The 71,399-nt window shown below is 45.7% G+C and overlaps 1 protein-coding gene and 1 long non-coding RNA gene across 3 annotated transcripts; one reads left to right on the top strand and one right to left on the bottom strand.

Moving 5' to 3' along the window:
• Positions 1-27,603: 27,603 nt before the first annotated feature.
• Positions 27,604-46,143, top strand: LOC128808852 (uncharacterized). The gene is made up of 5 exons (XR_008437551.1): positions 27,604-27,857; positions 28,689-28,748; positions 33,069-33,146; positions 43,277-43,393; positions 46,061-46,143. It is a non-coding gene; the product is annotated as an uncharacterized LOC128808852 (long non-coding RNA).
• Positions 31,261-65,123, bottom strand: TMEM260 (transmembrane protein 260). Of its 2 annotated transcripts, XM_053980446.1 has the most exons (16): positions 64,866-65,123; positions 59,231-59,262; positions 58,290-58,438; positions 46,041-46,218; positions 44,015-44,128; positions 42,014-42,193; positions 39,668-39,708; positions 39,226-39,309; positions 38,753-38,870; positions 38,336-38,511; positions 36,979-37,150; positions 35,337-35,485; positions 34,296-34,472; positions 33,514-33,567; positions 33,028-33,118; positions 31,261-31,914 (listed from the first exon to the last, which is right to left on the bottom strand). In XM_053980446.1, exons 1-16 carry the CDS (start codon positions 65,023-65,025, stop codon positions 31,642-31,644), a joined length of 2,148 nt encoding a protein of 715 aa, XP_053836421.1. In that variant the 5' UTR covers positions 65,026-65,123; the 3' UTR covers positions 31,261-31,641. The 2 variants fall into 2 exon arrangements, with proteins under 2 accessions (XP_053836421.1, XP_053836422.1); XM_053980447.1 differs by lacking the exon at positions 42,014-42,193.
• Positions 65,124-71,399: the final 6,276 nt, after the last annotated feature.

The raw sequence follows: 71,399 nt of genomic DNA, 5'->3' as shown, positions 1-71,399 counted from the left end.
TTTGCAGTGGGGACCAGTCTGTTGTGCTCTTCCAAGGAGGATGGAAGCAGATGCAACAGGATCAAGATGCAAGAAAAACATGAGAAACCTGGTCTAGTGAAAGGTGTCTCCCCTCATGGCAGGGGGCTCTCTTTCAAACTAAACCATTCTAAGATTTTACAATTTTAAAAATTAGGAAAATCTCTGTACAGTGAGATTTGGGAAGTGGTGACCTAGACTGGTGGTGCCACAGTTCCTTTCAAAATTTAACTCTTTAAGAACAGATTAAGGAAAGAGTTGGCAAGATTTTGGTTTTGTTGGGTGCTGGAGCTAGGATTGAACAGCTTCCTAAAGGCCTTTTGAGCCATATATTTTGGTTTTAGGAGTAGCACAGTCCCACCATTGTAGATGTTGTTTCACTGTGTGTGCATTTGTCATAACTCATCTGGGCACTAGGCCCCTCTTCTGGCTGGGCCTTCTAAGCTCTTAAATGCATCCCCCTGAAGAGTGCACAGCAGAAGGGCGTATTTGACAAGCACAATTGGAGATAAGCAGCCCTGAGGAGTTTCAGGACACTGAAGAAAGAAAATAATCTTCTGGTTTCTTCTTTGCACAAAAAAAAAAAAAAAAAAAAAAAAAAAAAAAAAAAAAAAAGATTTAAAATAACTCCATCCCCTCTGGACTGGAGAAAGAGACACTCTAAACCAGATAATCTCCAGCTCTTAGACAGAACATTTTCTCAGTTGATCTCCAAGATCTTTGCTAAGGAGGTCAGCAGCACGATCCTGTTTTGCTGAGGCACACAGGTGTGCGGGTCTGGGTTGTGGCCACGGCGCCAGGTGAGGAAAGGCTGGGAGCTGTTTTCCCCTGCTGGGAGGCAGATGCTGGCTGTGCTCAGGGCTTCTTGCAGATGGAGAGCCCAGCACCTCCAGCCTGTGCATCTGTGTGAGCAGACCAGCTGGGCCCCAGCCCTTAGCAGAGCTAAGCTGGCCACGTCTTAAGTCCATCAGCAGACACCATAAGACCAGCTCTTTCTTAGCACTCTGCAGATGCTCTGTGCCTCCCCTGGCAGCCTGTGTGGGTCACAGAGCTCAGGGACTGCTCTCGTTCCTCTTCCTCACCACTCTGCATGGACACAGTGCCAGCAACTGGCTCGGTTCTCCCCACAGGTCACGGGGTGGAGGAGGAGTAGAGCTGAAGGCACCATCCCGTTGTCCTGATGCCTTCCAAGGATGTCTTTGCCAGGAGCAAGCACGCTCAAGGATAACACATGTGGCTGTGCACATTCCACCTGCAGAGATGGCAGCTCTTTGTCTGGTAAATGCTGCTGTGACAAAGCTGTTCCCTATCACTCCCTTTTATTAAATGTTTGCAGCAGCACTGGCTCAGTGCTTCCCTCAAACCCCACAATCTTAAATTTAGGGCTTGCAATAGAGAGGAAGCACAGAAGCAGTGTATGGGCACAGGTGCAACACCTAAAAATTCAAAGTCTGCTGGTCCTGATATCATGTGGGACTTTATTTATTTCTTCAGTCAAGCTTTGCAGGGGAAAAAAGCCCAGAACTAAAAACTATCTCGTTTATTTTTGTCTGGAACTGCAGGGCAGATGAGTTTTCCAGAAGGAATAGAAGGCTGCCATCGATTTTATTATTGAGTCAGTTTTAATGAGTCACAGTATTTTTGGAAGGCTTTTAAGATTACTGTAAAGTGCTTAGTTACAGTGGCTACAGGTGCCAAGGCAGGAAAGGAAACAACAAAGAAATGCACAGCAGCTGTATTGCTACGCTTCCCCTCAGAACTGGGATCAGCAGAACAACACACATGGCAAATGCAAAAGAAAATAGGAGAAGATGTAAGAGATGACAGAAGTCAGCATGGTCAGCTCCTACGCTAAAGCAAAATGCATTTTATTTAAGGAACTGTCCAGTGCTCCTTAGCTGCAAGTTGGAAAGGGTCACTGACAGGCTCCGGATTGCCAGACGTTCAGTGAATCGTGTGTTTGCCTTTCAAGCTGTCCTTTGGTTGTAAGTCATTTGCTCCCAGAGCTGCCAAGCTCTGCCGCTGCCATCCTGTGTTGAATGAAACTGTGGAAACATCTCATTTAGCAGATGAGAGAAGGGAAAGCAGAGAAGGGGGAAAAGAGGTGGTGTGAAGAGAAAAAAATTCATTTTTTCTTTGTGACTTGAACAGACTTGCCTTTTTTTATTTTTATTTTTTTTTTTCTTGCCTGTACCACTCTGAACACACAGGTCATGACTTTCAGAGCTCTTAAGGATGATTTGTGTTTTCTGGCAAAAAAATTATTCGGTGTTTTCCACTAAACAGAAGGTGCTAGAAAACCACATCCTTAATATCTGGAGATGGAAAACGAACAGCCTCGGAAACACAGGGCTGGAGGAAAAGCTTCCAGTAACTCGATGTGCCACCTGGATTTTCAGACCCTTCCCATGATGTTTGGACTCAGTCAAGAAGAAGCAGCAGCCATGAGCTGGAGCAGGAGGACTGAACACACACAGGGCTGCCTTTGCTCGTGCGCAGCGAGTGTCGGGATGCACAGCTGGACACTTGCATATGCAAATTCCAGCCTGGACGTGGCTGCACACACCCCAGAAATCACCTCAGACTATGAAGGCTCATTTTTCCTCCCCTCCTGCCTCCCCCACCCTTGTCAGCAGCGGGGAACAAGCAGAATATTCTCCGGGCACCGCGCAGGGTCACCGCCAGCATCACGGCATCCTCGCTGCCGGCCCTGGAGATGCCACGTAGCAACCTGGGCACCAGCCACGCACAAACCCGGGCTGGGAGAGGCGGGGAGAGCAAAGGAAGCCACTCATTGTCTGCGGAGGGCCCAGCCTTGTGTCTGCTCTTGGTGCGTGACTGGCAGCGGGCCCGGCGCCCGGGCCTTGGCGGGCGGCCAGGCGCGGAGTGGCAGGCACCTGTCCCTGCTGGGAGACCTGGCGACCCCGGCGTGCCCTAACGGTTAGTTCTGCTCTAACATCACGTCTACTCGAATTTACCTCAGGATTTCCCCCCTCCGGGTGCCAGGGAGCTCGGCCGATGCCAACCGCTTCACCATGGATAAGGCGAGGCGCGTTCCCAAGCTGCACGCGGGGCACCCCCCGGGCGTTCAGCTGGACTCGCCTGGCTGGAACAGATGGGGCACATCAAGGTGTTCGTGTCCTCCGGCACAGCAGCAAAATGCCCCAGCGCTGGGACAAAGTCAGGAGACAAAAACAAAAGCCCGGCAGGGATCCCTCTCCACCGTCCTTAAAAACCAGTTTGGGACATGTGCTGAGTGCTTCCACCTTGGGGGTGGCAGTGGGGCTAAGAGTCCCCCCCGCCACTCCCCAGCCTCTAAAATCCTTCACACAAGGACAAGGTCTCTGTGCCTACAGAATCTCAGGCTCTGGGCGGCGTTTTGGTTCCCTTTCTTTGCGAAACCTCTTCAAGCATTCCCCTGATCTTTTCCAGCACCTTGAACACACAGATCAAAACCTTTCACAAGTGGCTCCGATGGAGAAAAGGACAAGGAATTTCAGTTCACAGGAGAGGAGACAAAGACCAGCCAGGAAGGGTTTTTTTTTGTCAGGAAGTTTAGGGCAGAGATAGGAATGTCCTTATTCTGCAGCCTGTTTCTTACATAAAACTCCACTTTCTTCAGCGTTACAAATGTGAATGGAAATATTTCCAAAGCGTGGAGAATTTTTGAGTGATCTCCCATTATTTCAGCTTTATTTATGGTCTCTTGTCCCAGTATAGGCACAGTTCACTTATCCTTCTGAAGAAAAAGAACAGAAGCTTTTGCTTTCTGACAAAGGATCTGCCTTGGAAATTGGGAAGTCCTGTGCACCTCGATTTTGATGGCATGAAGTTCATCAGATAGAAATAATGACAAATGGTTTGTCTTTGACAACAAAAGTGGAGCTGTATTTTGTGCAGCAGAATCTTCCTGCGCCGTGATGAGGAAGAGAGGGTGGCTGAAGGCAGAGCATCCCAGCTCTACTGCCTCGTGTCAGGCACTCCATGACTCTGCAGCCTCCTTTCTCCTCATGGAACCACGGACCAGAGGTTTCTTCTGTCTGTCCTGTCTCCCCTGACCACAGATCTTTGTCAAACTCTCCTCTGAAAGGAGGATGCAGTACAGACAGCCTGGGAGCTTTATCTCAGCAGGCTCCACTACAAAAGGAGCAACATGAGGAAAACCAAAGATTCAAATTGTCTGTCTTAGAAATCAATGTTCATTTTGTGTTTAGGTTCAAAGAGGTGCAACAAAACCGAGGCTGGGAAATAGAAAGGACTGAGCAGAAAGTGCTTGGTGCTTGAACCACAGCCCAAGACTGGAGCCAGCAGTATTCTGGGGCCTGCTCATCTGTAAAAACAGGCTAAAAGCAGCCTAGCAGCAGCAAGATGAAGGAAAAGCCATCATTTAGGGCAGTGGCAACTCGTTAACCCAAATGACCTGCAGCTCTGGTGAGCGCTGACCCAAGGACTTGCGAATTTACCTCCACTGCCCAATAAACTGTCGCTGCCTGGCTTCTCTAATTAAAATAGTCCTGGATTTGCAGGACCTACCCAGAGAATAAACTGGAATTTATCAGATTAGCTAAGCCAGATCATACGCAGAGCATATAGGCTGGCCAACAGCCTACTTTGGACCAGATTAACCAGCTAAAATAATTGGGGATTTTTGCAAAGTCTGCCCCTAAAGACTGGCATTAAAGAAATGCACCAAAGACTGAGCATATATTGCAGCCCATTTCTTTTTACCCTATCTACCTCTTAGCTTAATGTTCTTTGGCAATTGCTGGAAATCAGCTTTTTATCTTTCCCTAACCAGTGAAAAGAATTCTCTCTCTTCAGCTCCTTCAGGTGAGCTGTGGCAGTGGGAAATGGTGGAGGAGACTGTATTTAATGTGTTCCTACTTCACAACTCTGTTTCCCTTATTCCTACACTCTGTTCCCTGCATTGTCAGCCTTGGGTAATGAGGAATGATTACTGGAGAGGTTGTGGACTGATGTTTGAGTGGGAGCAGAGCTGGTCTTGTCCTGATCCAGTCAGATGTCTTTTGCTCTGGAAAGGGATGAGGTAAAAAATTCCTGCAGCCTGAAAAGGAGAGAACCCAGGTGGCTGCAGGGGGCTTCCCCCTGGCCTCCTCAAGGGAATGGTGGTGCAGTGGCACATCTCTCCACCTGCCCTCCCCGAGCTACAGCCGGCAGTGACATTCTGGCAGATGTGTCTCGGTGCAATTCGAGCTCTGCTGCCACTCAGGCAAAACAGGTTTTGCTACCAGAGCCAAAGGACTGCAGCCATGGGGAGGAGCAGGAGGAGGAGCAGAGCCAGGAGACACCTGGGAGCTGGATTTCCTGCTCCTGTTCTCACCCTCCCTCAGCAGCCCCTGCCCACGCCAGCCACAGCAGAGCCATGGGCATCTTGTTCCCCCCTGTGGGTGTAACATCCCCTTGGCTTGTGCCTGGGGCAGGCTTTGGGCATCCTCAGCACTGCTTTGAACCAGCCACTTCAGAGAGGAATCAAACCTGAAATCTTCTAGGACATTTTTATGAGGCTCCACTTCAGCATCACTGGTTTCAGCTTTTCCCTTTGCTTTTCCTTCAGCACTTACTGGGTTTTTCTTGCTACACAAAAGCCATATTTAACAAAATGTGTGAAACGTCCTAAAAACAGGAACATTGTAATCTGCTGACTTCAGCTGTGGGGTGCATTAACTCACTTCCCTTCTCCTTATCAAGGATCTATCCAAACGTGGGGGAATAGAAAATAGCAGGTGACAGGAGGGGAAATAAGATGCTGCTGGTCTGGAGCCCATGTCCCCGAAGAGTGAGGCTATAGAGAGAAGGATAAGGTCATTAAAGGACAGAGAAAGACATTCTGCCCCTGATTTTGACTTTGTCAAGGACATCAGGAGGTTTCTGGTTGGCTATAAAATAAAAAGAGGAAAAACCCAGCAGCCTGTCCTTTCATTCAGGAGAACCACAGCTGCAGGAGAGCTGTGACTGGTTCGGTGTCTCCCATCACCACATCTCTGCCCGTCCTGGAACTCACTCCTTCCCTCACCCCCTCTGGACAGGGCTGGTTGAGCCCCACAGAAAAACATGAAAATCTCACTAGGAGCCCACCTCCACACGAGCTGAAAGCATCAAGCTTAGTTCAGCCATGGCATTTGCACCCCTGACACACACCCAAAACAATTCAGCACTTCCAGGTTAAAGTGAGGGAATCTCTTCCTTGCTTAGGGGATCTGACCCCAGGACTGCCACGAGGCAAAGCAAACCAAATGATATCTGGGCTGCAAATGAGTCTTTACATACCCCAACCAGGGTAGGCATCTGTTTTTTTGGGCAGAGGGACAGCTGCCACAGCAGGAGAGAACAGCTCAGACCCAGCGTTCAGTCTTGGCTGCATCGACCTGGCTCCTCAATTTCCACATGTGAAATTTCTTCTGATGTAAACAGGGGAGCTCCAGGTTCTGAACAGCTGCAAAAAATGCAGATCTGAGCAGCAAGGTGCTTCTCCAGGGTGCCCAGGGGGCTCACCCAGCTCTAGCTGTGCTCTTACCAAGGAGCACTCAGAGGATTTGCTGCAGGATGCAGGGCTGAACCCTGAATTTCCCCCAAAGCTGGCATTTCACCCTTTTCTCTAGAAGCAATTCCAGAAGCTGACCTAAGACACCCGCGTGGGGGATATTATATAACAATGGAGATTGTGTGTGTAGTTTATGTAAAAACACTTAATCTCACAGCTGCTTCCCTCCCCTACACCCTGGGCAAAATTTTTCCTTCCATATCCCATTTAAATACCTGGTATTTGATCATTTCACAGGGTTGGCAAAACAAGCACAATGGAGGTAATATTTGCTCAGATCTATTTTTGTGTGTATGTGTGCGTGTGAATTTTTGGCAGAATCAGTGTTTGCAAGAAGCAGATAAAACTTTTCTGTTGAAGAGCCACGGACAGCCAGGAATTGCTGCCTGCCAGCAAATCTCTGCTTACTGAAGGAGATCATGGCATTGTTAGCCAGGTGGAGGGGCTGGATTCTGGAATCTAGAGAGCTTCCTTGTTAGGCTATAAATGAAGGAGTTGTTTAGAATTACTTAAGACATTAAATCTCTGTGTATGAACCCACTTCAAGATAAAATCCAAATTTGGTTTTCCCTGCTTAGACAGCACAGATGCATATGCATCCTGGAAGCTACATAACCCAGTCATATTTTATTCACATCACACTCCAAGGAGCTCACTGACTGGAATTCAATAGAAACTGTTCTCTGTGTGAAAGTAATTTCAGAAAGTAATCTAGTTTATGGAAATGAAAGGCATCAAAACACAAAAAACACTGTTTCTGTACAAGTGCTTTGCTTCAAATATTTGACATGGAAATTTATATAATCCCTCTGGGGCACATGGGTTTCACGAGTGTTAACATCTTTTGAAATGAATTTCACAAATGTTTATTTGGAATACCAGGCATACAAATAATTTAGAATATCAAGGCATCTTGTTGAATCAGTCTTAATGATACAGATCTCAGATGGCTGTGGAGGTTAAAAGGTATGAATTTTAATTGGGTGCGTGGAAGATGTCATTTTCAATCATTGCACTGCATTGCCAAAGCTATCACTTTCCAATTCTAAGCTTCCTGCTACCTCCTCCTCTGCTCCTTCTGTTGCTTAAAGACCAAAATGAAACATTTTTCACGTTTTATTTGTGTGCTGGGCATGTATTAAATACGGAGTTTTGCTGCCTATCTTGGTTTATACAGGACTCCATCACCGTTGTATTGCAACACTTCTCAAGCAATAAAGAGGTTGACTTTTTCCAGACAGATAGTGCTGTATTGTCATTCCAGTTTTAGAAAAAGTTAAATTATTGAAGGCAAACGGCATTAAGGAGGCAAAAATGGTCGCTAAGACTGGTCAAAGTTGGATTTTACAGGTGCCTCTTCTCTTCCCTGCTTCCATGGTGGGCCCTGTTTACATTATGGGATAAATCAGAACTAAAATGGTTTTGCCTTTTAAAATAAACATGTTTTTAATTACTAGATCTACATTTACATCTGGCTTGGGACAACATGATGGATAAGCATGAGAAGAAAAACCAACTGGGTACCTGCGAAGAGATCTTTGTCCATCCTGTGTGGCAAAGGAGCAAGGATCCTGTGGGAAAAGATATCGTGTGATTGGGTAATTAAAAAATTATCATAAGCCATAGGCAGTAGGAAGGCAAATTAAGCCTGCAGAGGCAGTGTGAGTTCTGAGAGCTCCTCAGCCACTGAGTGCTCAATATTGCAACTTTATCACTCATTTTAAGTTTGTTCATAACCCAGATTTGTAATCAGCAAGATTTTATCCAAGATACCTTTTTAATTTTTGTATATTACAAAAAAAAAAAAAGAAAGAAATTTGAGAGTGGTTTATTCACATGGAACAAAGTGTTGGGCTCTTGTTGACTCATTCAAGACAATTGACTCACTCAAAATAAAAAGATACCTTTTTATTTTTTGTCTATTACAAAAAAAAATAAATAAAATTGAGAGTGGTTTATTGGTTTATTCACAAAGTGTGGGGCTCTTCACAAAGCGTGGAACAAAGTGTTGGGCTCTTGTTGACTCACTCACTGGCTACCCTTAGATGTGCTCAATCAACACAGGGAGCTAAGTCAGGCACGTTTTGGGGGAAAAAGTCCCTTTCTCATTCAACAGCCTTGGGCAGACCGTGTCTTCAGAGAAATGAAGCAGCCAAATTTCAACAAACCTCTAAAGAACATGCATTCGACTGATAACTTGGCCAAACATGGGTGGATTTCAAGGAGGGCGTGAAAAGCACTTTGTTCACAGGCAGCACGCGGCCAATTTCCTTTCTGCTCCCAAGAGCAATGATAAAAGCTCAGCAAATGGCTCTGAGATTTTTTTTTTTTTTTTTTTTACAAGCACATTTTATTCCAAGAAATCATCATTGTTTTCTTTGAAATGCCCATTGTCAGCAGCAGGAGCAAAATGAGCAAGGCAAACATCCAACCCACACAAGTCTGAGCCACTGGCAGGGAAAAAAAAAACTGTGTTGGTCTTCTGGTAGAGCACATTAAAGATGCCCTGGTATAGAATTGTCAACTCTACCTGCACCCAGAGTGCTTCTGATTTCAAACACTTTATTAGCTAAGGCTGATGGCCTGAACTATTTGATAGCAACCATTCTGGGTCAGGCAACTAATGGCCAGAGCAATGACTTTGGCCACTATTTACAGAATCATAGAATCAGATAGAATCCTGGAAAGGTTTGGGTTGGAAGGGACCTTAAAGATCATCTCATTCCCACCCCCCCACCATGGACAGAGATGCCAAGGAAAAGAAGACAATAAATATGTATTTGTGCTTCCTGCATCTGGCAATCCGTGCCTTTAGGATTTATGGACACGCTGGCCATAAATTTGTAGGATTGAAGGGGACTGACCCCCTCTGAGACACAAATGTGTCCAGAGCATCCCTGGGAGATGCTGCACAGGCCCTCTGATGAAAGAGGAACCCATGAGCCTTTGATCTGGCTCGGGTTATCAACACCTCGACAAGTAGAAAGTATTCCCCAAAAACATCTTTAAGAAACTCCCACTTTAGAAGGTGCGGATTGGCCATAAAATTCCCTTTTTTTTAATCCCCCAGTTTTCTGCTTGTCCCCACTCTGGTGGGAGGCTGGGCCTGGTGGGGCAGGTCCCCCTCCATGGTGTGTGAGCACACACTCCCTAGGTCCAGCCCCAAAACTCCCCCCTCATTAGGGCACGGAACACAAAGCCCCATGTTTTGCTTGAGTCCCTCCCGTGAATAGGCGGAACAAACAATAAGCACAGAAAGAAAGAAGGAAACTTGTCCAAAGGAGGCATCAGTTTTCCTCGTGGGAAAGGCTTTTCCAAGCCCTCCCCTTCCTCTCTGCCCTGCTTGGATGGGAATGAACCTTCTGCTGAGCAGCCTGGACATCAGTTCCCTCCATCCCTCACCTTTCTTTCTCCTTCCTTTGCACGTCTCCTTCACTTCAGCCTTGCAACACTCCTGTCATGAGCAATGACAAGGTGGTTGGGCTGACTTCCAAAACTCCTTCTGTGGATTCTCTGTTTCTTTTCTGCTAAAGTTGGGATTGAGTGCACGAGACAGTATTTCTTGTTGGGACTCAGATGTTTGTTAGTTCTCATCTCTGTCACAGTCTCACAAACCCTGAGTTCTGCAGCACTTCACTCCAACAAACTAAAAATGGAGCCCCATCTCTCTCTCTACAAGGCCTTTTAAGGATAAACTGTCCAATTAAGAAATGACACCTCAATTATTTTCACTTTTAACCCAATAACCAACCACCCATGGCTGCAATGTGGACTTTTTTATCCAATTACACAAAACCACCCAAACCCATGGAGAAGAAGGTGAAGAAGAAGGAGCAGCATCTGCCCTAAAACCTCCATCTTGCTTTATATATATATTACTATATTCTAAAACCTTAAACTCTAAGTTTTCCACCATGTGATATCACACACTTCTATCCAAATTACACACCCATAATCCCAGTGCTGTCAATCAATTTTGGAAGCTTTTCCACGGCCTCAGGTCAAACGCAGTGTTCTCTTGGGGGTCAGAGTCTGTCAGCACAGAAAGTCTGAAATTCTCAGCAACCAGGGTTCCAACATCCTCCCTTAGCAGAGCAGTGGCAGAAACATCCCTTGGAAGAAAAACCCTGGCAGATCCTCAATTATTTCCTGAGAAATGCTTGTGAATTGTGATGCCCTTTCTGTGCTACAAACCACCCTGTACAGGCTGCAGAGAAGGGAGGTGGAGAAGGGCAGTACCTGCCACAAAGCTGCTGGCTGGGCTGGGGAACAAGTTCCAGGAGCAGGCTGGAGTGAAGGAAAGAATTCCTTTTCTGGAAATGAGGTGGTGAAATGGATCTCCTGCCATGAAATTATTTTGCTGTCCTCCCTCAGGGAAGCAAATCACCTGCTGGTGCTGCTGGTTTCTGGTGAGGTTTGGCTGCATCTGCCATCAGTAACACGTGGAAGATCTGTCCCAAGGACACTCAAAGTTTTGGGGTGCAAGGGGGTCCCTGACATGGGGAAAAGCTGAGGACAGATGATCTGATCCTGTCTGATCCTGCAGCGGCTGCCAAGAGTGTGTCCCTCAGTAGAGCATCACTTTTGTTTCCAAGAATGTCATTATTTGTTAATATCCACTGGAAAAATAACTTTGTACAGGTTCTTGGAGAGGGTTTCAGCATTTCAGGGATGAGTTCAACCCCAGGTTTTCATTTCACACTGACAGCAGCCCCATCTCACAGGTCAGTCCCACTTTGTTCAAATCTTCAGCACACTTCATCTGCTTGCCTGGCATTGATTGATGCATTTTTTTCTACTGGTGGCACTGATTTTGCAGATGTCCAAAGAAGAGGGAAACCAGTTCAGAAAGAAATATTTCTGGTTTAGAGCATCTGTGTGTCTATATATAATAGACTCTAGGATATAAGCCTCTGGGAAAACCCAGAGTCTTTAGGAAACAAAAGGTCTATAAGATCCCTCAAGTGAGTGGCTGGGGAGCAGCTGAGAGGAAAAAGGAATGAGTATCTTCCTACGAGACTGCAGCAGAAAATGAGCACCAAGCAGTTTGAGTTATCAAATCCAGACTCCCGATCCAGACTTGTGTCATGTGCTCCCTTTCTCCCAGCCAAGTGCCAAGATGCCAGGTTGTATTATAGAGAGCAGAACAGGCAGCCACTGGACTGGCTACTTCAAATGCAACATTTAAAATGCTGAAAGTGCTAAAAATGGTCTTTTGCAGTGCATGTGATGTTACATTAGAGACCCCAGTTCAAGGGAAGGGCTCAAAGGAGTCATTGACAGTTTCATGTCATTTGAGGATGTGAAAGCAGCACGGACCACCGAGAGGTCAAGATGGAACATTTGATTGTACCAAACCCACAGCCCTTCATCCCACAAGCAGCGTGTGCCAACCCTTACAAGGAGGTATTTCTTCAGCCAGGGCACGCTCACTTCATCCATGTCTGTGCCAAAAGCCTGAAAAGCAGTGTCAATTGCTATGGTCATCAAAACATGACAGCAGCTCCAGGACTTTCTGGGAAGCACCTCCAGCACCAAAGAGGAAACTAAAACATCCTAAAACCCATTTGAGGACAAGAAGGGCCCCCTTTAATCACCAAGTCCTTCCCGTCACATTCCCCAGCAACCAAGTCATACAATCCCATTTCACAGGCTGAACAAGCCTCAGCTTCAAATGAACTGGAGCATTTGCCCCAAGGCCATTCCCAAATCTCTGTTGTCTGAGAGTCTCAAACTCCCTTCTGATTTCCAGCCTGAATATATTCTCCATCAGTTCCCGTCTTTCTGTATTTGCAGCAGCACGGTCCATTAAAGCTCGGCAGCCTCAGCCCTCCCACAATCAGTGTCTGCACAACCAGCAGCCTTCAGTAAAGCCATTTTACTTCTGATTTATCCCATAATGTAAACAGGGCCCACCATGGAAGCAGGGAAGAGAGGAGGCACCTGTAAAATCCGACTTTGACCAGTCTTAGCGACCATTTTTGCCTCCTTAATGCTGTTTGCCTTCAATAATTTAACTTTTTCTAAAACTGGGATGACACACATCGAGCCAGGATAAATCATCCTGGCTGTGCCCATCTCTATTCTTCATTCCTGCCTGAATTTAAACCATTCCCCTGCTCCTGTTCCTATCAGATGTCCCCAGTCTCAAACTGAGGCATTGCCTCGAAGGGGCTCCTGCAAAGATTTATCCCCAGAAGCAGAGAGTGATTCCAGAATGAGATCACGTCCTCCACTACAGAGATGAAGGTGGGGTGGACAGATGCCCACAAAGCCTCCAGATGCTGGGACAGTTACACCAGCCCAATGCAACCTTGAAGATGGTCATCCTTTGCAGGATATTTCCTCTATATGCAGTGCTGGTAATTTTGGAGATCTCTCTTAAGCTGGGCCAGGTGATCGCTGCTCTCATTGCAAGTGTTTCAGAAATGAGTTTCATGAGCAGTCTGGATTTGGGTTGCTTGCCTGGTAATTAGGGCACACATTATTTTTCCCCCCACTGGCTACAAAGCCCCAGATAAGCCAGCTGTGCAGGTCAGCAGGAATTGGAGTTTCTTCTTCTTTTTTTTTTTAATTCTTTTCCTCTTCATTTCTTGTTGAATCGGAGGCACTGGTTAAAAATAGCTATGTAATATGTAAACCCACTGCAGGGAGTGAATGTCCTTCCTTCAGCACTTCCAGGCAAGTCCAAAATTGATCACCAAGGCCGTGTGCGCCCATGTCTCTCCCACCCAGCAATCCCATTCCTCACTTTGGAGTAGCAGCATAACAATCCCTCCTTTGGCTAAGAGCAGCCAAAGGATAATTAGTCTCTCTTGATAGAGAAGGCTCTCAGGCATGTGGTGGGATTGTTGGGGTGTCCTGTGCAGGGCCAGGAGTTGGACTTTGATGACCCTTGTGGGTCCTTTCCAATCCTGGATATTCCATGATCGTACCCATCAGGAGGGAGCTGGTCCTCAGGGCTGTGTCCTTGGGACAAATCACACAGCAGAAAAACAGGACTGCCCTAGAAATGAAGGGCTTCAAATTAAGAAGGTGACCAAGAATCAAAATTCCTTCCCAGCCTTTGGTTTTATTTCACTGGTGCTTGAAGAGCCTTTTTGGTAGAATTTCAGACCCATTTCAGTATTTGTGTCAGTTTGATCATACTCATTACAATCAGCATTTATTATTATTAATTATTTATTAATTATAATTATTATAATTATATTTATTATTATTTATTATTATTAATTTATTTATTATTAATTCAAAGATTGTTGAGAATGGTGGTAAGGGGAGATCACATCTACAGGTTGTCATCTTGCTAGCAGAAAAATAAGTTAAAAAAACCTCCAATCAGAATCAAATGGATTGCTTGGGAAATAATTTTCGTTCCTAAATGCAATCATCTATATTGGATACAATTTTTATATGTTAAAAAGAAAATAAAAATGGAGTTGGGGAGCTCTCATAGCTATAAAAAGACTACTTTTCCTGGCATTTATAAATATTAATTTGGAATGCTAGAGAAGAACAATACATAACAATAATGAGAATCACCAAATCCCATCATTTTTGACATCGTCGTATCAACAGCTTAAGGATTAGCAGGTGAACTTTAAACATATTGCTTCCAAATAATAATAACAATAATAACAGTAATGATAATAACATCAGAATGTAAAAAAAATAAAACCCCCTTACTGCATTATATATTCCTGATGGCTTTCTTCTTCTAATAGCGTTTGCAGGATCACTGCTTTGAACGTTTGGATGACATGCTTAAAAAATTAACCTGGAGAAGGGGGAGGTCTTCTTATCTCCCTCCATTCTTGCAAAGCTTTGCTCAGCCCTGTCTTTGTTTCCCACTAACCCCTGACATTGACAGAGTCAAAGGCCTATCAACTAATACCCTAATTTCAGGAGGATTTTATACACACGGTCTATCTATGCGCATCTGCAAATGTTTTGTGCACGTGGGGACGTCTGTGCATAAAACGAGGCAGTGTTTGCAAAGATAAAGTTGCACCAGGTGTCAATTTTCACACCTCCCGCTAAATACGCGTGGCAAAAAAAAAACGATGCCACAATTTCATTGAAAATCCAAGCTATTGAGATCTAATCGCTGCTTAAGCTGTGGCTTTATTCAAATCTGGATCACCAATAGGGCTCAGGATGTAAATGAAGTGCAAAGAGAAATAAAGCAAAGGAAAGGGGGGGGGGGAGAAAGAAATCTATGATAGCCCTTTCCTTCAGCCATTTGATTCCCAAGTCCTTATCAGTCAATTAATGCATACTAAAACTTTAGTGGCAGCCTCAGTTTAACAGACCTAATAGCTCCAGCGAGTCCCCAGCATTAGCCAAACAAAACACACTTTCAGCTGCCTTAATATGAGACTGAAAAAAGGTCAAAATAGACAGGCTTTACAGAATAAATCCTGAAGATCCATTCTAATTTCCACTCAAGGATCTTTTAAGCAGTTCTTGGATGCTCTTTATGGTACTTTGATCCAAGCATAGTTTCATTAAAACTTTGTGGCTTGGTATTTTTAAACCTGATAGCTTCACTAAACTAGTTCTCAAAATGTTAGCTAAGCCGCTATGCATAAAACTACTTTACTGTCATGGTGTCTTCTAATATCACCTAAGTACAGGCTGTTGCAATTTTGAAAATGAACCTTTTCTGCATTCACCAGATCCCAGCTTGGGAATTTCTGCTTTCGCACTTGAAGGCCGTCTCACAGCATAAAGGGAAGGTGCTGCCTTACCCCCTTCCTCTCCCCCTCCTTGAAACCTAAAACTAAAATTAGCTGCTGTACCTTATTTGTTCTGGAAGCAAGTTACACAGTACTTCTATCCACTGTGGTTTCCAATTGCAGGATTAGCACTGGATGCTAAAAAAAAAAAAAAAAAAAAAAAAAACAACCAAAAAAAAAAAACAACCCAACCACCCGAGAAAAATAACAAAACATTAAATGGTGGTTTAAAATCCATTTTAATGATGACAGGATAAATTCCCTTAAGACCTAGTAAAACAAATGTTACTTCCCACCTTCATAACGTGGCATGATAATAAATCTGATTTAACTGCCATAGATAAAAAAAAAAAAAAAAAAACCAAAACAGCGATTGTCCTTTGCTCCCCTGAAAATGAGGAAGGCAAAAATGAGAAAGGTTAGGTGACAATTTTCTTCCTCATGCCTGGTGTTCACAAAAACATTGATTTCTCGAGGAGCTTTTGTGGTGAGTTTGCATTACAGTAGTTAAGAGAATTACAGAAAGATGGTTTCAGAAGGGGCTGGGCTGAGTTTTGGAGAGAAAATAAGCAAAGGATTATTAAAAAAAAAAAAGTAAAACTGAAGAGATTGGATTTGCACAGGCACCCTCCTCCCACTAATTTTCATGGGAGCAATGGTCATTGTTGGGAAACAAACAACACAAAACTTGCAAGACAGCCCCAAAAACATCTCTGGCTGGGAGATTACTTTCATGCATGGTGGATGTTTAAGACCAGCCTGGACAATAAAGGCAAAACCAGGAGTTTACCTGTATAATCATACATGGAAATACAACTTCTGTTACCTGCAGTCACCCCTGTCCTGGATGGGTACAAATATCACCCTGAAATGGGCCTGATGCTGGTTTTAACCACAAACCAGTGACTCTGCAGGGTCTGAGCCCAGGATCTCACCCTCTAACCTCAGCTCTGGCCTCAAGAAGTGCTCGATGGGACAGATTTTGCTCCAAACCCATGAATATGAGTTTTTATATTCCCAAGGGTTTCATGCTCACTTCTTGGGCCAGGGCTGCTGTTGACTGTGTTACAGGAAAGGCCACCAACTCTTGGCTCTTTAATTTTCTCAGACAGTCTCTCCAAAAAAAAAAAAAAAAAAAAAGGAATTACCGATTTTTCTGAGCAGCCACTGCCCAGTGGGTTGGGATAAGACTGTCCCACTTCTCCCCGAGTCCTCCTCACCTGGCAGAAATGGTTTGGTTGTTTTCACTGCTTCACACCCCTGAGAGGGGTCAGCAGAGAATCCTGTCAGCTGAAGGGCTGACAAAAGCTCCTGATGTCAGGTATAAAGAATGCCACCTACAGCTTAATGTCTGCACAAACCCCTCCGACTTCGGGCAAACAATGAACGTTTTTGTCTCCTTAATGCCCGGTATGCAATCGAGTGGAAATGCTACTTCCATCCTTAATCTACAAATGAAATTAAAGTTGTTGAAAGACACACGATAAACCGGGATCCTTTGTTTCTTACAGAAGAGGGGGAAAAAAATTGAAACCACTAAATATTTTAGCAGATTTACTAAATTTCCAATTAAATCTGGAATTATGGCAGAGCCTGTATCTCCCCTCTCACTCCACCACACACATTTTCTATTTGAATAAAGTAGGTTAGACGCAGCGCTCCTTCCACCCGCCCACCCGAGCAGGAATATTAATGAAGCAGATCCGTCGCCGGCGCGCTGGACCAGCGGGGATGCTCGGGCATCCCCGGGCCCGAGCGCCTGGGAAGGGCTGGTTTGTAGGGGAACAGCCTCGGCTATCCGGAGGGAGCGGGATATGCAAGGCAAGAGCACCCTCTGCCCGCTGGCAGGAGGGTCTGGCTCTGCTAACATGCCCCCCATCCCTCCCCCTCCTTCCCTGCGCCGAGGAAAGGTCACGGGAAGCAGCTTACACAAGCCAGATGAGGTGGAGACCAAATCAGGACCAAGATTATGTGTCAGGGACTTAGAGACGGCAGCGGAAGGGCTGCGTGCCGTGCCAGAGCGTGCTCTCTGCCCGGCTCCAGCCCTTCCTCCCACCCCACAGAGCCCTGGCCAGGCCAGGGAAAGGTGAGGGGCATCCCCTCGCTCAGGGGGTTCCAGTGCTCGTGGCCACGCTGGCCAGGACTTGGCCAAAAAGGCTTGAGACACGTGGATGTGCTTATGGCTCTTCCAATCTGGTCTTGTTTGGAATTGGAGGTGTTGGCCTCCTCCTCCAAAATAGTGGCTTCCATCCTAAAACCTCTCCCTTGCTCTATATATATTCTAAAACCCCAAACTCTAAGTTTTTTACTTTGTGATATTACACACTTCTAATCAACTACACACTCGTAATCTTAGTGTTATTAATCAATTTTTGGAAGCCTTTTCTACAGCCTCAGGTCAAATGCAGCGCTCTCCTAGGAGTTAGAGTTTGTCAGCATAAAAAGTCTAAAATTCTCAGCATCTAGAACTCCAACATTGAAGGGTGAGGGGCATCCCCTTGCTCAGGGGGTTCCAGTGCTCGTGGCCACGTTGGCCAGGACTTGGCCAAAAAGGCTTGAGACACATGGATGTGCTTATGGCTCTTCCAATCTGGTCTTGTTTGGAATTGGAGGTGTTGGCCTCCTCCTCCAAAATAGTGGCTTCCATCCTAAAACCTCTCCCTTGCTCTATATATATTCTAAAACCCCAAACTCTAAGTTTTTTACTTTGTGATATTACACACTTCTAATCAACTACACACTTGTAATCTTAGTGTTATTAATCAATTTTTGGAAGCCTTTTCTACAGCCTCAGGTCAAATGCAGCGCTCGCCTAGGAGTTAAGAGTTTGTCAGCATAAAAAGTCTAAAATTCTCAGCATCTAGAACTCCAGCATGGAAGGGTGAGGGGCATCCCTGTGGCAGCAGCTGTCTGACCACAGCAAGAAACAGACAACTTTCCTAGGCATCATCCTAGAAAAGGCTGTGAGAAGATCAAAGAATGAAAAACAATTCTTATCTTAACTTACTACACCTGTAATTGTGAACATGTAGAATGTGTTATAAAAATTTATTTACCAAAAAGTAACTTCTTGATTAACCAATAGTAAGAGTGTTTTAACTAAAAAAAACAATTAAATCGACTTATACCGTAACTGTCTATAAAAACAATCAGTTTCTTAATAAAGATAAATTATTAACCAACCTTCTATAATTCATAAAATCAATACTAATTATTACCCGGCTGGGGGTCCATACAACAACATCCCCTCGCTCAGGGGGTTCCAGTGCCAGGACTTGGCCAGAAATGTTTGAGACACGTGGATGTGCTTACGGCTCTTCCAGTCTGGTCCCGTTTGGAATTGTTGGAGGTGTTGGCCCTCGTGGGAGGCACGGCTTGGCTGTGCCCTCATCTGCCTGGGGAAAGGTGGGGAGTTGTCCCCTGTCGCTATTGGACACGAAATGAGTACACAGAAGCTTGGTAAGTTCAAAAGACCCAGTTTTATTCAAACATTTGGCATTTATAGAATTCCAAAGGTGACCCTGGATTGGAGGATGGAATTATCACCTCTCCAACCACACTGGTCCAAAGACCTATCAATCATTTCTTTCCACCCACAGAGAAATATGTAAAGTATTCTATTTCTACATGAAATTGTGTGGGAACTCTGACTCTGATATGTAAACGTTATCAGAAGGCTACAGAAGTTTTATGAGAACTTTAAGGCTTTCAAAATAACTATAAAAGAAAACACTTTTAAAAATCAGGGCAATCAGGGCAACAGTCCCCTGCCACAGGTCACACCACACAGGACAGGCAGACCCATAGGGAAGCCTGAGCCTGGAGCCTGGACCAAAGCAAGGTGACTTCAGCTGTGAGGACAGGGTCACAACTCTGCTGGGCCAGTTTTGGGACCAGCAGGTGTGTTCTTCCTCCTCCAGCACCAGCCACATTCTGGAAATGAGGGGAAAAGCACAGAGCAGCCTTCCCCCACCACATCCCTCAGCATGCAGCAACCAGGCCTTTAGGGATGCCTTGATGCAGGATGCTGCATTTGGGACCATCCCCTTTATGTTTTGGCTCCGTGACATTTCTGATGTCTGTGGGGATGTCACCTCAGAGACACACAAACCCTGGAGAGCCCCGGGAGACTGTCACCATGCAGCCACAGGAACAAAGTGTGAGTGAGGAATGCGTGGGCGAGGGTGCACAAAGGCATGGACAGACCTTCCAGAGTGACTTTTTGGTGTAGTTCATCCTTACACACCTTCTGTCACCTGGAGGTGACACCCACCTCATGCTCACAGGCACAAAGCTCTGCTCCACCCTCACTTCCTTGGACACCCCCTGCACCTGCAGGGAGAGCTGAGGAGTTTCCTCCAGGAGAATGCTGTGGCACCTCACCTCAGTGGGAAGCATGGTGGAAAATGCTTCCGAGCTCCAGAGGAGACCACCTGAGCATTTACACATTTACACAGCCAGAACTGAGCTTCTCCTCATCAGCCACCGCGCCAAATCCAGACACACCAGGCACTTCTCCCTGAGCTCTGTGACCCTGGACAGCTCTCAGGGCCACCAGGGACAGGGGTGTGGGACAGGAGGGACTCACACAAGTTGCCTTTGCCTCCCCACTGACCACACATCACTTTTCCTATGCATTAGACAAAGCTTTACCTCCCTGGACTCTGTGTCCCTCCAATCCCACTCACTCCCTGCTCTGGCTGCTCATTGCAGCCCTCAGGGACATCACTCTCCTCTTTCTTCTATTCCTTAGCACCATCTTGCACAGGAGAGATGGGTTTTCCCTGCCAATAAAACAAAATAAAAGAGTGGAAGATCCTTTTCCTTACATAGCAGCTAAGCCTGTGCAAATTCCTCACAAGTCTTGCTATGGCACACAGCACTTGAGAACAAGGCCAAAGAAATCAGCAATTGCCCTTATTTTCTTCTCTTAAAAACAGCTCAATTGGCCCATTGCAACTTATTCCTGCTGTCTCTATTCATATCTTTTCTTCCAGGCAGTTGCCAATTGATGCTGCACATTTGCTTGGAGTGTAATATACCAGTGGGCCTGAGCTCTAAAACGCTGTTTCAGACGTATCTCAATATTTAGCTTATACACATCTGTATAAATCTTGGGGTTTTTAAAAAACCTTGTGCACAAAGAGAGCTAAATGGGGTTATTTCCTTGTTTGCTGTGGTCGGAAAATGCAAATTCCAGCTGCAGAAGGTTTTGCCACCTTGTGTGGGCTTTTCCACATTGCGTGGACTGACAGAAGGGGACCCCCAACCTCTCCATCCTCCAGGACTGCTGCCTTAGGATGGGATAGATCACCTGGCACTGTGCAGCCCTTCCAGGAGAATCTTTCCTGGGAAAGGCTGGGATGCAGGGGGAATTGGAGATGCCTCTGCATGGAGAGCCACTCAGGAGCCAGGTCAGGATATGTGCCACGTTCCATGAGACATCAGCGAAGCTGAGGAAACAGAGAGAACTGTAGGAAATTCCAGTGGAACCTACAGAGATGTGATTTTTTTTTTCCCTACCAATATTTATCATGATTTTATATTTTCAGAATTTAGGTCTGAAAATTCAGGGGTGAGGGGTTTTTGTTTTTGTTTGTTGGTTTGGTTTGGTTTTTTTTTGGTTTTGGTCTTTTTTTTTTTTTTTTTTTTTTTTTTTTTTTTTTTTTGTTTGGTTTGGTTTGGTTTTGGTTTTGGTTTTTTTTTAAACAAAATGTATGTCTTCTCATTTTCAGCAGTTTCCATTCTAAAATGGTCCTATATGGAAGAAGCCTTTGAAATCAAAAGGCTCAAATAATGCTCCAAAGGGGCAAAATTATTCCACTGCTGTTGAGTAGAGCATCACAAAGAAATGTTTCAACAGCAGGAAAAAAGTGACCTAGACTAATCTAAACTGGCTTCAAATAATTTCCATAATTCCCAGTGGGAGTTCCTGCTTACCAATGCCTTGTGAGTTGTAGGAATATCCACTACCATAAACCTGCCATGAGCTTGTGGAGAGCAACCACCCTGTTCTTACCAAGGACACACAAAACCTCCCTCAATGCATTCAGACAATCTCCTTGGCTTTTACTCCCTCTAAAGGGAAAAGGAATTACCTGCCAGGGCTGCTGAACATTCCCAACATATTGGGTGAAACCCAGGGCAAGAGCAGCTCTCCCTCCTCCTCAGATCCTGCACATCCAGTTCCAGGGGGTGTTTTGGTTCAGTCCCACCAGAACAGCAGCACCCTTTGCTTTCCTGCCTCGTTGGAGCTGGAGTTTTCCACTTCCCACCAGCCTCAAGCTTGGCAGAAGGGGTGGGAGGAATTTGGGATCTGAGGGACAAGCTCAGTGGTTGCACAATGGCTTGGGATTCTGAGAGTTGGAACCACGGATCATTTAGGTTGGAAAAGCCCTCTCAGGTCATTGAGTCCAACCATTCCCCCAGCACTGCCAAGCCCACCATCAACCCATGTCCCCAAGTGCCACATCCACACAGCTTTTAAATCCCTGCAGGAAGGAGGACTCCACCACTGCTTCACAAATTTGTGCTTTTTTTTTTTTTTTTTCTGTAGAGATCTACAAATAGATCATGGATCCTCCTAGTCTGGACTGGGGGACTCAGTGATTTCTGTCTCTAAAATCAGAGACAACAGAAGTCTGGACAACTTGCTCCTGCTGCAGGTCTTGTAGGCACTACCCTGGGTTATGTGATTAAACAGCACCACTGAGTTTGCAAAGCTGTCAATCCCATAACTTTCATCAGCACTTAATTCACATTAAAAAAAAAAAAAAAAAAAAAAAAAAAAAAAGTCACACCAGCCCTTAAAAGCTTTGGAGCTGCATTTCTCATGGCTGCAATAATGCTTACTTACAATATGGACTCTAGCTGCTTTTTATGTAACTGCTGCTCTTAATCAGCTCAGTATTAGCAGCCCTAACCTGCTCTTCCTTGATTTATTTTATTTTATTTCTAAAACAAACATAGCTTTACAATCTCTCTGATTTCCCAGCTTTTATGCCACTCCACTGAGGCGCTTTAAACATCTCATTTATCTCCCATACGTTGGGAAATTACAACCCCCCTCCTCTCCAAAACAAATAAGCAAGCAAAAAAAACCAAAAAAAACCTCCAGCTAAAATCTACACAGTTGGAAAGTGTTGATTTAAACAAAACCCCTGAAACAAGATAGGGAGAGACTAGAACATGAAAACAGATTCCTTTTTTTTTTTCCCTTGCACAGATTGAGCTCTGAGGTTGTTTGCATCAAATGTTGGCTTGTTCCAAGGCAGCATCCACTTAGGTGTTGTGAAACTGGAAGGAACCAGTGTGAAATACATTTTTCAGTTGTTTGAGAAAGACTGTGCTGTTGTGTTTCTCCTCAAACACACGTTTCTCTCCCTTCCTTCCTTCCTTCCTTCCTTCCTTCCTTCCTTCCTTCCTTCCTTCCTTCCTTCCTTCCTTCCTTCCTTCCTTCCTTCCTTCCTTCCTTCCTTCCTTCCTTCCTTCCTTCCTTCCTTCCTTCCCTTTCCTTCCTTCCTTCCTTCCTTCCTTCCTTCCTTCCTTCCTTCCTTCCTTCCTTCCTTCCTTCCTTCCTTCCTTCCTTCCTTCCTTCCTTCCTTCCTTCCTTCCTTCCTTCCTTCCTTCCTTCCTTCCTTCCTTCCTTCCTTCCTTCCTTCCTTCCTTCCTTCCTTCCTTCCTTCCTTCCTTCCTTCCTTCCTTCCTTCCTTCCTTCCTTCCTTCCTTCCTTCCTTCCTTCCTTCCTTCCTTCCTTCCTTCCTTCCTTCCTTCCTTCCTTCCTTCCTTCCTTCCTTCCTTCCTTCCTTCCTTCCTTCCTTCCTTCCTTCCTTCCTTCCTTCCTTCCTTCCTTCCTTCCTTCCTTCCTTCCTTCCTTCCTTCCTTCCTTCCTTCCTTCCTTCCTTCCTTCCTTCCTTCCTTCCTTCCTTCCTTCCTTCCTTCCTTCCTTCCTTCCTTCCTTCCTTCCTTCCTTCCTTCCTTCCTTCCTTCCTTCCTTCCTTCCTTCCTTCCTTCCTTCCTTCCTTCCTTCCTTCCTTCCTTCCTTCCTTCCTTCCTTCCTTCCTTCCTTCCTTCCTTCCCACTTCTGCAAAGGGGCCTGGAAGCAGTGGGAATAATTTGAAGTATCAAGCTTTCCAAACGAGGATGGGCAGGAAGAACATGTTAACAGGGAGTTTTTTTTCTGACCTGTATTATTTATGAAAAAAAATTCTCCCCTAATCAGAGAGGCTGATTTAAGGGTTGTGCTTGTTCCTGGGGATGTGGATCTGAAAACTGACCGTACTTAAGATATCTACCCTCTCTGCACTAGTGAAAGCACTGCTGTGCCCCCATGGTCCATTTTTCTAATTGCATAACTCCCTGAATGCAAATAATGCCAAATTTAAAAAAAAATCTCTTGTTTTAGGCTTCTCTTACATGTTCTCCCCGCCTATCTCCTGCCTAGTGCCATCACAGGATTTATTCTCTAGTGTGTGAAACTAATGGGAAACTTTCTCTTCCCAGTCACTGTTTTGTTATATATAAACCAGAGACTCACACTTTTCCATAAATAAAAGGGAATAACAATATTCTGCTCCTTATAATTATCTTCAACCTGTTTTGCCTTAGGGTTTTTTTTTCACTGTGTAACATTTTTATTTACCCACAGAAACCCACATAAAAACACTGCTGGAAGAACACGCTACCACAAGATACATCCTCTCCCTACCAGCAGCCAAGATTAGAATTTTTAATTGACGACATCACTCAAAGACCAAACCAGCTCCCCACACTTTACCAAACCAAACCCAGCAATTTAACAAAATACAAAGTGGGCAAAACACGAAAAGTCTCTGACGTAGGGATGGGGCTGGGGGGGGAGGAAGGGTTATAAATCTAAACCCTCTATTCCAGACCACATCCCCAAATGGAAATAAGCACCAAAGCATGTTGCTACATATTTTTGCAGAGAATGATTCCAAACAGCCTTATCAGCGGCGGCGGATCCGGCGTCTCACCCATCACTTATCCGTTGTGCCCTCTGCTGGATGCAGCACACAAAGGCAAGGAATATTATTTCCAATTAATTTTTGGCATCATCCCTTGGCATCTGCTTTAGGAATGCAAGGCGTGAAATTTGTAGTAGCAGGTTTAATATTTGATCCAGCCAAAAAAAAAAAAAAAAAAAAAAAAAAAAGAAAAAAAAAAAAAAAAGAAGAAAAAAAAAAAGATTTTTTTTTTTTTTTTTGCTACAAGGACTTACCTTTGGTAGTGTTTTCCTCCCCGCTCACCCCCCTCCTCTGGCTCCGTGTTGTGTCGCTGCCACCGAGCCTTGTTTGTGGTCCAAATGGAGAAATCTGCCGCCGAACACCATCCATGGCAGGAATAATTTCATGCTGTGCAAAATTTGTTTCATTTCACATCCTGTAAGAATAATTACTTAGCATAATGCCACTTAAGCTGTATTTCTAGCTGCAAACATTAAGGAAATGGTAAAAAGCTAGATCCCAGTTGGGAGAGGAGGGAAAAAAAAAAAAAAGGGGGTGTTTAGGGGTCCCCGGGGTTTCTTCAAACTGGTTGCTTTTAGCACCAGGAATAACTGGGAGAATTAAAGTGTTGTGAGTGATGTCACTGAATTTAAAAGCACAATGAACCCCAATATTTTCAATGATATTTGAGGTCACCCGTGTGCTGGGGACCTCGATAGGACACTGCCTTCAGAAACTGAGGACAAAACACGTAGCCCATATTGCCCACCCTTCTCATGTTTTCTGCAAATAAGTTTATTTGAAGGTGACCGTTGCCCAAAATGGTCCTAAACAAAACAGCAAGTGAAGAAGCTGAATCCTCTTCATGCCATGTCACAGATTCCAATTTTTGTGTGACAAAACCCAGGTCTCAGTAGGTTTGGAGGAGAGTCAATGTGATGGGTGAGCAGAGTGTATTGATGAAATATCAGCATAAGCTGATACACTGAGCCAAAGAAGGCTTCGACCTCCCTCCTGGGCTCCCACAAGATAGAAAAATCCTCTTTCATATCTAGTCAGAATTATCCATGGTTCATTCTTACCTTGTAGCAAAACCCAGCTGCTGTCTTCAATCAAATGCAAGAGTGGCATGGTCTAATTGAATTAGTTCAATTAAGTTTAAAGATCAAAATTATGATTGTGGATTTCTAAAAAAAAAATCCCGCTTTCTCGATGCCAAACCTTACAGCCTGTAACCGAGTAGTAAATTCTGACTTGTTCTTTCCCAAATGCTGGAAATAACCACTTCCAAAGAACTTCTCTTTCTCCAACAATGGCAGCCCTCGTGTACACCAAGAATCCAGGCTGACCTTCATCTTCCTCGAGGCCATCATGTCTCATCCTCACTCACCAGCAAAGCCCAGTTTTGAATGGGACCATCAAGGATTTTACTGATAAAATTCACTGGAAACAAGTTATGTTTGCCTTGGGTTTGTTCAACCCAACAAAAGGCAAAATCTCCTGTTTGTTAGAAGCAGGCTGTGAAGGAAGGATGGATGGATGGATGGATGGATGGATGGATGGATGGATGGATGGATGGACGGACGGAATGGATGGATGGATGGATGGATGGATGGATGGATGGATGGATGGATGGATGAATGGATGGATGGAATGGATGGATGGATGGATGGATGGATGGATGGATGGATGGATGGATGGATGGATGGATGGAAGGATGATATCAGTCACTGCACCCTCTCCAGCCAGCCCTCCACCAGTACAAATTTCCTCCACTCATCTGAATAAAGCGATTCTATATTCCTTCTTTGTTTTCACTCTCTTTCAAAAAAAAGCCTTTATTGAAAAGTCAACTTTGAATGTAACAGGAGCTTCAAGAGGCAACAAGGGAGAAATAAATTTTGGGAAAAAATTTGGACAGGCAAATCCCTCAGGCTTTAAGCAGGCAGCAGATCCGCCTTGGGCTTCATGAGCAGAAGAGTTCTTCAGATGTCTTTTTCTTTTTTAAGTGGTTTTACTACTTAAATCAAAGAACATGACAGAAAAGACCCTCAAAACCACCCAAACTCATGCTCCTCTTATGTGTTTTTCCCCCAAATTTCAGGAAGCTGCTGCTCTAGCTGACCAGCAGGAACAGCTACAGCTCCAGAACAACCAAGAACACTCAAGTTCTCCTTAGAAGGGACAATGTGGTGCCACCAGCACTCTCCAGTACTTTGTGGCCGTGGAGCCGGGCAGCGTCTCGCAGCCACCTGGCAGGAGCACTGCTCCAAACCCATCAGGCAGATCCAAATCAAACAGCCTTTCCAAGGGCACTGACAATGATGTTTTCATTCCCCACTGCGTGATGGGAGAGCTTCAGCTGCTCTTTTGCTCAGGTAGCACCATGCCAAGCTCCCTGTCCTGGAAGTCCCTGGGAAAATGGTGTGGGTTTTGCAGGGTACACGCACTGGCATCCCAGTGAGAGATGCTGTCCTTAGTGTGGGTACCTCAGTTCATGAGTCCCCCAAGTGCAGAGTTTGGGGGACACACCAGTGGGATTTTGTGCTCTAAAGCCCCCAGCTCGATGTCTTCCAGGTGGAGGTTGACCATGACATTCTCACTTCTCACGTACAAGATGCTCTCAAGACATTGCAAAAGTTTTTGTCTTTGTTTAAAATGCGCTGTGTGGGGGACATGGGGAGAGAGATCAGTAAGTACCTTCAAATTCACGCAGCACTTACCAAAATCAACATTAAAAACCAATTTACATGAGAACATCCAAGTGCCTCCACGCTGAAATATTACCCATGTATAAATCCCACCATTAAACCCAGGGATGACTCTAGGTCAGCCAGAATTGTCTCCTGGCATATGGAAACCTCAGCACTGCTCTGCTTGACCCTGGAGTGGTTCCAAACTGTCCAGAACAGCGGTGCCCCCTCAGAGACCATCTCCCACTGCTTTGGGGAAGCCTGTCCCATGAGTAGCTTTGGGCAATGCACACCTATAGGATACATGAATTCCAACTGCATTTCAGGGTGGATCTCCCTGAGCCACATCTGCTTCCATCACTCTCTTTTAAAGAGCAAACACAAGCTGCCAACATCCTCATGAAGGATAAGCCCAACAATTTAGCAGTTCCCTCCTTTTTTATATATATTTTTTCTAATTTTTTTTAAACGCCACATCAAATCCCAGTGGCATTTTGGGGGTTTTGTTTTAATGGCGAGGCAAAAAAATTTGCTGATCCCTCCCCGTGGCGAAGTTACTTTCAAGTCAGTGAAAGTTCTTGGCCCGCAATGAAAAGTCTTTGCCAATTAGCGCTCAACAACTTCAATTCATCCCTCCTGGTTCAAGATGAGTAGGAACCTAATAAGGCTGTGATAAAAGGGCAAAAGGCACCGAGTACCCAAAGGGGATTAATGGGCTCTTCCATTTATTTGTCTTCCTAACAGCTGAACTGTTACAAGTATTGACGGTCTTCAAACGCGGGGCGCCCGTGGTCTCCAATGGCCAACTCCAGCTCCAGGCCCCGAGGGGCGAGGGCTTCCCCCTGGGCGATGCCAAAACCAACAAAGCCCCGGGGATCAGGTAATGAAACTTCAGCTTTCCCCCCACCCCCCCCCCCCCCGCTCCTCCTTCTTCTTTGAGATTTATTTACTGGCAGCTGACAAGGGGCAAATTCAGCTGGAATTGTGTAGTCAAGGCCCTGTCAAGCCTTCAGAGGCACCCTTATGTCGAATCACCTTCCTGACTGGCATGTCGCTGAAAAGCCCTCGGCGCTGGTCCTTAACAGCTCCCGACAGCACAAAGGACACTCCAGACAGATGCCTACATGGCATCCTGCAGCATTTTAAAAGAGAATTAGTGGTTTTAATTATGGTCGTCGTATGAAAGGAAACCATGCAAGCTCGGCAGGAGACCTTTGATCAAACCCTTTTGCTAGCACAATGCCGCGGAACTGTGACTATTCCTAGCAAGGGGCCTTTTCTCGCTGAATGACTCACCAGTGATCTTTGAATGCAGACAAGTTCCTCACCCTCCCTCTTCATTAGCGAGCATTTCTATACAGCCCCTATATAGTGCGCCGAGTCTTGGAGCTATACAATGGGGGGGAAAAAAGAATCCCTACAGATTCTGGCCTCTACTTAGGAAGTGCTGAAGGACTCTGAGTGACTTTATTCATTAAAACAGGTTGCTATTAATTAACTGTCATAATAAAATAAAGAACTATTATTTGCATTTCTTAGTGCGCTCCCTTTAGTAATATGTATAAAAGATGCTTGTAACAAAAATGAATTTATAAGGGAGAAAAAACCCTCAGAAGTCTTTTTTCCCCTCTGCCCCCACCCCTTTTTTTTTTTTTTTTTTTTTTTTTTTTTTTTTTTTTTTTTTTTGTGTTTTTTTTTTTTTTTTTTTCAGGTCTAGGCAGCAGGAGCCTGACTAATTATTAGGACCCGTTTTGCAAGAGAACAAATAGAGGTAAAACACAAATATGAAAGTAATTAGGAAAATGCAAAATCCTGTTTACTTGGCAACCGATTCATGCAACTGAGACTAACGAAGAGCAAATCAGCTTTGCTTGTTTGATAAACTTCAGGGTGCCACCTAAGAGGAGCTGATAAAAATTAAACTCTGCCAGCATCCCTCTGCACCGCCTTTTAGCCAACAGGCTCAGCAACATCCACGCAGCGGCTCCGTCTGTGAGCACCAGCAAATCTCATTTGAACAGGTTCATGGGGAGGAATTTTGGAAGTTCTATCAGTGCTGGATATTTCCCCCTCCGTGGCATATCTTGTGCTGAACACCCAGCACAGACCCCTGCATCTCGCGTGCGCAGGATTTGTAAGGACACGGAGCACGTCAGCGGCACGGTTCTGATTTTCTCCCTAAAAGGGCATCACCATCCCACTGCTCTTCACACCTGGGAAGGCTTTTGCCAGTGGTAAAGTCCTTTCTCTAGCCACCACCACTGTTTATTACAATATAGGATGATACTTCACTCAGCACAGCCCCTCTTTTCTCCCGAGCAGATAGTGGGATCTAAAAGCTTCCAATTATTTCAAGACTATGTGGCTACGGAGGGGCATCTAATCAACATAAAGAAAACCCTCAGCTCAGTATATTTGCTTGAATGGATTTGCAATAATGCAGGTAACAAAAGCATTCAAAAACTGGATTCCTAATGCTTTTTTTGCCAGGGCTGGAGGACTGGTTTGGAGAAGGAAGGAGAAAGCCGCAGGGAGGAATGTGTGATATTCCCTCTCTCTGTACAAACACTTCTGCAGGGATTGAGAGGAGGGAAGAGATTTAAGTGAGGCACAGCCGACCTGAAATGTAGTCAATTACAACACAAAGAGTTAAAATGACACCCCTGAACTGCTCCTCTTCCCTCTCACCCCTCTGCTTTTGTGGCTTTGCAACCCAGAAGCCACAGTTTTCCATCTTTTTATTGCTCATTTCCCATCTGCTGTTTGTACAGGAATGGCTCATAGGAATTAACGGGGAATTGCTTTGGAAATCATATACTCCAAAAATAAATCAAGAGTGAGAGAGTGAAAAATAAAGGATGTTATTTTGCAGCTGGAGTTAAGAGATTCCTAGACAGCAGCTTGATTTTTATATGGGAAGCATTCAGTGAAAGTTGGAAAGATCAGCACTTAGAGAGAAAGAGAGAAGTGTTCCACTTTTAAAAGGATCTATTAGGAATAGCAGCCATGTGTCCCTACACACACCTCAAACTCCAAACCAGCAGAGCACCCTCCTGCAACACCCCTCGCTCCTGCCCCCATCCCAATCTGCTCCTGGGATGCTGTTTCATAATGTGATCTTTCTTTATTACTTTCTTCTCTGACAATTTTACCAGTCCAAAAGAAATCCTGACCTGGCAGCAGTTTGTCTCCTGAAAAACACTGGACTGAGGTATCACAAAACCAGAGAACAACATACGAAGTTTTAGATGAACGGAGCTTTACAGGAACACCCCCACAGTTTTGGGTCTGTTTTAAGCATTTGAAGTACTGTTAACTAACAAAATACTGAAAAACACATTTTATGACTTTTTCATAGAAAAGAAGAAGCTGAGTTCTTGTTAACCCCAGAAGGCGCTTGGCTGCTGGAGGCAGATTGAAAAGCAGGGTGGATTCACACCCAATTCTTTTGGTTAAAGCCCTGATATCTCCAAAATTGCAGTTCTGGCATCCCCAGGAGAGCCCAGACAGAGGACACAGCATGGATGCCACAACCCATGGAGAGAGCAGCATCCCAGGGGAGCTGCTCTTACATCCCATGTGGGGTCTCAGGACCATGGTCCCTCAACCCCAGTGCAGGAGATGTCACATGCTGCCAGCAGAGACCCTCTGCAAGGGAAAACAACACAAGTTTCTTGCTCACTGTTGGAACTCTAAGCAATAAAGACCATCCCATCATAAAATACCAAGGGAATGAAAGCAGGCAACCCCAAAAAGCAAGGGAGGCATAAAAAATGGGTTGGTCTCTATTCCAGCAGGACATCCTGTCCTTCCAGTACCTAAAGGGGTCACAGAGAGCTGGAAAGGGACTGTTTACATGGGCATGAAGTGACAGGACAAGGGAGGAAGGCTTCAAAGTGAAGGAGGGGCAGGGTTAGATGGGATATTGGGAAGGAATTGTTCCCTGTGAGGGTGGTGAGGCCCTGGCACAGGGTGCCCGGAGAAGCTGTAGTTGTGCAGTCCCTGAAAGTGTTCCAGGAGAGGTTGGACAGAGCTTGGAGCAACCTGGGATAGTGGAAGGTGTCCCTGCCCATGGCAGGGGGTTGGAATGAGAGCATCTTTACGGTCACTTCTAACCCAAACCATTCTGGGATTCTGGGATTATGATTCTGCATAATGGGCACAGGCACAGCCAGGGCTCAGAGCACATCCAGAACAGTGAATGACCAGGCTCCTGGGAGGGCACCATCCCTCAGCTTGTCCTGCTGGAAACCCACCACAAAAACACACAGACACAGCACAGCTAATGAAAAATGGCTTTAGGAAACCTCTTGGCTCAGCAACAAAGGAAACAATAAAATGCTAAATACATTTTTACATCTAGAATGGATGCTGCATTCATAAAAAAAAATATATATTTATTCACAGTACAAGCTCATAGTTTTCTTGTAAAAGAAAACTCTCTTTTTTGAAACTCAGTATTTTATTTAGTGGTGAGCTTCTCCCCTACCCCAAAAAAAGTCCATTTGGCAACAGAAATCAAACATCAGTATATTCCTGCAGAGGGGATCACACTAGATTTCCTCTCTGCTGCCATTTCTGTCACCTTTTGAAACCACTCTCACGCTGCCAAGGACTAATTCAGATTTTAAGTCCCGACTTCAGCATTTCAGCAGGACCAGGAGCTACCCAGCCTTGCGCCTCAGCTCCGCTTTCCTTCTCCTCATTCCCTGCAGCTCTTCCCTGAGGTGCTGCACAGCCTGCAGGATGTCCTGGCGCTGGGGATCATCCTCTGCCTTCTCGGTGTAGAGCAGGAAATGTTTCACAGTCTGGGAGAGCAGCGTTTCGGGATCCACGTCCCCCCGGCCGAGGCGCAGCATCCTCTCGCAGGCGATGGCGTAGTTTTTGTGCCAGTTCACCGGGTGATGGGGATGGGAGTTGACAATTTCTTTGTATGACTGTTAAAGGAACAAAAAAAAAAAAAAAAAAATATTAAGAAAAAAAAAAAAGAAGGTAGGGGCAGCAAATTAATTGAACAAAGTGGGAGCAACAGCTTTTAACAGTGCTTCAAAACTGCCTGGAAAGAAACAGATGCTATTTAGATGTCCAAGTCCAGAGCTGGAGTATTTCTGTAATTTGCTCTGTGTTTGCCATTCAGCAGCATGAATCAGAAATCCAAGGGGGGCTGAAACGTTTCCCTTCCAACAGCAGCTGTTTGTTTAGAAACATTGCAGATGATGGTGATAACCCCACAGCACATTATGTGCTTCCCCCGGAGAGGTGTTACACCAAGCTGGGGGAAAAAAGAGATTTAACTGCCGCGCCTGCAAGACATTTACTCAATATTTCAGGAGATCAGGACATCTTCCACAGGACTTAAGCAGTCTGTTGACTTGAGTGGGAATATTCATAAGCTCAACAGCAGGCACGTGCCCAGGAACTTTGCAGAACAGCAAAAATCACAGCAAAACGGGCAAGAGTTTAGGAAACCATTTGTTGATTCTGTGCTGGACTATGAAATACTGCTCCTCTCTGCTGATACACACCGATCACTTCGTGCATCTGTTGGCATCTCAGGCAGTCCAGTATTTCCAGAGATACCTACACCAGCTTATGGGTGTTATTCTTTGGTGTGAGATGCAGCAGAATTAATTTGCAGCGAGAAGACTGTGGGATTTTACACTTGCTGGCTCAGACTGCACGACTGTGTAATGACAGAGGGGACAAGTGCATAGAGGGGACTTCAGGACAAGCAATCTCTTGGCATGGGTTTGGAGCCCAGCACAGACAACATAATTATAGCAAAAGCAGGGTGTTGACTGGTTTGCTTTTGGCATCCTCTGTGAGCGAGGGGGCAAGCAGGAATGGATAAAATCCCTGAACAAATCTCTTTGAATCAGCTATGCTCCCAGTTTGGATAAAAAAGGGGAATGCAGATTACAGGGCCTGCGTGGAAACACCGTATTTCCATGGACTCCAGAAATTTAAAAGAAAAAGGGGGGGAAAAAATTATGATGGAGGCTAAAAAATGAGGATGCAGTGAGCACGCCTAACCCAAATGCAGGACTTACAGTGTATGCAAATGTGTAAAGTTGTGCTTTCATTTCTGCAGTCACACTGGCCGTTTCTGCGAGGTCAAAGATGAAGAAAGCTGTTTTCATCCTAGGAAAACAAGGAAAACTTCCATGTGGTAAGTGCTTAACGCAGCCAGCTCACATCACAGGGTTATACACAGCTTCAACAGGTCCACGTGTGGGGCAGCAAAGCCATCAGTGATACAAATTTCTCTCCATAATACATTTGCTCACCCTACATCCCAGCTACCTTTGAGAGACTTGGAGCAGAACCTTTTGGTGAACAAAACAGCCACTTTCCTGAAGGCTTTGCTGGCGGCCTTGCATGCTTCATCTCATCATGCCAGCCTTTTCCTTCTAAAGCTTGGCACGTGCAGACCCAATAAGGCCACGGCCCATCAAGCTGCCTGCTTTGGTGTGTGTTTCCACACCAGTGAGCTGGCAGTGCCCACTGGCTGCTGGAAGAGAGCAAAGCAAAATTACCTGGCTTGCCACATCTCCTCGTTGGCGACAGCTTCCCAGGAAGAGGGGCTGAAACTAAATGGGAATGGAAATAAAATTCAGCTGTCAGATCCACGTGGCTGGGTTTCACCCACCACAACCCTTCTAGCCCAGGCAGCTACAGACCTCCCAGGCAGAAGAAAACCTGTCATGAAGCCTGTGGCTCTGACAGCAGGGAATTCAGCTGATTCTCTGTCATTCAAAAAACTTTGTGCCTCTCTCTCCATAGAAGGAGCCTCTGGTGTATCAGGTGTTTCACAGCATCCCAGATCTCAGAGCCAGAGATGTTTTTTACCACCACAGGTCAGCCTATGACATTTAAACCTCTGGATGTCTCAATAATCTTAGATCCTGATCAAGTTTTAAGGCCAGAATTGGACCTCATACTTGACTAGAGATGTCATTGCTGTTTTTCACACTATTAAGATCACAGATCATGGAATGGTTTGGGTTGGAAGGGACCTCAAAGATCATCTCGTTCCAACTCCCTGCCATGAGCAGGGACACCTTCCACTATCCCAGGCTGCTCTAAGCCCCATCCAACCTGGCCTGGGACACTGCCAGGGATGGGGCAGCCCAGCTCTCTGGGCTGTGCCAGCATCTCACCGCCCTGACAGGGAAGAATTTCTCCCTGCTATCTCTCCAGAACACAAAACATTGAGATTATGGCTCTTGTTTGATTCCTCTAGCACTGCAGTGGGTGTGGCAATGCTGCTGGCAGAAAATGATGAGCAGGAAGGAGCAGAGGCTCCTCTGCCTCGTGCCTGCCATAGTCTTCAGTCCAGTTATAGAGATTCCTCGTGAGACGAATCCACTCTCCTGGGTCAAACACAGCTCCAGAAGGAACCAGCTTTTCACACGTCCCCCAGGGCCAGAGCGAGTGGCTCCTTCTCCAGGTTGAGTCCCCTTCGTGAAGACCTATGCAGACAAACACTTCCTTACTGCCAAAAAAAAAAAACAAACAACAGAGAGAGCCATGGTGAAGTCAGCTCAGAGACCGTGGGCCACCCCTGAGCAAACCAAACCACACCACACTGTGCAGCAAACACACCCACCCAGCACATCTCCCATCAGCACGGGCACGTTTTGGGGCAGTCTGGAAAACAGATGAATTCTCTCCATCTGGCATTGCCCATCTTGAGCAGCCAGCACAGCTGGCACATCCTGTCCCCTCTCCTGGACCTCCCAAACAGGCCAGAAGCTGGAGGAGAAGCCCATTCCTGCCCACTGGCACCTGGCTGTGCTCCTGTGCCTCCCCACCCTCGCAGGGCTCACCCCAGCTAGTCTAAATGCAGATGCTATTCTTATTCGTGTGAGTATCTAATCCTTTCTCCACTCTTACTAAGCTATTTTTATATGATGATTATTCCTGGAATACATTCATTCTATGCTAATCAGTTGGCCACAATGTTCACAAAGGAGAAGCAGCAGCAATTTGCTCTCCAACCATCATCGTTCTGAGTACACAGGAACGTTCCTATTCTCTGTGATGAATTGTATCAACAACAGCAACAAAAAATCATCAGTAAACACTCTGCAGATCACCTTCTTTTCCTCTCCTTCCTAAAAGCCAAACCAACCTCAAAACAACAGGCAATATTATATCCGGATGGAGTTACTTCTGCAGAGATATTTTGCTTTAATTGCAAAAATAATCTCGCCACCGGGGAGGAAGTCAGTGGAGAAAATTGGTCTTTTGGATGCAGTACCAAGCTGTTCCATAAACAATTTCCAGAGGAAAAAAAAAAAAAAAAAAAAAGGTCAGAGATTTTAGGAAAGCTGTTACATATGAAAGAAATGCTTACTGTTTATTTACTTTGAGGAAACGATGGAGATTAAAGGCGAGCGTCCCGTCGGGTAATACTCCTTCCACAGGATTCCACCGGTTCCCGGGAAAATAAACGCCAGGTAAATGCTTTGCCAGCTTGGGTAAATACCATTCGTAAGTCATCATCTGGAATAAAAGTTATTATCACAATCTGAACAGGAATCAGAAGATTTACATCCAGAAGAAATGGTTTCTGCAGGAGTAATGACCATTTGCTTAGGGAAGTCACCCACCATGTCAGCAGTGAACACGAGGCCAGACTGGGTCACCATGGTTAAATCAGCACCAGACTGGGTCACCATGGCCAGACTGGGTCACCATGGTTAAATCAGCACCAGACTGGGTCACCATGGTTAAATCAGTACCAGACTGGGTCACCATGGCCAGACTGGGTCACCATGGTTAAATCAGCACCAGAATGGGTCACCATGGTTAAATCAGTACCAGACTGGGTCACCATGGCCAGACTGGGTCACCATGGTTAAATCAGTACCAGACTGGGTCACCATGGCCAGACTGGGTCACCATGGTTAAATCAGCACCAGACTGGGTCACCATGGTTAAATCAGTACCAGAATGGGTCACCATGGCCAGACTGGGTCACCATGGTTAAATCAGTACCAGACTGGGTCACCATGGCCAGACTGGGTCACCATGGTTAAATCAGTTCCAGACTGGGTCACCATGGTTAAATCAGTACCAGAATGGGTCATCATGGTTAAATCAGCACCAGACTGGGTCACCATGGTTAAATCAGTTCCAGACTGGGTCACCATGGTTAAATCAGTACCAGACTGGGTCACCATGGTTAAATCAGCACCAGACTGGGTCACCATGGTTAAATCAGCACCAGACTGGGTAACCATGGTTAAATCAGCACCAGACTGGGTCACCATGGCCAGACTGGGTTACCATGGTTAAATCAGTACCAGACTGGGTCACCATGGCCAGACTGGGTCACCATGGTCACACCAGAGCACCAGACTGGGTCACCATGGTTAAATCAGCACCAGAATGGGTCACCATGGTTAAATCACAGCACCAGACTGGTCACCATGGCCAGACTGGGTCACCATGGCCACACCACAGCACCAGACTGGGTCACCATGGCCACACTGGGTCACCATGGCCACACTGGGTCACCATGGTCACACCAGAGCACCAGACTGGGTCACCATGGCCAGACTGGGTCACCACAGTCACACCACAGCACCAGACTGGGTCACCAGTGCCTTCTGATCAGAGGCACGCGGTCCTCACTCCACCACAAAACAGCCACTGCTGGTAAGACACTGCTGGTTTGGTTAAACACCAGGAACTGGGTCTGGGGTTTGCCAACAAGTTGCAAAGCCAGGTGTGAGGATGATGTGGCAGTGGAAGTGTGGGTGACCCATCCTCTAACTTTTTTTTTTTCCCTTTTCCCATTTCTCAGTGAAAAAGGAAACATGCACACCACACTCCGTCCCAGGGTTACCCACGACTCTTTTAAAAAAAAAATCAATTTTATTTATTTCCACATCATGAGTTTTAAGAGACCCTCTCAAGGAGACAAAGGAACAACTGACCTTGTGCAGCTTATGCTTCAATCTGCCTTTCTAAAGAGCACTTTCTGAACATACCTCCTGGTCCACTAAGGTGATATCTGGCCTCATCCCCTCACAGTAATGAAGGTAACGAAGAGCATTCCCAGGCAAGTCTCCTCTTAGCAGGATCACTGCTCCCACTGGCATGGAGGACAGCACGTTCCTTGCAAACTTATCAACAACGTAGTTGTTGCTCTGATCACAAGTGCTGAAGAGTACAGATGAAAAACAGAACCTTAAAACCAGGTATTTGCATGGCTTTGCAGAAATTCAGAGCAATTTTATGCAACGGGTACCCAACAGGGGAAATCCACCCTGGTGAGGCACAGACTGGTTTAGGTTGGAAGGGACTTTAAAGAACACCTCACTCCACTCCCCTGCCGTGGGCAGGGACACCTCCACTAGGGAAGTTGCTCCCAGTTGTTCCCAGGTTGCTCCAACCCCATCCAACCTGGCCTTGAACTTCCAGGGATGGAGAGTGTCAACAACTTGGTATCTCCATTTCCAGAGAAAATGAGATACAGAAACAAAGCATTTAAAGCACAGGCCCTCAGAAAACACCAGCCACTACATTTCTGCTAAAATACACACTAACTTCACACCTTCACCTTAATTCTGATTTCTTCTTGGGCTAAATCTAAAACCTTATTAGTGGGTGCTGGAAGTGCCAGTACAACGTTGGTTCTGCAGAGCATTTGAAATCCTCCTCATCCTTTAACGCTTCCATTAAGATTGAAAACCCCAAGTTTTCGTAGTATGAGGCAGAAGTTGATTTATATGATCTGAGATTGGATCCTTTTCACTGAAGTTGTGTGCACATATTCCAGGTATGGGTTCAGATGAGGACAGGAGCTGTGATTGGCTCACCTATGAACAAGCCTTTGGAAAAGGTGTGCCAAAGAAAGGAATCCTGAGGATGAAGTCTACACTTCCTTGGTCATCCTCTACCTGAGCATCCCTTCCAGGACACTGATTCCTATCCAAGCAGCTGCATGGGTTATGGGATAGGGAAGCCCCAAACTACAGATTTAAATCTTCAGAAATGGGGGAAAAATCAGAAAAAACTTCAGGGCACAAGGTAGCGTGAAGGAAAGCAAGAGAAGTTCGGGCCACATGAATTCTGCCAACCTCCTTAAGAGAAAAAGCACAGATTTACAAGGGTTTTTTAGAAGTTTATGTATCTACAGAGTGGTTTTCCCTCAACCTCTGTGACATCTCCATTTACAGCCTGGAGTTGGTGACTCTGAGGAGATCAAACCAGGGGGTTCTGCAGGCTGTGACCATGCAAGCTTAGGTGGGGTGTAAAAAGTGCCCTTCCCACTCCCAGCCAAGGACAGAAACCCCAGGAGCGCCCCAGGTCACTCTGCGAGGTGGCACCAAGGGAACTTCTCACCTGTAATTTGCCCAAAGCTGAGAAGCAACGAGAGCAAGAGCAGGAAGCCACTGCAGGCATGGCAGCAGCCAGGTGCCCTCCAGCACAGTGCCCCTGCCAAGGCTGGCCAGTGTGGCCAGCCCCAGCCCTGCCAGCACAGCCACCACAGCACTGCTCTGCAGCCAGAACCGCTCCACCTAGGAGAGAGAATCCCAGAACTGCGGTTGGGTTGGAAGGGACCACAGAGATCATCCCATTCCACCCCCCATCCCACACCTTCCACTAGACCAGGTTGCTCCAAGCCCCGTCCAACCCGGCCTTGGAGTTCACCTTCTGCAGTTTCAAGACAACTGCCTGCTGCTGGTCAGGTGGTTTTAAGGTTTCGAATGTTTCTCTCAAAAATTAACATGCCAGAGCAACTTTAGGAGTGCTACTTACCACACCTAGAAACAGAGGCTTTGTAACATCCAAATTTGCTCTCCAAGCGAAGAAAAGGGAATAAAGGCAGAGCATTCCAGTGAAGAGCCAGATCACGGGTGATTTCTGCTGCTTTTTCCTATTAAAAAAATAATGTATCACTCCTGAGACATGATGAGAAACGAAGCAAAAATTCTATGTGCTTGAACTCCTTGCATACCTAACACAAGGAGCTGATGAGTCTTTCTTTACCTTTGCCATTTATGAAACTTCTGTTTTTAAAGCACACAACCATCAGGATTTCAGGAGATTTCAGTTTGCCATCTACCAAGCCACAGGGTTAACCAGGAGTAAGGGATATTTTGCTCTTAATAATTGATGACCGCAGCCAATTGCTGCAATTTCTGCAGCAGCAAGCAGAAGGCAAAACAAGCTGCCCATGCAGAAAAATGGGAAAAAAATGCAGATTGAAGCAAATATTTGTTTAAACTTACGGCAGTGCTGTGCTCACGCAGGCCACCAGTGCCAGGGCAAGGACAGGAAGGGAGAGCTCTGACCTCATCTGTGCCAGCTGGAAACTGTGGAGAAATTAAAGCGTGGATTTGTCACCCCCAAATCATCCCTGCACTCAATTAAAGTGTCAGGAGAAACGGGGAATAAGCACAACTGAATATATTCCCATTCTGCTGGGATTAAGTCTACCAGAAATGGGACAAGGGTGGGTTATATGGTAGAATTTTGAAGGGAAAAATCACTAGGATGGGGGATCCAGTGTTTTTCCTTCAGTGGGGAAGACAGAGGGCAGGGATGCTGGACACACACGGCCCCAGCTCTGCACAGGGCAAGGAAAGGAAGGACAGGAGCCACTTTGGCCCAAAGGACAGCAGCAGCAAGAGGTTACTCTCCACTGAAAGGCACAGCCAAGGTGTTACTCACAGCAGCATCTCCCCCATACTGGATCCTGTCTCGGACTTGGCCTGAAATAAAAATGAAGGAAACCCATGAGGAACCCACACACTGATTGGGTATCACTGGGGCAAGGAAAGTCTTCTCATTTTCTGTTTGCTAGAAAGGCAGAGACCTCTGCTCAAACCTTCACTGCAAGGTGTTCTCCCACATTCCTCTTCTATGTGATTTACCCCCTGGGTAAGCATTTCTTCAAGGTGCTGACAGCTCATTACCCTGTGATTAGAGCATGTCACATGGTTTAACCATGACCTCTGCTGTATCATGGAATCATTTGGGTTGGAAAAGCCCTCTGAGGTCATCGAGTCCAACCATTCCCCCAGCACTGCCCAGCCCACCACTAACCCATGTCCCAAGTGCCACATCCACACATCTTCTAAATCCCTCCAGGGATGGGGATTCCACCACTGCCTTGGGCAGCCTATTCCAATTCCTGACCATTCTTTCTGTGATTTTTTTTTCCTAATATATCCAATCTAAATCTCTCCTGCCACAACTTGAGGCCATGTTCTGTATCTTCATGGTGCAATTATTTTCTGTGACATCTCCCCACAGCCTGAGACAAGCTCAATTCCTCCTTGCTTATCAGACTTGCCCCTGTCCCCTCTGCCCTGACAAATGCAGAGCTGTACAAAATCTTTGAGGTAATGAGAAGTTTTATTGCAGAGACCTGAAATCCATGGCACATGTTTGGGAAAAAGACATGTTGTGTGGAGGGGAGGAATTACCTTTATTGCTGCTTGTTGGAAAAGTGGCTACCAGATTAAAGAAAAGGTAAACAGATTCAGGAGGTCTGGAAGGAATATTTGATCTCAATGAAAATGGAATAGCTAATTGCATCCAGGATTTGATTAAAAAATAAGTGTTAGAGGATGGAGAGCCAGCTCACAGCTCCTGAAGCCCCACCTTGCTGACAGCTGATGTCCCTGGACACATCCATCACAGAGATGAGATTTCTGATCCATGGCTTACAGGTGGAATCCTCTCCAAAATATTTTCTGGGCTTTTTTTTTTTTTTGACCCTGCCTGCCCTTAAAACAGAGCTATGGGATGTAAAAGCTGTCTGTCCATCCAGCAGGGCTCTGGCATTTTCCCAACTGGCACCGGGACCAAACGTTTGGATTTTGCTGTATTTATTGCTCCTGCTTCAGACAAGTTCATCCTAAATGTGATTTGTGGTGTAGGATTACACGCAGTCCATCCCTAAGCCTCCTGAACATCAACTTGAATTCATCACATTTGATGGAGAGAGGAGTTAAGGGATTTGCATGCCTTGGTATTGCTGTGCCCAGTGGAGGCTGATTCTCAGGAGACAGCTGGGAACAGGACAACAGGGGAAGTCTCACAAGTCCTACAGAGGGTGGACCTGATCTCTGTAGGGGTTTTTGGGCAGATTTAGTGGCAGCAGCAGGAATCATCATGTCTTTTGACACACATCCTACAGCCACACAGCTCTCTGAGAAGGGTGGAAAGGCACAGTGACAGTGATGCCGTGTCACGCTGGCTGCGTGTGAAGGGTGATTTCTGAGGATGTGGAGCTCCAGGACTCCAGGGAGTGACAGAACATGCAGGTCACACCTTCTTATTGTTTTCCTTCCAGTGGTGTGATTTCCCAGCCCTCTGCCCTGAAAGCTTGGAAGCAGGACAGACTCTGGGGCGATGGGCTGGTGATTTCCTTGCGTGGCCAGAGCACAACATTCAAGTCAGGGCTGGAGGAGGAGGATGCAAATCCTACACTCTGAAAGCAACCATGGATTCTGCAAGAGCAGAGACCTCAATAACTCAAATCAGAGGTTCCTGAGAACCCTCAAACCAACCATTTACTTAAACTCAGCATTAGTAAGTTAAGAGGAATAATTTAGAACCCTCAAACCAACCACTCAGTTAAATTCAACATCAGTAAATTAAGGAGGAATAGCTTTTAAATGAAAACTGCTTCTGACCTCTTTAAATGTCTGAGTTAAAAATAGAAAAATAAGACAATATTCATCTTAAAAACACCACAAGATTGATGTCACCAACCCCCTCTGGCACAGTTTGTTCTTTGGGCTCCTACACACATAAGACACCCATACAGCTCCCAGGAGATAATTTGGCTCACCCCATAAGGCAATGAGAATTATCTCTCTGCTTTCCCAGCCATGTGACCCATTCCCAGAAAACCTGACAGGTCAGGAGGTCGAAATCCGAAATGAACGCTTAAAAAATGAAACATTTTCAATTTCCTTCCCCGCGAGCCCTTAATCGTCACAAGCAGAACATTTCTGCTGTTGCGTAAGTGAAGAGGAAGCAATCTAGGAAGTGACCCTTGTTTACCAGATTGAATGTCCCATATTCTTCCCTCAGAAAGTGGGTCAAAAATCCTTGAAAAGTCGTCTGGTCTCCCCATGTCCAGCGGGCTCGATTGAGGTAGGACGAAGCCGGCAGATAGAGATAAGGCAGCAAACCAGCCAAGAAGCATAAACCCAACTTCAGCAAATGGCCTAGGGACAATTCCTGCACCAAAATATGTCATATTGCATAACAATGTTTATTTTAGTTTAATCACGCTGGAACTTCAAGAACAGATAAAGAAAAAACATCAAATATATTTACACAGAGCTGATCTCTCAATTTATAGTAAGTCCCTACAAAATGCTATGTTAAACCTTACGATTTTGTGGATTACTAGGAAACTGCATCAAACTGATCTCCTTTGCATGGCAGGGTGAAATTTAAGTGAAGCAAATAATATTAGCTAGGACTCATGAGTATCATACTCATTGCATCTTTCACATTTAAATCATGGCATGACATGCATAGATGGCTGAAGCACTGCAAGGCTGAGATAACCCACTTTGCAGCGATTAAGAGTTGGCTGGTTTTCCATCTGGCAAAAAAAAAAAAAAAACACCCCACATAAATGCTGCTCTAGTACAACTGCACACATCATCACCATCATCAGGAGTCAGTTTTGCCATTTACTTGATCGTGATTACGCTGGCTAAATTGGATAGGCCAACTTTTGGGGTGGGATTTTCGAGACTGCCTAAGGGGTCAGGGAGACAAGACTTTCAAAGGGACTTCTGTGCCTAACTCCTTTAAGTGCTTTGGAAAATCCCACCCTAGAATATTGCACGCTTGCTTTGTCGTTAGCCAGTGCCCTGTCAATCAAAGCACTTCCTCAGCATTTGGGGTTACTGGGAGTGATGATCTATGGAGCAGAGAAAGGAGCTTGACAATGATGGTGGTCAGAGCTCCTCCAGAAGAAAGGTGGCTCATTTGTACTTTAAAAAAGCAGTTTTCCATCCATTTGTATCTTACTCGGTGGTTTCCCGCAGCAGGCACTACTGGGCTGTCCAAAGTATTTCCCAGGATTATCATATTGGCACAGCATTGCCTTTGCTGGAAATCACAGAGGTCTCTCTGGACCTCCCTGCTCAAAAAAACCCCAAAACAAACTGTTTAAAGAACACAAATATATTGCAGAAGTGATTCTTGATTGTGTTAATGGAAATAAAAGGCCAGAAAAGGGGGTTGCTGGGGATGCTGAAGAGATTTTGGATCAAGCTTCTCTGAGTTGCATCACATTTCTTGCAGCTCATGTGCCTCACCCAGGCTTAGTTATGCCCTGTGCCACTACTGAGAACCACACAGGGTGGATGTGGCTTTTGCTGGTTACCACCAGGGAGCCAACACACAGAAACTCATCTCCAGGTGAGCTATGGCATGGGGAACTCTGAGTTTTCAATTCCAAGGATTATTTTAGCTCACAGGGTATTTGCAAGCAGCTGGGGCAGAGCACTCCTGTACCAGGGGACACGAGTGGGTCACAGATCACCAGCATGAGCAAAGGCCCTAAACTGTGATCACAGAATACCAGAATGGTTTGGGTTGGAAGGGAACTTGGAATCATCTTTTTTAACCCCCTGCCATGGCAGGGACATCTTCCGCTATCCCAGGTTTCTCCATGCCCTGTCCAACCTGGCCTTGGGCACTTCCAGGGATCCAGGGGCAGCCACAGCTTCTCTGGGCACCCTGTGCCCGGGCCTCCCCACCCTCTCAGGGAAGAATTTCTTCCTAATATCCAAATCTAACCCTTTCCTCTATCTGTTTAAAGCCTCTTGTCCTATCACTCCATGCCCTTACAAAAGCCTTCTTGGAGACCCTCTTTAAATCAGACCCCCTTGAGATCAGTGGCTGTGGTGTCAGACTGGAACTTCAGTGGGTCACAATTCATCACACACATCAACTCAGAAGTGGCACAAGTTCTGGGGGAGAAGAATTAACCCCTTAGAAGCCTTAGAAAAGCAGAGGTGTGAGTGTGTAAATACATACCCTCTTTCTGAAAAGCCGTGAGAGAACCCAGGGCACAACACAAGCAACGTAAAGCACTATGGTGTGCTGATTGCACAGACTGAGCCCACAGCAAAAGGCACCCAATTTAGAGATCTGAGAGGGGAAAAAAAAAAAATAAAAATCACAATTACTATTTACAAGTTTGCAAAAACATCCAGAGAGCAAAAAAGATTCAGCACAGCGTCCTTACAGGAGAAAGGCAAACACACCAGTGAGCACTGGTCAGTTGTAACACAGAACTCAGGGGATTTTTTTATTTGTTACAGGGAGATTCCAACTGTTTAACAGAAAACATTCTTTAAGAAGTGTCCAGCTGAACAGCCATGCCTCCATGCATACAGAGATCCTGTGCAGCATCACCACACCCTAATGATGGGATGAGTCCAGTTCCTGAACCCAGCTGCACAGGGGAGGCTGCCCAGCAGTTCACTCTGAGTGATTTTTCAGAAATGTCCTAAGATAAAGCCATTATCTACAGAAATCTAATTTTTTTTTGTAACAGGAATGATTTTTTCCTCTTTGTTAGGCACAAACTTCCTAAGCCAAGGGAATTAAAGGTGACACTCCTCATTACTCCAAAACTTTAAGCCTGTTCCAGTGCCCAACCACCCTCTGGGGAAAGAACCTTTTCCTGATATCCAACCTAAACCTCCCCTGCTTGTTTCAGCCCCTGGTGAGGGTGGTGTGTGGGATGCAAACACTTGCCTTGGTGTAGTGATGGGATCACCTTGTAATTTTTAATTAACTGCTCAGCATTCCACGCTGGACACTGCCCTGCCATGGAAGCACCTTGCCATAAGTTCAGAAAAACCTTTGTGGGTCTCAGAGCTGCCTGGCAGGGCTCAGAACCACCTCAGTCATTTTTTAAGTACATGGATGAGCTCCAATATGATGCCTGTATGAGCATCTGATTTATGAAAAGCACTGCAAGCTTGCTGTTGGCAGCCTGGCTTCTTCCAGGCGTGGGATGCCAGACACTCAAAAAAACATTGGAACAAGCTCCTTAACTGCTTCTGAAAATCTAATTTTGAAAATCCCATTGGAAACTGGGCATGTGAAACATGGGAGAAGGTTGGAAAATGCCCAGCTCCATGTCTGTAGAGTTCAGGTTGTGGGGATCTTGGGATGCTGCTCATTAGAAAATAATAATTACCCAAAAAAAAAAAAAAAATCCAATGGTGAAACAAGGTCTCTGTAGCCATTGATAAAACATGTTATTTGAGAACTCATGAAGCTGAGTAAACTACCACTGCAGACTCCTGAAATTCTAGCCTAGCCCGACAAAAATCCCTTTATTCACACAATTTACAGGAGTCACAGCAGGCAAGTCTGTCGGAGGAAAAGAGATCAGATGTTCGGGCACACAAAAGTAGAAAGAACAAGACTGCTGAGCAAAAATATCATTTGGCTGACTAGTCTGTTTATAAAGTAGAAAATACAGCATGAAATTTAAAGTCTTTATGTTTAACAATGCCATTATTTTAGGGGCACATTTAATTTCAAAAGAAAAACTGATTGAAAATTTGCTCGTTCCTGTTTTTGAGTTGAAACCTGGTTTCTGATTAGATGAAGTTTTCTATACAATATATCCATTTACCCCGGAGAAAATTACCAATTCTTAAAACAAAACCTTGAACATTCACAGCCTCGTTTGTGTCTTTGAAGCAGGATGAACTAAAATGTTTAGATTGAAATGATTTTGGTTTTCCTGCTTCCATCCTGTGAGTATTAAATTAATTAATCCCAAACCCATCCAACAGGTCCCAACTCAATCCTTAAGCAAAGTGGGCAGGGTTTTTTCAATGTTTGTCACTTTTGAACATCCAGGTAAGTCAGGGATGGACCCCACCCAGCACAGGTGCTGAAGCAAGACCCAAAACTTGGCCTTTTTATTTAAACAAAATTAAATCAGCAGTAAACAAACAGGAAATTAAACAAACAAGTGCTAACCAATTACAAAAAAAAAAAAAATAAAGAACTATTCACCTTGCTTGAGATGTTTTACCTTTGATCTCTCTTTTGCAGTGGATGCCTCCTCAAAATGAGCAGTGAGAGCCATCAGCAGCCCCACAAACAGATTGTTTAAGCTGAAAACCTCCGCCGTGATGGACCACTGCCATGTTAGACGAGAAAATGAAAACACCCCCGCAGCAAGGATTCCTCCAGCATATGAGCCAGAAAGCCTGCAAACACAGATAACATGAAATCTTCTTTTCCAACAAAAAAAGAGCCTACTTTATTGTCCTTCTTTTTTAAAATTTTTAAAAAAAAAAAACCATACTGCAGCAGCAGCAACGAGTGCCACCCAGCACCCTGCCAAAACATTATATGGTTAAGATCTCCCTAATAATTTCTCTGCTAAGGATTGCCACTGGGGAGAGCAGAGCCCGTTTGCCAGCCACCCAACACCAAAGAATCTGCTTCTTCTCGCCATGAAAACTTCCAGGATTGAATTTGCTTCAGAAATCCTGATGAGGGAAGGCCCAGAGGGTCGTGGTGCACGGAGCCAGGGAGTCATGGCTTTAATGGGATACTCTGGAGGAGATGCCAGCAAGGGTGCAGCCTTCAATTCATCCAGGAGCTGAATTAAGAGTGGATTAGAGCTATTCAGGATGGACAGCATTGGCAGGGGGGTTTTTGGTGTCATGGGGACTGCAGCACCCACAGTCCCAGCAGGGAGAGGTCAGGAGTGTGGGAAACAGGTGCCAGCTCCAGCAAAAGGGAGGGACAGGGTTTAGCACCCACTGTTGAGATGGCTGTGAGCCCAAAGCTGGCCATCTCTGTGACTCCCAGATGGGATTATGGCACATTCCCCACGGAGCTGCCTGCCCAGCTCAGCTGGATGCTGCAGCCAGCACAGGGAGCCCACGAGGTGGAATTCAGGAAAGCCATTCCACCACAGTGGCTCTTCCCACCCAGTCTCACTGGGAGCAGCTCTGGCTCTGCCTGTCTGGAAGCTCTCCCCGTTAGGAAGTCACCCTGAAAAGACACAGTGTAGGGCACCACAACATGCTCAACCAAGCTTTATCCAAAAATACAAATATCCAAAATGAGGCTGTGGTCAAAGCTACACTCCAGAAATTCACCATTCCTCTCTAAGACTCAGCTAGTCTCCACCACAAATTGGGCATTTTTCTAATTCCACCCCAGACACACACGGTTCCATTTAATCCTAACAATTCTAGCAGATTTAAGCCGTAAAAATTATAAACTACCCAGCCTCTTTATCAAGCTACACGTGTGATTTCTACATGAGATGAGGAAGCTCCTGATGGAGCCCTCTCTACAAGGGCTCCTCTGCTTGGTTTGCCAGAGCACCTGAAGGTATGTGGAAAATAGCACTAATGATTTTTATCTCCTTTGTGAAGTATTTTGAGATCTGCACCTGCAGGATGTAGCCAAAGGGTGAGAAGTATGGAGTTAACATCGGGGAAAAAGGAAACAATTCTGAGGTGTTCCAGGCCAAGCTCAAGGTGACAGTGAGTTCAACATCAAGACTGGGGGAAGAAGTCTCAAAAAATCAACAGAATTGGGAAAAAAAATGAAGAAAAATACCAGGTAAAGGCAGCAGGACCATGTGTAATTAAAAACCAAGAGATCCACAATACACAAATCCACTTCATGACGTTCCTGTTTTGACTAAACCATTTAAACATTTCAAACTTTTAGTTACAAAGAAACGACTCCATAAATCCCTTTGAAATTCTTGCAGGGAAATAAGGTAAAGAAAAGGTGAAACAACTTTTCCAAAAACCTTCAGAAAAGCAGCATTTTAGGTAAACGTCCCAATCATTCACCAATTCTCCTTGTCTTTCCCAGGAAAGACTCAAACATATCATGAGAGTTCAAATGAGATGAAAGAAATCTCTTGGCAAAAAGTCTAACCTGTGAGTTGAGTTTTATGAAACAAGGCTTAAGCAAAAGCCACTCAACCCAAAGCTAAAAGACTTATCCCAGCTATGTGGGACAGAGGACAGCTCTGCTCACCGAGCAGAGCAGGGTCAGGAGCCCAAACTAAGCACAGCCCACAGACCTGTCTGTCCACAGAATCATAAAAACAATCACAGAATGGCTTAGGTTGGAAGGGAACTTAAAGATCATCCTGTTCTAACCTAAGCCATGGGCGGGGACACCTTCCACTATCCCAGGTTGCTCCAAGCCCCATCCAACCTGGCTTTGGACACTTCCAGGGATCCAGGGGCAGCCACAGCTTCTCTGGGCACCCTGTGCCAGAGCCTCACCACCCTCACAGGGAACAATTCCTTCCAATATCCCACCTAACCCTGACCTCTGGCAGCGGGAAGCCATTCCCCCTTGTCCTGTCACTCCAGGCCCTTGTCCAAGTCTTTCCTCATCTCTCTTGGAGCTCTTTTAGGTTTTGGAAGGGGCTCTAAGGTCTCCCTGGAATCTTCTCCAGGCTGAACAGCTTCCTGAGGAAACTCATGGGAAAGCCAGGCTGCTGAGCCCACTCTGTGACAGCCCAGTTCATGCTCGGAGCACAAAGCTCCTCTAAGTACCACAGATGCCCAAAAACCAAGTGGTAATGTGCTGCGTTCTTGAAGAACATCAAGAAAACAGCTTTGGGAAGTGCAAGCTGGAGACCAAGAGTTTTACTGCAGGTTCTGTGACCAGCAGTGGAAATGATGGATTTCTGAGTTTGCTGATTCAGAGGGAAACTCTCAGAAGTGGAAGCAATCAGAGCAGGTATCTCCAGAGGAGGATGAAGAGCACCTGGCAGAAGAAATGCAACAATCCACAGCGCAAAGCAGCACCAGCTGGACAAGTAGAAATGAATCCCACGCGATTGTCAGCATAAATTTGGGGAAAATTGAATCAATCCTGCCCTGCAGCTGGGGTAACGTGGTTATACAGCTCATTTTGATCAGCATGAGGGTCTCCATGCTCCTCTGCCTCTGCAGCCTCTTGGAATTCTCCAGCACAGAGTGAAAATGTGTCACATCTGTCCAGCCTCAAAGCCAAGACGAGCTCAAATGGCACACTGTCCAAGGAGGTGACAAAAAACCTCAGGCATGGACAGCTCAGCCACCTACACCACTTTGGACCAAAGACCAACCTCAAGGTGGAAAAGACACTCATGGGTGTTCAGTGGTGCAAGGCAGAGTGAGATGAAAGAACTCTTCAGAAAAGGAACAAAAACGAGAGTAAAACAGAAATGGGAAAAATTGAAAAAGCAAAGGGACGGGACAGAGCTTTGAAACTGAGATGAAGAAGTCTAAAGCCAAGAATTTTTTTTTCCCCATCCCTGGAAGTGTTCCATGCCAGGTTGGATGGGATGATCTTTAAGATCCTTTCCAACCCAAGCCATCCTGGGATTCTGTGATTCTCTAAAAGCACCAAAAAAATTGCAAAGGAGCTCAGTGCAATCTACAGCTGGAGACGTTGGTGGCATGTTCCATAGGGAAGCAGGACATTAGGGGGGCAGAAGATAGTGGCTGCCTTAATTACAGGCACAGAGAGAATTCTTGTGGTTAAGACAGAGTGTTTTGTGGAAGAAGGTTAATGCAAGAGCTAAAGGAGACCTCCCATAAGTCCAGCAAGAGCTCAGCAACCCAGCGGCCAACGTGGAGACAGAGGTCACTTGCTGTGTGGGAAGTTAAGAAGTTTTTCACGGCACACAGTCACTTGGTCTCACCAAAATCAAACACCAGGCCTGGCACTGACAATGCAAATGTTGTTTCCTGCAGTGAAGCCCTGCTGGACAAGAAGGAACCACAGAGCCTTTGGGCTCAGCTGGAGCCTGGAGCCCCACACTCTGCCATCTGCACTGGCTGGAGGCTTCCCAGGTGCGCCATGGTTGGGAGAAGGAAACATTTGGGGTTTTTTCCTGGAAATACCTTCTAGCTGCTTAACACTTTCCTTTTGACAGCACATGAGGACTGCAGAGCTGAGAGCAGCAGAGAATTATCCTCACTCAACTTCTGCTCGTGCTTCTGTCTTTAAACACATTTTTCAAATAGAGTTGAGGTGCTACAAAACATGGCAAAGACACCCAACAGCTGAATCCTCGACTGGACTCATGGAAAAGCAACATCTCAGGAGGGCTTTATCCCAGTATTTTGGGGAGCAGGGAGGGAAGAGAGCTGCTCCCCAAATCCAGCTTGTTTCCACAGTCTTTGGGCCCAGTATGAGAAGGAACAGCCCCAGCACACAGGAGCCAGCTCATAGAAAAAGAAAAGAATTGAAGCCATGGCAAAAAGTGGGAAAGTCTTATTGACCATCATCTAAAATCACTCTCAGAAGGGACAGGAAGAGTCAGCAAAGGAGAGGTCACACAGTCCTTTTTGAGAAATGTTTTCCCATGGCATCCCTAAGCATAAAAGGAAAATACTAAAAATAAATTATGATTTTGTTTTCCTTTTCAAGCATGCAAGTGAAAGAAGGTGCTGCTGGACCTCAGCTCCAAGGATGAAGCCAGTAGGAATTTGCCTTAATCAGGACTCTTTTAGCTACAAGTTTTTATTAAGAGTTTGTAGGAACATTTGGGAAAACTGAAATTAAATATTTTTACCTGGGGTTTTTTTTTGCAATTACAGTTTTTAGCTTCTCGTTTGTTGGCAATCACTAAAACATGCAAAACTGGAATTTAAAATTTAGCCTTTCCTTTAAGTTTGGTAAAATTTTCCTTTAGCCAAGGTTACAAGTCATATACATTTAACAAAAAATCTCCACCAGCATTTTTACTTTTTATTTATAAAACAACGGCAGACATTCTATATTTAATAATTCCCCAAAATGTATTAAATGATCGGCATAAAGCTATACATGGATGGGAACTGGAATTTAATTAAAATGCTTTTGTTAAATGCAATCTTCAGTGCACTGGATTCATTAAGAACAGTAAGATAATTGGAATGGTTTATATTTGAAGCTGATGTATTTAACACTGGCAACACCTATCTGTACCTAGTGAAATAAGCTGATTATTTCTGTCTTCTTTTCCCTCCAAAACTTTACAGGCAGGAGATCTTAGCCTTGCATCTTTTTTTTTTTTTTTTTTTTTTTTTTAGGCAGTAGAATAAGAAAAATTCTCCTGATTTATAAAAGCTCCACTAATTAACTAAATAATGGATTTTTTTTTTAATTTCTGTCTCTCCCTGCACTTGCAGATGGTGACCCTGATGTCGGTGGTTCCCTGCTCACTTCCACAGACTCCAGGTACATCACCAGCAACTTCCATCTCTTTGCAGTATCAAAGATACATCCCTTGAATGCATTTTTATTTCAAGGCACTGCACTAAAGAGTTAACATTTTGAATTTAAGAGTTTGGCTTGTTAATCAATCAATTTTAAAAAAAACAACTATTTTTTTGATGAGGTTAAACAGAAAGGGACGTAGAAGACTCAACAACCAAGCTTTTTAAGCGTGCACGAGCATCAGCACTGAAATAGAAGAATTATTTAAGAATTAAAATCCAAACAGGAGTTTAGGGCTTAAGTAACAATAATTATCCCCAAAAACCCCAATCCCTCTGGGTTTGCCTGCCTCTTAGCCACAAACACTCCATGACAAAAGGCGGTTTCTCTCGCTCTCAGCGCTGAAGAGCCAGCTCAGGTACTACAGGGAATAGCAAACCAGATTTTATTCTTCCTCAAGGACCTGGAGCTCAATAGCCACTTAAGCCCTGCCCGCAGCAGGAGGAGGAGGAAGGAGAGCAGGGCTTGGCTCATCTCTCCTGGTTGAGTCCCATGGTCACAAGGAGTGAAAAGAGACTGAGCAAAGAGGCAGGGCCACCATAAAATAAAATAAAACCAAACCAGTCTGGTCACAACCAGCTGCTGTCCTTCGTGTGAAATGGGACTTCAGCCTCCAACAGCTCCAGCATTCCCACAGACCCATGATTTCTGGGATGGGGTGAGCAGGCAGCACCCTCACTGTGCACCATGTGCACAGAATGCCTCACACCCAGCCAGGGACTGCCACCACTTCCTGACTCTTCTTTCTTGGAGTTATTTTATTGAAACGCCACAGTTTGGAGAGGGGATGGTCCAGGGTGGTTAAGGAGTGCTGAGCCAGTGAGGATTTTGGCAAAGGGGAGCTGGTCCTTGCACCCTCTCACACACATCCTCCTGGGCTGGAGGTGTCCAGTTAGGACAGCACCTCTGAAGGATATTGTCTCTGCCCACCCCTTTGGAAACGTGGACCTGTGAAGGTCACCAGCACGTGCAAGAGGCATCTTGCACCCCATCCCTTTTGCCCTGGGGCCAAGTCACCTTGGATCCTCTTGCTGAGAGGATCAAACTGCTCTGGGATGGCAGCAAAGATCTCTGTGGGTCCACGATGGGTCTGGACACCAGGGATGGGAAGAGCCCCCCGTGACAACTCGTCAGGGAAACAAGGAATGAGACATCCCAGGATGTCCATCACCACTGGAGCAGAGCCTGCCTGCAGCAGCCCCTTGACAAGGAAGTTTGGTATTTAAATTCAACACCTCCATGCCAAGCTATTCCAGAGCAGCTCAACGAGTGGAACAGCTCATGACAGATCTATAAAATGCACACAGGGCTGCGCTGCTTTAAGAAATATCACCCCATACTCACATTTGAGTTGTACAAACTGTGCTTCCAGCCATTACAAATGAGAAATTCTCTCCTGGTGTCTTTGCAAGTGCAAAGGGTGTATTAGTTCAACCCATTATTTGATTCACAATCCTTGGAAAATAGATACACCTTTATCCCAGGCTCCTGTAATAACCAGTGCCTGCTTCCAGCAGCCAAAAAACCCCAACCCGCAGTAGGAGACGACTTGAGCTATTTAAATGTTTTATAAGTTGGCTTTTTTTTTTTTTTTTTTGGATAATTGCAGAAACTTTTCCTAATCTGACATTTGTTAAAACCCCTTATTAGAAATTATGCAGCCGCAGAAAAAAAAAAAAAAAAAAGAGAGAAATAAAAAAAAAAGGAGAGGGGAAGGTGGGGGGGGGGGGGAAAGGAAGGAGTTGAGGGGGGGGGGAATAGAATAAAATATAAAATAAAATAAAAATGAGCTGGCTTCACAATTACCAAGTCAGCCCATGCAGCCCTTCGCTATTGTACGAGTGGCATAAACCCCCCGGCGGCCTATCAGCTCCCTGGCAGGCAGGGGGCTGCGCTATTCAAAGCGAGAGATACAAGCTGCAGGGCAAAAACCTGGCAGCTCCCATCTGACCCCCCAATCCCCGGCTGGTGACAGCTCCAAGCTCCATGGCAAATTAGCCCTTCTCACATTACAATTGCAGGAGACAGATTCCATTAGCGGTATCTGAAATTGAGTGGAGAGCTGCTCCGTTATCAGACTTGACTCATAAGCGCCGCTATTAATCAGAGCTATGATAGCATTTATATATTTCAAGCTATCTGCCGCCGCTGTGATATTCTGCTACAAAGGGTTGATGGGACTTAGGGAAGGGAACAATGGAGCTTTCTGGGAAAAGCAGAGTAAATCAAGAAAGTCTGTGACTTCCGCACATTCTGAAGGGATTGCGGTTTACATAAATTTTCTCCCAATTGGAGATTGAGCTCTTCCTCATCTTACACATGGGATTTAGTTGTCACTCAATGGTAACAGCTGTGAAAAGGTGAAGCGGCCCACCGCTCAGAATATTGCCTCCGCTTTTAAAGCAATTAACCCATGAACAGGAGGATACCTGGTGATATCAAAGGGATTAAGCCAGGCAGTGCATTATTAACATTTCCTTGAACTAATTCTAACTCTGACTAGCTGTCAGAAAAGACTCTTCAGTCTTTTTAAAAAAAAAAAAAAAAGAAAAAAAAAAAAAGAAAAGAGTTTTTTTGCCCTGCTTTTTCTTTCCCCCCCAACACCCTTTTCAAAATGAAGCAGAGTTACTGCAGCCTCGTGTGCCTACTTTAGAGCCAAATGCAAATGAACAGATTTGGCAGCATCTTCAAACAGACTGAACTCAGCGCCGGTTTATTCTGGGGACAAGTGGGAAAGAAATAGAAATAGATATGTGATCAATTAGCCAGAGGTCACGGCAGATTTTCTAAAAGCAAATTAGTACCTGAGTACATTCCTTTCTTCTCTCCCTCCTAAAACTTTGTAACTACTTCTCACTAAGCACAGCTGCTTCCCAAACGCCCAAGACGTTCCTGCTGTGCTACAACAGAGATAATCTACGATAATCTGTAATCTGGAAAAATCCAAACATGCCCTCCAAGGAGATTCCTGCTTCCTCAAAGCCCAATTTCCTAATTTCCCACTCTGGTTGAGCAGGCACTGACTCCTCTCTCATCCCTCCATCTTCCCCAAGTCTTGTCCATAAAAAAAGGGGTCAAACTGTTCTCAGGGATGAATCCTGCTCTGGCAAACCCACGTAGCCAGAGACATGGAGCATTTCCTCACTCACTGGGGCAGCAGACAACTTTTCCCAGCACTGGGCAGTTCTAAGGGAGCATCAGCCATGAGGTCCCTCTGGGATGGCCATGAAGGTCACTGATCCTCCTGGTGCTCCTTAGGGACCTTCCCACAAGAGCTCTAGAACACACACCCTGGGAGCCAGAACGCTCAGTGACATCAAGAGGGTCAAGTGGCACTTCCAAAACATCCCTATGACTTCAAAATTATGGAATCATTTTGATGATTTCATTATCCAACATGCCTAATTCTCCTTTTTGTTGGCGGTGGGAGAAGAGCTGGCTCTGGGTTTTATATACACTCACAGTTCGTTGCCTGCAAGGTTTAGTGAGCAGGGAATACACATATATATATATATATATATATAAATATATGTTTGTATAATGTATTAGTACCAAAGTTAACATGATACCCAGAACAGCAAACCAAATAGATGTGAATTGCTTAACTTAATGCAAGATCTTCCCCCTTTTCAAAACCCTGTGTCCAACTCAGCCAAAATAAAGCTGGCAAAAACTTCCTACAAACACTTGGGCAATGGCACCGTCTACTCTGCTACTGCCTCTGCAACAAAACAGCTTTGTTTATTCAGAAACCCCAAAACAGCCAAACTGTGAAAGGTATAGACTGAAAAAAAATACACTTAGAGCAGGGGAAAGCTTCCTATTTCTCTTTGCAGCAGAGAACGCAAAGAATGCATCCCCTGTGCAGAAAATGACACTTTGGCAATCATATTATAAGAAGATAATTGGTTTACTTTGTAAACTTGCTATGCTTTGCCTCCCACAGTAAAACAAATAAATAGTTGTTTAAAGAAACAATCCCACAGCCGCACTCGCTGAGTCCTAAAAACATAAAGCATCTCCCCCCTCCTTCAAAGCAAAGATGAATTATTTGCCTCAGTTACAAGCAGTCCGAGAAAACTCTTTGTAAATGGCATTTTACGATAATTACAAGCAATTTATTAAGACTGTGCAGAGGGGGGGGAAAAAAATCCATACTTGAGAAGTAACTCAAAGGAGCAAATGGCTCGTTCAGCGATAGTCTGGATTACTGACAAAAAGGCTTTCTGCATCAATGTGCTGCGACATAATTTCGCTTCGAGAAGAACAATCCAGGCTTAAAAAAAAAATAATGTAATTAAATGAGCAATATCATATATTATAACAAAATAAAATTAACAAACAGACGTGATGCGGCGGCCGCTTCCTCTCGACCCCAGCGCGGAGCATCCCGCCAGCCATCACCTGGCAAAGGAGAAATCTGCTCAAGGAATAAATTCCACCCTAATCCCACACGTGCCACAACATCCCAAACACCAGAGAGGGAACCACGACTCTTCTCCTTAAGCAATAAAACCGTCTTGACCTGCCGAGGAATAAACTCCGGGAAATGACTCAAACAAAAAGAATCAATGGGGAAATTAATAAAAAAAAAAAAATAAATAAAAAGGGAGAGATTTACTGTAGGGGGATGCTGGGAGGGAGGGAGGCACGGCAAAACCCCGCGCCAGGGTAAACAGCAACGCTGCCCGGCTGGCGGGGAGAAAAGAAAGGTTTTAGAGGTTAAGTTCAGGTCAGACGACAAATGAAATCGTAACAACCCAACTGACATTGTATAATGTCTTCTTCACTCGATCAATAGGGCAGCGTCAGCCCCATTTCCATAGAGATGGCTTCCTCCCCGCTGGAGGGTGGCTATTGTTTGAGCAGGCAGATTTGCCACTTGAACCGTGCTGCTCCCGAAGGATGTGTACTTCATCAATTATTTGTACTCCTAACATCTACATATTTTCATATTAGCATCCACGTTTCACACGGCAAGAGGAGCAGACGCTGATTTTGCCACCGGTTCCTCGTAGGGGCCACCCCATCAGATAATTTCATTTAAACACAAAAATAAGGAGGGATTTGATAGACCTGTTTAGTCCCTTTGTGAGGACAGACAAGCCCGGTTTAAAACACACCACATCACCCCCAGACAGCTAGTTTTAATCAGACAGTGCCAGTGAACACTTTCTAATTTTTTTTCTTTAAAAAGTAAATAAAAAAGTAGTAATTTTTCTTTTTTTTTTTTTAGCCAAATGAATGTCCCCAAAAAATAAATCAATTTTAAGGTGCTTGAAAGGAAAATTGTAACATTGTAATTTGGAAATAAAACTGACCTTACCATTATTAAAAAAAAAAAAAATAGCAATCACTGCTAGCCTGAATAATTGATCCTGTCAGTATCTATGAAATAATTTCTATAAGTCTTAATAGTTTTTATCATCTCTCGCTTCTGTTTTCCGTTCCTTCATGCAAATTCTAAATTTGACAGAAGCGCCGTCTTCCAAATCCAATTAAACACCAACAAAACACCTAAACCTTCAGAAGTGCTGAAGTAATTCCCAAAATAATTCTCAAATTTAGCCTGTCATTTCTCTCCTGTATCCTTATTTCTCTAAAGGAACGATCGCATCATTTCCAAAGCACAAAGCAGGCACCCACGGAACTGTCACACTGCGGTTCAAACTAAAAACTGGGGAAGATCTTCCAATTAACTGCAATAATGGGAATAACCATCATTAAAAAAGAAATCAGAACCAAATATAGAAAACCTTTAGCAACTCCTTGCAGGAGTTTTTTAACAGAATGGAGCTGCGCCGGGCGCTGTGCACGGGAGGGCAGCGCCACTTCCAGCTTCCCAAATAGGCTGTGAAATACAGGATATTAAATTAAATAACACCGGCTTAATTACATGTATTACCCACCAGTGAAAGCAATCACTTTAAATGCCTACAGAAATATTTAGGAACTACTCAAGCAATTCCAGTAGGTGTGCTTTGGAGCTGATGCTACGTGCGAGGTGATGTGCAAAGAAAGCAACTCCTCTTCAGCAGAGAAAGATGGACCCTGTGGAACAAAGTTTAAGTGAGCTCAGGGCTCTCAGGCTGTGCAGAATCTGCCCCCCACCACCTCCCCACTTATTCCTGCTTTTATTTCTAGGTTGCTTTCACTCCCTGAGAAGGTTTCCCTTAGGGGTGGCTCTGGAAACGGGAGGGAGAAAAGGGCTTTTGTCAAAATAATCCCGGTTGGGAAGCGCCCTGTCTCATCCCGGAGCGCCCCGATACCATCCGCAGCCTCAAAACGTGCCCTATTTTCCCTGGAAAAGAACATCAGAAATTGTTTATACGGGTTGCCATAATCCTCTCAAATATGGGTCAGGCTGAGGTTAAGAGCAGCCAGAACTTGCACATCAAAGACGAGCAGGGTTAACAAAAACCCCACAACCACGTGAGCATCCCGATTGTTCCCTGTCCTCCCAAGGTTAGAGGTGCGGAGAGGAGGCTCCGGACATCCCCCCCCCAGCCCGGAGCTGCTCCAGGGAAAGCCAGGGATGCTCTCCCTGCAACTTGGGTACCACGGGCAGGCAACTGCCCATCCACCTCCGCCGGGAGCTGCAATTAAACCAAGTTCACGGTTTCCCGATAGGTGAAGCTCATCCTGTTAATTTAAACAGACCATCTGCATCTTTCGAGAACGACAAACTTCATTAGTTCTGGTTAGTTAAACCGAGCGGTGATTTGTGATAATGAGCCTGAACAACCTGTCACGGCTGGGCAAGGGAAAGGGCGCACTTTTTATTATTGCTATTATTATTATTTAACAGAAAAGAAAAAAGGGGGGGAAAAAAAATGAAAGAGGGGGAGGCTTTTTGTGCGGGAAAGAAGGTCAAATTCAGATTAAGTTGCTGTTAGGTTAATCAGAGGAACTAATTAGGGAAGCGGGTGGGAAACGCCGGTCCGAAGGCCAGCGGGGAGCAGAGGGAGCCTTCGGGAACGTCCCGAGCCAGCGGGCAAGCACCACGAAGCCAAGGAAAAAGCACCCCCGAGGACTTTACCTGAAAACCGTGCAAAAAAGCAAAGAGGCAGCAGCTGCTCCCAGCAAGCCGCAGAGGAGATTGACTCGGAAGGCGGGGGAGCCGCCGGGCAGCTCCGTGGCCACTTTGGCCAGCAGCGTGAACAGGGGGTAGCCGGGAGGGTGGGCGACCTACGGACAGAGGGACACGGGGTTGGAAAGGGGGGAGAGGCTGGGAATGGGAGCGGGGCAGCCCCGAGCCACCCTCGGTGCCCATCCCAACCCTCGGCACCCATCCAAAAACCGCAGTGCCCGTCCCAAACCCCCATACCCATCCCAAACCATGGTAGCCATCCCAACCCCGCCAAGATTTTTCCCTCAGTGGATCTGGCTCCACGCCTCGCCCATAATAATGAGGCGGCGAGGAAAAGGAGGTGCCACGTTTCATTAGCGTGCCTTAAAGGGCTCCTTGTTTGGGTTCACAGTATATTAGGGTCATTCAAAAGGCTGTTGTTTTTTTTTTTTTTCCCCCTTTTTTTTTTTTTTTTTTTTTTTTTTTTTAGAAAAAAAGCAGCTTCTCAACTATTTTATTGGTTAGCAAGTTGAAAGACCACACTGCTATCGGATTACCACCGCGCTGACAGTCCTAAGGTCTTGCCTAAAGGGATCATGCACCATAATAAAGTTTATTAAATAATAAAACTTATTAAAATTGTTAACCCGATTTATTTTATTCTCCCCAGCTTATACAAAATTTGGGTTGATAATAAGCCAGCTACTGTATATACAGTAAAGCCTTTGCTTTATAATTTAGTTTAATTGGATTTAAAACTTGAAGTAAATTGTCGCGTGCTGTACTTATAAGTTAGTAAAAACTGTGGTTTGAAAATAAATTAATCTACTTTACTCCATGCTTAATTAAACTTCCTTAATTCCTAAAACTGTTAATGAGAGCATTGATTAAACAATAAAACTAATACTTACTCCAAGCTCATATGCGGCTGTGATCAGCTCCCCTGTGAAAAAATAATGTAAAACCAATAATTACTATTAGGAAATGACACTCCTCCAAAGTTTTCAAAATCCAAATGCTTGCATTGGGGTTTTGCATTAATTTGACTGGATAAAACTGTAAATCTGTGGAGATTTAACAGCATGAAATTTTCTAAGAATATTTTCTCCCTCTGATGTCATTGCACAAAATATCTTTTGTATGTTTTCGCGAGACTTTTGTGAACAGATAAGTGAAAATATAGGTAGGCTCAGGAAAAGAATGGCCTGAGACACTCAAAATTCAGACATTTGTGTGTGTGTATTTTTAATTTAAAACCATCTGACTCAATAACTTTCAAGCACTACAGTTTGCAACGTGTAAGCTGCACTGTCTGTTCAACAACCCAGTTGTTTCTCAAAAAAAAGAAAAAAAAAAAAATAGAAATCAACACAAAACCAGAGCTTTACAGTATTTAAAGAGGAAAAATATAATCACTGATTGTGCAAATCTGCATCCATTTATCTGGGAAGGTTGCTCTCCCTTGATGCTAAAGCAATTCTGCTTCACTTTTACCTGTCAGTGGATGCTGCACCCAGCTCCCAATAGAAACAACATTGAGATCTTGCATTTTGTTTGTATTTTATGCCATGATAAATAACTGCCACAAAAAGCCCCACATTAGCAGAATAGCTGGCGTTTTTAGAGCACTCAACACTGGAGCATTTTGCAGCAAACTCTCCTGAACAAAATACATGGAACATATTCAATGAGCACAACGCATTCGGGGAGAAACAAAATTAAAAATTGCGGCTGGTTTTCCTTCTTTCCCTCAAATTTCATAATCCAATTTTACTGGTCCTGCTAATTTTGCAAGCACCAAGGTCATGGAGGCGTTGTTAGATGGGAAAGAGACAAATGAAGGGCGCTGGTGGCTTTAAATGCTAAATTAAATGTATTTTAAATTTCTGTACAATCATGTCCTCATCACGCCACGCAAAGGGGGGCAGGGGGGATTGTACAAATGGCACCTTTAAGTCCTGACACCAGGATTTAAAGTAAAATGCAGTAAATGCTGCATTTTAAAATGAAGATTCAAGTCAGCCCATTACTGGTGGTGGCAACTTCTGCAGAGTTAGAGCTGTGGGCTGGAAGTGACTGCGGCCAAACCTGCCACTTCCTGCACCAAAATCTCTCAGACATGGAGTTTCCTGCACTTGCAAACGCTGGCTATTCTTATTTTAGGAAAATTTCACCCCACTGCTAAACAGCCCCCCAAAAAAGTGGATGCAGTGGGAAAACCACCCATCCCAATTCTGAGCCCTTCAGGGTTCAGCAGCTCCAACATTTCCAGGGCACGGCGAGGCTGGGAAGGGATCAATCCTCCTGCACACAGCAAAGGATGGTGATAATAAAGGAAACCCTAAATTTGGCACTGTGGGGGCTCCCCAGTGTGCAGCAGCTGGTGATGCCCATCACCCACCACATCCCAGGGATGCTGCTCCCATGCCAGGCATGGGTTCACCTCCACTAAAGTCATTCCTGGGATGCAGCAATACTGTGCATCAAAAAATGCAAAAATTTAACTTCATTCACATTGCTGTGACATTTATATCAAAGGCAAGAATAACCCCAAAGAAACACAGCCACAAATCAACCAGGAAGCTGTAGAAAAAATATAAACCACTCGTGGAAGCCACCACCAAGCTTTGAAGGACAACAGCACAACTTTGCCTTGTAAGAGTTAAGGGAAAAAAAAAAAAAAAAACCAAAATGAAAACACCTGCAAAAGAAAAGCTCACAGGCTGCAGGCCTGTTGAATTCCAGTGGGAAAATCAAAATAAGTACAGCCACTACTTTGGATAAGGTTAATTCTCCATCTCCCACCCACACACCTGAGCATCCCTCACAGCCTCCGTGGGCTGGAGGAGCGAGGAGCACTGATATAAAATAACAAAACACACACAGGAAGAATTACAGCACCCACAAACTTGGTTTCAATGTCTTGTGAGACAGAACGACCCGTGGCATCTTCAGGCACTGGCTCAAACTGAAGAGTTTATTCCCTCCACCTCCACAGGGCCAGGAGTTGGATCAATGATCCTTGTGGGTCCTTTTTAATTCAGAATATTCAGTGATTCCTGATGTAAATGAGTTTCTGACTCCCCCATAAAGGTGTTCAGGCAACAGGCCCAATGCTGCCTGAACTCTGATTTACTCCCAAGTTTGGGAGCTGATGTTTGAAACATCACAGTGAACATTTGGTTGGTTTCTTTCTTTTTTTTTTTTATTTTTATTTGATCCCTTTTTAAGCTGTTTTAACATCTGTGGATGTTTCTGAATTATAATTCCTTCTGCCTCTATTATTCTTTCATTCATTTCTTTATTCTAACACTAAGTAACACGAGCAAGCTGCCAGTGGAAATACCAACTGCCTTTGACATTTTCAGATTACTGCAAACTTTGGGAACAATTAAAAATCTAGACAGCTTAAAAAATAAAATAAAAGAAAATATAAAATAAAATGAAAAAATAAAATAAAATAATATAAAATAAAATATAAAATAAAATTAAATAATGAAATGAAATGAAATGAAATGAAATGAAATGAAATAAAATAAAATAAAATAAAATAATAAAATAAAATAAAATAAAATAAAATAAAATAAAATAAAATAAAATAAAATAATACTGGGCTCCCTGCCTGGAAGCAGATGCACAAGTAGCCTCAGTGCTTTTGGTGGCACAAGTTTCAGACACTGACAAATCAAACACCTCGAGCAGGGCCATGCACAGACATTCCAGGGACTCCAGCTGAGGCATTCCATGCTCAAGCCATGAGAAAGCAGGGGAATAATGCCCAAAGAAGTCCTGACACTGTGATGGGACACGATGCTGGCTGGGACAGGCACAAGGGGACAGCAGGGGTGAGCCTGTGCCTGCTCAGTCCCAGTGAACACATGGAAGGCAGGCAGCAAATTTAGAAGAAAATTCAATAAATAAATAAATAAGGAGAGACAAGGAGCGAGGTCACAGGGCTGGTCAGGGCACACTGCTCTGAGGGATTTCCTCTAACACCACAATAACCTGTGGAAAGTGGGGTGAACCCATGTGCTGTTTGGCTGCTTGCTCTGTCTACTGGGATAATTCACATCAAACAAAAAATCAAATCGCAGCATCCACCCATGACACCCTGAGGAGAACCTGCATCCCTCTCTGCAAAGGCTGCTAATGCTTATTTGCATCCCAGAGGGAGAACCCAGGCTCAAGCACAATCAAGAACCAGGGTGCTGAGGCTTCGTGCAGCGTGAACAGCTCAGAGCACAGGGTGCTTTCCACGGACAAAAAAAAAAAAAAAAAAAGGCAAAAATTATCATAAAAACAAAAATGGTAACAACTGTAAATATATCGATCATCACATATTAATTAATACACCCAGAAGGAGCAAACCCAGCCCTTTTAGTAATTGGGAGCAGAAGCAAAAGCCATCAGGATGCTCATGGCCAGCCTGGGCATTTGCAGTGCCCCTCTCTCTCTCCACACATCCTGAGCCTGTAAAATACATGAATCCATTAAAATGACCTTTATTTAGAAGGAATTTCATGCATAGCTTGGATTTGAAACCACTGGTGACCAGGAGGCACAGCGTTAAGCAGAGCCACTGAACTGTTCTGGGATGACATAGAAAGAAAGTATCCTGGACACTTGTTCCATGGAATAAAAATTATCAATATATTCCCCAAAAAAAACCCCAAGCCCTCCTATCTCCAAACCACGCACACGAAACCAAAGTATTTTTAAAGCAAGAACACGTTAAATCAGTAAAATTCACACAAAAATTCAGACAGTCTGACACGGCCAGGAAGCTGCACTTGCAGGCAGGCAGATCCAAAGATTTCCCTGCTGCACAAGCCCGGGACAGTGACAGCACAGCTGGCAGGATGCCACATCTGTCCCCTAAAGCCACCAGCTGTCCCCTGGCTAAATCCTTCCCTGAAAGGCTCAAATACAGGCAAACCATTATGGGGTGGCCCGAGGGCACCAGCCCCAGGGGGGACCTTGCTGTGCTGACCCCACTGGGCCACTGCCCTGGCCCCGAGGGGTGCACACCCCAGTGCAGGGTGTCCCTGCTGCACCCACCTGTGGGGAGCTTTAAATGCACCAGCCCCAATGGGGCGAGCACCCCAAAAGGGGCTGTACTGCACCAGTGGCCACGGGGACCCAATGGGACCAGCAACCCTATGGGGTGACAGCAGTGCACCAGCCCCTATAGGATGAGCATCCTTATGGGGTGACAGTGAAGTACCAGCCCCTATAGGATGAGCATCCTTATGGGGTGACAGCAATGCACCAGCCCCTATAGGATGAGCATCCTTATGGGGTGACAGTGAAGTACCAGCCCCTATAGGATGAGCATCCTTATGGGGTGACAGTGAAGTACCAGCCCCTATAGGATGAGCATCCTTATGGGGTGACAGTGAAGTACCAGCCCCTATAGGATGAGCATCCTCATGGGGTGATAGTGAAGTACCAGCCCCTCTAAGATGAGCATCCTTATGGGGTGACAGCAAAGTACCAGCCCCTCTAAGATGAGCATCCTTATGGGGTGACAGCAATGCACCAGCCCCTATAGGATGAGCATCCTTATGGGGTGACAGCAAAGTACCAGCCCCTATAGGATGAGCATCCTTATGGGGTGACAGCAAAGTACCAGCCCCTCTAAGATGAGCATCCTTATGGGGTGACAGCAATGCACCCGTCCCTATAGGATGAGCATCCTTATGGGGTGAGAGTGAAGTACCAGCCCCTATAGGATGAGCATCCTAATGGGGTGACAGCAGTGCACCAGCCCCTATAGGATGAGCATCCTTATGGGGTGACAGTGAAGTACCAGCCCCTATAGGATGAGCATCCTAATGGGGTGACAGTGAAGTACCAGCCCCTATAGGATGAGCATCCTTATGGGGTGACAGCAACCCCCTGGAGCGACACTAATGCCCCAGGCCCTGTAGGATAACAGCAACCTTATGGGGTGACAATGAAATACCGGCCCCTATAGGATGAGTATTCTTATGGGATGACAGCCAACCTAAACGGGGTGACAGCGATGCACCAGCCCCTCTGGAGCGAACAGCCCTACGGGGGTGAGAGCCATGCACCAGGCACCCTGTGGGGTGACAGCAACACATCCGTCCCTGTACGATGAGCATCCTTATGGGGTGACAGCAAAGTACCAGCCCCTATAGGATGAGCATCCTTATGGGGTGACAGCAAAGTACCAGCCCCTATAGGATGAGCATCCTTATGGGGTGACAGCAATGCACCAGCCCCTCTAAGATGAGCATCCCCATGGGATGACAGCAAGCCCGTGGGGTGACAACAATGCACCAGTCCCTCTGGAGTGAGCAGCTCTCTGCGGTGACAACCCAGTGGGGTGACACCGATCCTCCAGGGGTGACACCAACGCACCAGCTCCTTTGGAGAGAACAACCCTACACGGGTGACACCGATACACGAGCTCCTGTGGGGTGACAGCAACCCCGTGGGGTGACAGGGATGCACCGGTCCCTAAGGGCCCGTCCCCCCCCGCGCCCCCCGCGATGCACCAGCCGTGACCCGGTACGTTACCCGCATCCCCGCCGGGCAGGGCGGGCGGCAGCGTGGCCGTGTAGAGAGCAGCCACGGCAGCGCCCAGCGCCCCGGCGGCTCCTCCCGCCCCGTTCCCTATCCCGATCCCGGTGCCGGTGCCGGTGCCGGTGCCGAGGCCGGGCCCGGGCCCCGCGCCCATGTGCGCCGCCACCTTCCGGGTTCGGCTGCGCGGGGCGGCCGGGCTGTGCCACCCACCGCCCCGCGGGGGGAGCACCCCTGTCCCGCTCGCCTTCTCGCTCTCCCTAAAGCGCCTTCCGGGGCTTCTTTTAATGGAACTCTCAGACAGAGAACAGAAAGAGCCGCGAACCCGGTGAGGCCATTCAGCGCGGCCTCCCGCCCTCTTCCATCCTCCCCCGCGGAGAGGAGTTGGTACAGCCGGAGAGGGCGAGGCGGAGGGTGAGTGAGGCCGGGCGGCCGGGCGGGACCAACGCGCGCGGGGGGGAGGTGGGGGGGGGGGGGACGAGGCGAAACCACCGCGGAGAGGCGGGGGGAGGAGGCGAGTGGTGCGCGTCCTGCCTTTCCCTCGCTCCCGGGATCGTCCCTTCAGGACGGGTTTTTTTTAAGGATCAGCTCCTTCTGGCCGCTCTCAGACACATCAAAGCCCTCCTCGGGCAGTGCTGGGTGCAGGCTGCAGCCCCCCCAGTGTGCCCATACACAGATAATAAAGATTTAACCCCTGGATGGGGTGGCACAAGATGCGGGTGCGGGAAAAGATTGAAGGTGTCAGCGCACGGATTATTAAAAGCGGCGATTCCCGCTGCGGGAAGCAGTTAAGGAAGGCAAATAGCATCCCGAGACCTATCGATAGAGGACTAAAACACACCCGTGGAAATCATTATGGGATTGTACGAAAGAGCGGCGAGGCCATACCTGCAGAATTGAGACAGATTAAAGAGAGGCTTTTGAATACAAATGAAAAAGGTATAGGAGAGGGTAACGAGGATAATAAACAGCCTTATGGATTAGATCTAAGTGGGGACGTTAGAAAATTAGGTTTGCATTTATTAAGGAAAGAAGAGCAGGATGAAGGGCTGGCACATCTGAGGGAGCTCTGGGGCCTGGAGAAGCTGCTGCCGAAGGGCCCCGCCGAAACAGCAGCACAAAACCCCTGGGAGATGAAACCAAGGAAGGCACTGAGGGAATTCCGGGGTCCCCAGCACGGTGGGGACATGGACCTGCTGGAGTGTGTCCCGAGGAGGCCACCGAGATGATCGGAGGGATGGAGCCCCTCTGCTGGGAGGAAAGGCTGGGGGTGTTCAGCCTGGAGAAGAGGAGGCTTTGGGCTGACCTCACTGCGCCCTGCCAGTACCTGAAGGGGCTCCAAGGGAGCTGGAGAGGGACTTTTTACAGGAGCATGGAGTGATAGGACAAGAGGGAAATGGCTTCAAACTAGAAGGGAGTGGGTTTAGATGGGATATTGGGGAAGAAATTCTTCCCTGTGAGGGTGGGGAGGCCCCGGCACAGGGTGCCCACAGAAGCTGTGGCTGCCCCTGGATCCCTGGAAGTGTCCCAGGCCAGGTTGGATGGGACTTGGAGCAACCTGGGATAGTAGTGGAAGGTGTCCCTGCCATGGCAGGGGGTGGAACAGCTTTGAGGTCCCTTCCAACCCAAGCCATTCTATGATTTGATGAATTTGGGGAAGCTCTGTGCACTCAGCCGGGCTGTACAGAAAAGCTGAAGTTTGGACCCGCTCAGAAGTCACTGGGCTGCTTGGAGGAGCTGCTGTTTGAGGGTGTGAGCACCACCTGGGCCCAGCAGCTGCCTCCCATCCCAAAGGGAACCTCCCGGCTCCGCGGTGAGCGAGAGCTTCCACGGACCCAACCCCTTGGCAGATTTCTGCCCTTGCTGGCTGTTCTCCCCATCGGGGAGAGGAAAAAGACACGTTCCAATCCTCCACCAGCCATTGTCACTATGGAAATGAGCGGGGTCATTGTTCCCGCGCCCGTTGGGGCTCCTAAAATGTAATTTTAGCAGCAAAGTGCGCAGCCTGTGTGTGAAAGCAGGCTGGTGGCGAGGCTCTTTATCCGGAGCGTGGCTTTTTTCTTTGCCGTATTTTTCCTTCTTTGTGTTTCCCTTGGAAAAGGCATCCAAAGACAAATGTGAACCGTGGCTGATTACAATTATATTGATGGGGGAGGTAGCAATTTACGGGCAAATATCGAAACGTGGAAGAATGGCTGGTAATAATAGGGTGAGGACAAACTGTTCTTTAATTGTCCTGCAAGTTGTTTTGTATCTTTGTCATGCAGGAGCTGGAACTTTTAGGGTGCCAGTGACAAAGTACTTTGCTGTAATGTGGTAGGGCAGGCTCACAGCAGCCTTTATCTTACTGAATAACTACCACCATTTCAAAGGCTGGGATTACAGGCACACTTTATGTTGAAAAGGGGAATTTACATGTTTCTGCTGTAAGCAGAAATCTATTAATTCGTGAGATCTGCCTCCCCTTTCTGCACCAGCCATGACCCAGGGGTTCGACCAAGACAGGAAGGACATGCAAACCACCTTTTTTTTTTGTTGTTTTTTAAAGACAGGTAAGATATTTTTGGCCGTTTTCACCCACGCTCTGGAAGCTGGGAGTTGTCCAAAGCCAAGTTAGATTCACCTCACCACAGAGTGACCCTCCAGCCTTTCTCAAAGCTTTGAGTATGTGCTCAACAGCAATTTAAAAAAAAAAAAAAAAAAAAAAAAAAAAAGTATTACTTAGAAAAAACCCAAACCACTGGGGCAAGTGGAAAGCATTTGAAAGACGGCCTCGTGCTACACAGGGTGATTTATTTCTAAAAAATCCTTGGAACTTGTAGCACGAGAGCATACTCTAGTGGCTACCGAGCAAAGAAAGTGCTCTGGTTTGTGCAGTGTCTTGGTGATAAGACACCTCCCACCTTTCTTCAAGAGGTTTTTTCTCTCCTATCTCCTCCAGCTCCACGCTCAGTGCTCAGCCTGACAGGAAATACCCAAGGCAGGCTGAGAAAATAAACAGGAACTGCTAGAAGTAATTTTAAAAACACAGCTTGGGAACGTATCTCCCCAAAATGACTGTGTACTTAGAGAGTTGTCGTTTTACCAGGCTCTGTTGCAGATTTTCTCCTGAGAGACACAGTTTAGAGGAGGCAGGAGATAGGAAAAGGGAGAATAATACTTAAAGCAAATTCTATTCACCCATGGCAGTGTCATTACAAACTTGAATGAGCACAGTTATTGCAAATAAATAAAAACAATAGACCAGAACCAGTTTTACATAAGAAAATACTGAAATACCGTTCAATTAGTCCTAAGCTTTAGCTAAACCTTTTCTTTCGCCCATCAGGTGATAAGGTTAATACAGAAAGCACTCAACTGCTGTACTCGTGTAACAACAGTCAGCACCCATTTAATGAACTTACACGTACACACATTTAGCAAAGCCTCAATATTGTCAGCGCTGGGCTGGCACGGAATTTTAATGGCAAAGTAGCCAGCCCAGGCTTCATTCTAAACAATATCCCCATGCAAGGAGAGCAGGTCCTCGTGGGGACCACCAACAATACAAAGAAGCCCAGCTCCTATATTTAAACAAGAAGTTTGGCAGAATTTCCACAGGCGATGTATGGCTGCCCACAAAGCACGAGAAAGGAGGTTACGCTGCTTTCATTTGTTCTTAAGTTGCTTGAAAAAGCTGCTTTTTATGACTTGCTTGTTGAGGGGGGCAAGACCAGGCTCCCATATCCCAGTTACAGCAACGTGGCTGCACCAGACATGGTGCAGAGGGGAATAAAGTGGGATAAAAGCACACCCGGTCCTGGGAGCATCCTGTTGTCCCTGGACATGTGTTGGAACCCTGGATGCTGAGAATTTTAAACTTTCTGTGCTGAAGGGCGCAGACCCACAAGAAAATACTACATTTGACCTGAGGCCATGAAGAAGGCTTCCAAAATTGATTGATAGCTCTGGGATTGCAGGTGTGTAGTTTGATTAGAAGTGTGTGATATCACAGGGTGGGAAACTGTTTAAGGCTTTAGAATATAGCAATATATATGGGACAAGATGGAGGTTTTAGGGCAGTGGCTGGTTGTTGTTCTTCACCTTCTTCTTCCTTCTCCATGGGTTTGGGTGGTATTTTGTAATTGGGCAGAAAAGTCTGCATTGCGGACTTTGAGCGATTAGTTATTGGGTTAAAAGTGAAAATAATTTAGGTGTTATTTCTTAATTGGATAGTTTAGCTTTAAAAGACCTTGTATAGAAGGATAGTTAGCCATTTTGTAGCTTGTTAGTAGAATGCTGTAGAACTCATGACTTGTAATATAGATAAGAAATAATAAAAACCTGAGGTTGAACATGAAATATTGTCTCGGGAGCTTCAATCCTGACCTTGACAGAGGTAGAAAAAAGAAGCCAAAAACCATCAGACATGGGGTTCTCTCTGCCCCATCCTGCAAAAGCACATTTTCAAGGCACATCCAGCCATCAAGGACATGCTTGGATGTGGCTGGTCACCCAAAGCTCTGTGCTGGTTCCTTGTGTTCTCCCTGGCCATCCAAGGGACCCAGATTCACGCACTGCACACCCACCAGGAATCCCCCAGTGCCTTGTGAACCCCTCAAAATTCAAAGGAAAGGTAAAGCTCTCCCAGGTGAGAAGGGGTCAGAGGTCTGGGAGAAGACAGGGGCTCAGTTCCATAGGAAAACAGACTTGGTTCCACTGCTGCTTGTTCTTTGTTTCAAAGCTCAGCTTCATTTTATTCCCCAAACAGGAAAATGGACCGAACTAATTTCCCCATGTTTCTTGTTTCAATTTTTAATTTTAATTTCCCCATTTCTTGTTTGCCACAGTTTTGCACCTTTGTCAGAAAGGCTTTATTGACTTGTAGAAGACTCCAGTGTCTTCCTGCACCAGTCTCAGTGGCCTCCCAGCTGATTTTCTGCCACACTGAGCAGTCACAGATCCCACTTGTCTCAGATGGCTTTCCCAGAACTCTGAGAGTCATCTCTATGTTTTCACATCTGATTTCCTTGAACAAATATTATTTATTTATCCCCATGCCTTATTGGCAGACTCAGGTCTAGTGTCTGATCTGCACAGTGACTCCACCACCACCTCCCAGACCATCTTCTCTGGCTGCTGCACCACTTGAGCGCCTTGTTCCCTTCATCCCTGGGCTGCTCCATTACTCCCTGGTAAGTGTTTGGAAAAAGGGAACATTTTTTACTAATTTACACATTGTCATCTTTATTTTAATTACAGGTGTAGGACATCAATTTCTAACCCATACACTGGTGGCCAAACTCACAGCCTGACCCAAGAAATGCCCACACACAGCATGTGGCTGAAAATCTGTACCAGCAGTTCAGGGTTTAAAACTCTCATTTCTTCACCTGTGCTCACAGGTCCAGTAAAACTCATCAAGGAACTCATTTAGGTAAGAATTTTTCACTTTCCATCAATCCTCTCTGTTCCACTCCCATTTCTTTAAGCTTCTGTCAGCTGAGGACCACGCTCAGGGAATTTGCACAAAGGATGTCAAGGAGGACAGGAATTGTACCCTCCAAAATTGCTCTCTGTACCTGGTTTAACCTGTGTTTTCCTGCCTGGCCCCACCATACCTTTGTTGTGTTCCTCCGTTGAACAAATCCTCGGTGCTGCTACTCATGGTTGTCTTTCATTCCAGTTGGAAATTGATGCAGCTCCAGAGTCAGCTCCAACACCTGTGTTCTCCCACAGGGTTTTTGTATTAATCTCATTCTGGTGAGACTGTGATGGGAACTTTTTCTCCTCCCCCTGTTCTGCATAGATGAGGTCACAGACAAGGACTGTGGTGTGTTGATACGTGGCCAATATGAACTTGTGGAGATGCTGAGCAGCAGGTAGTGTTGGAATGGAGGAGAGATGGTGGGCTTGCCCCATCCCTGGCAGTGTCCAAGGCCAGCTTGGACAGGGCTTGGAGCAACCTGAGATAGTGGAAGGTGTCCCTGCCCATGGCAGGGGGTGGAATCAGATGAGCTTTACAGTCCCTTCCAACCCAAACCATTCTGTGATTCCATGATTCCCATTTCCCTGTATCCAAGCAGCCCTGCTGATGGCCTCCAACCTCTGTCAGAGGTGTGCCAGCATGCAGGACGTGCCATTTTGTGGCTAGCTCACGTTACCTGGAGAGCTCCAATGTAAGAAATCCAAGTTTTGGAGGGAAGACAGTTGGGAGGTTAACCCCTGGATAGAATTTTGAGTTAGGCTGAGTGGGCTGGTTTGCTTTTCCTAGGCTGATCTCTGGCTCAGCCCTAGTTCCTGTCCCAGGGGTGACAGTCCCAGAGCTGCTGTTTTTATTACACAGGAGCAGAACACAATGTTCTTCTCATACACTTGCAGTAATGGCTGAACCATTTAGGCATAAACCTCACCAAAAATTCAGGCTGGCACAGTGGGATTCTCCACAGCTTCAAAAAACAACCCAAACCCCAAGCATGTTTCTTTCAGCGTGCTGGTGGCTGACAGAAGCATGTCCCATCTCAGCAGCATCCCCAGAGCTCAGGTGGAATT

Source organism: Vidua macroura, chromosome 6 (assembly GCF_024509145.1).
Source record: "Vidua macroura isolate BioBank_ID:100142 chromosome 6, ASM2450914v1, whole genome shotgun sequence".
NCBI lineage: Eukaryota > Metazoa > Chordata > Aves > Passeriformes > Viduidae > Vidua > Vidua macroura.
This window is presented reverse-complemented; position numbering and strand designations above follow the sequence as displayed.

Bases quoted from the DNA above. Each gene is read 5' to 3' on its own strand.
- TMEM260 (XM_053980446.1), bottom strand. From the start codon at position 65,025: ATGGGCGCGGGGCCCGGGCCCGGCCTCGGCACCGGCACCGGCACCGGC. The intron at 46,219-58,289 runs GTAAAGTCCTCG...CTGTGTTTGCAG, and splicing joins CTTTTTTGCACGGTTTTCAG to GCTTTCTGGCTCATATGCTG. The intron at 38,512-38,752 runs GTAAGTAGCACT...TCTCTCTCCTAG, and splicing joins AGCCTCTGTTTCTAGGTGTG to GTGGAGCGGTTCTGGCTGCA.